Source organism: Tursiops truncatus, chromosome 7 (genome assembly GCF_011762595.2).
Source record: "Tursiops truncatus isolate mTurTru1 chromosome 7, mTurTru1.mat.Y, whole genome shotgun sequence".
NCBI classification, from domain to species: Eukaryota; Metazoa; Chordata; class Mammalia; order Artiodactyla; family Delphinidae; genus Tursiops; species Tursiops truncatus.
The window spans coordinates 10,888,049-10,960,137 of record NC_047040.1 but is presented as its reverse complement, the minus strand read 5'-3'; the positions used below and the strand labels follow the sequence as shown (position 1 = coordinate 10,960,137).

Genomic DNA, 72,089 nt, shown 5'->3' with positions numbered 1-72,089 from the left:
ATTTTTTTTGCAATTTTTTTCACCTCTGAAACAAATAGGATGTTTAGGGCGTAGAGCCACCAATTGGAATATGAAATTTCCACTGCATGTCCTGTGGAAAAAAAGAAAAAAAAAACATTTAAACAAGAAATGAAATTGAAACATAAATCAAATTCTCTGACTTTTTTCAGCTTATACACAAAGAGAAGATTAGCTGTGTGTGCAGATCCAAAGAAGAGTTGGGTGAAACATGTAGTGCATATCCTCAGGTATGGAATGTTTCTAATCCACCAGCCTCTCTCCAAATGTTTGGGAAAGAGTGGTGTTCAGAGTGTTGCATCACAGGCTTGCTGGAATGCTTTAGCCTAAGCACTATGACGTTTTTAAAGGGTAGTGTGAATCGGACAATGAAAACAAAAAATTCATTTTTTCAACCACTTACAGCTCATTTTCATTTTTTTATTATACATTTATTTATTTGTGGCTGCATTAGGTCTTTGTTGCTGCGCACAGGCTTTCTCTAATTGTGGTGAGCTGGGGCTACTCTTCACTGTGGTATGCGGGTTTCTCGTTGCGGTGGCTTTTCTTTTTGCAGAGCACGGGCTCTAGGGTGCAGGCTCAGTCGTTGCGGCACACGGGCTTGGTTGCTCCGCGGCATGTGGGATCTTCCTGGACCAGGGCTCGAACCCGTGTCCCCTGCATTGGCAGGTGGATTCTTAACCACTGCGCCACCAGGGAAGCCCCATTTTTATTTTAATTGTTTTTAATTTAATGATTTTTCACACGATGTATGAGATTCCTCTATGCATTTGATTCTTGTTGCAAAGATGCCTCTTATTTATATAATTTAAAGACTACATGACATTCGTTTGTTAAAAGCTAAAAAATAAACAGTTAAAAAGAGATCAATGGCTCTGATTTACACTGATGATAATGGAGTGACATTTTATCAATGGACAGAATCATCTCACACCAGGGTGCCAGATACTGAATATGAAGACACAACCTTAGTGTTCATGTCCTGTTTCTGTCCTTAGCTAGCTGGGTTATGTTGGGCAGGGTCCATCCTCTCTGAACCCTGATTTCCTCATATGGCCTCTGAGCTGCCTGGTATCCTGAGATGAGATTGGAGTGTCTGAGGCAATCTGTAGGCACCAAAGATATTCCCACACACCAGGCACCCCATCTTTGCTTATTTTTTTCTTCTTTTTCTCTTTATAGTCAAAGAGTCAAGAAGATGTAAAAATGGATACTCCCTGGACTGGAACTGGACACAGCCCAAGAACAAAAGGAACCTAGCTGAGCTGGCAGTTTCACTTACACACTGTTGCAGGTTCAGAGCTTATCTGATTTGTGTCTCATTGGACTTGTCCAATTAGTGAAGTTGATTCATATTGCATCACAGTTTGCTTTGTTAAGCATCACATTATACTCTATTTTATGTTATGTTATTTATATATGTGGTTTTGTTTGTGTTTTGCTATTTAATACTAGTTTTCTATAAGCTATCTGGTTTAGTATGTGGTATAAAGTTATACTTGGAGGAATAAGATATATGGACTTTCTTGCAAGCAGAAGGCTATTAAAAAAAAACACTTAACATTCTTCTGTTCATATAGTTCTGTTTCCTAAACTGTTGTAATTACCTTGTTAAAGAGGAAAATGATAAGAAGAATAAATATTGAACATAAAAGAACCAAAACTTGTTTGTGGATTGAGTTAAATAGCGTTTATTAAGAGGTGTATTAAGAATAATTAAGAGTTTAGTAAATACGAAAATGTTGTGAAAATTGTATTCCCCATTTACTTCTTCCTGGTTTTTCCCTTTATCTCTACCCCTTGTGATCCTGGACTTCATTCTATATGAATTATAATGGAAAGGTTTTTTTGAATTAAAAAAAAATTCAAAGTCATTTAAACCAAAAATTAGAAAGATTCTATCTGTGACATAGGTCAATATTTCTTGATATAAAACTTTTCAAAATAAAAAAAGTATGCCCATCTATTTTGTGACTCCAGGGACACAACAACTATTTAGAAAATTCCTTAAGCAATCACTTAGTCCGTCATTCTGTCACCAGCTATGGTCCTAGGAATGGGCATCTCAGCAGAGGAACATTTCTCTATTTTATAAGTCCTCCTGAGTCATCTTTAAGCACTTTCCAAAAACAAAATGATTATGCAGAGGGTTTATTTTTTAAAATTTATTTATTTTATTTTTGGCTGCATTGGGTCTTCATTGCTGCACACGGGCTTTCTCTAGTTGTGGTGAGCGGTGGCTACTCTTCATTGCGGTGCGCGGGCTTCTCATTGCGGTGGCTCTTGTTGCGGAGCACAGGCTCTAGGCACTCTGCTTCAGTAGTTGTGGCACGTGGGCTCGGTAGTTGCAGCTCATGGGCTCTAGAGCGCAGGCTCAGTAGTTGTGGTGCACAAGCTTAGTTGCTCCGTGGCATATGGGATCTTCCCAGACCAGGGCTAGATCCCGTGTCCCCTGCATTGGCAGGATTCTTAACCACTGCGCCACCAGGGAAGTCCTATGCAGAGGGTTTTTAGAAACCGATTGCCTCAGTAACCAGAAGAGAGACAACAAATGTGTGAAACCTAGCAAGAACCCAGAAATAAGATGAAAAGACCCTGTACCAGGGTAGTTCTTGTCACAATAGTCATGTACTTAAGTTCACAGAGTGCCCGACACGGCACTCTGGACAGTCTGCTTCAGATTCCAAAAGCCACGCAGGATGAGTGGAAGAAGACACACTGATGATAGGATTTAAAATCCAGACACGCACATCCATAATGCGGGCAATGGTGGGTCATTTGGTGTAGCAAACGCTCAGTAGGCTCTGAAGGCATCTCTGTGCTCATGAATAACAACACTGAGCCGTCAGGGAAAGTATGCTCAATGTCCTGTTTGACTTCATCAAAATGACTTAGCACCTATTATGAGCCAGGCACCGAGCCAAGCGAAGCTGGAGACGCCAAGAAATTAAGTTAGCACTTGGTGCTGACTCCCAGGTAATTAGTGCTGAGCAGTGTGGGAAGAGAGAGGGGCTGGCTAGAAAATCAGCTATGACAACACAGGGTGGTAAGCATTTGGATAAAGGAAGGCATGGGACAGGGCATTAGTAGTGAGGGTTTCCAGAAGAAAAGAATATTCAGTTGAACCTTATTAAATAGCCAATATTCGATGCTCTTGAACTATGAAGATGGCAATTGTGTATGGTTCAGCCCTTGTTTGAGTCGAGGTATGAAGGGCCAGTAGGAGACACCCAATTGGAAAAGGAGCAGCAGGGGGTGTTTGGAAATATCTGGGGGCATATTTTAGTTGTCACAATGTCTAAAGGTGGGATACTAAGGTATTCAGTGGGCAGGAGACAGGGATGCTAAACCCACTGGAATGCACAAGATAGCCTGGCACAATGAAGAATTTTCTTACCTAGGTATCAATTATGCCACCAGTTGGGTAACACTGGATGAAGCGGGATGTATGCAAGGAGTGGCTGTAGGATGGAGCAGCTGCGGATTAAGTAAAACTGTTACCTCAACTAAGCATAGTGGTTTGAACTTGAACATGGGAACACGGGGGAACCATGGAAGAAGTCAAAGCAGGAGGAAAGGGAGGTGGGATGGAAGATGGATACAGAGATACAGAGAGAGCCGCAATGAGTAAGGTGAGAAACGGTGGGACCTCAGTTAAGGCCATGGCAAAAAGAAAGGAAGCAGAGATGGGCTTGGAATTGTTGAGACTCATTCTAGATAACCCTCCCTCTGCCACCCCTCCCCACCACCAACAGTCACCCTTTCCTGGAGCAGCACAGCCAGAGAGGACCACTGTCAAGGGCAGTGGCCCATTTGGCCGACTGCTGCTGGGTGGTCTCACCAGGTGAGCTTTGCTGAGTCAGGAAAGTAGCACATTTTGTTAGTGCTCTGAATGTGTGTGAATTATTTGGGACTAGGAGTCCTAACACCTATTAGCTGAGCTTCTGGAGCCAATTTATTAATCACAATGAGAGCATCCACTGTCAAGTGCATGGGTAAAAGCACCTGCGCAAATCAGTGTGTTACCCCCAGGAGTCCAAATTGGAATCACAAAGCCAGGTTGTTAAGCCTGGGATCAGAGTGCAGCACAGAGTCTCAGCCGTACAATTGCAAGTTTAATTCGTTAGTCTCACTGCACTAACCATGTTCAAGGATTAGAGAAGTTGCTCCCAATTCGCAGCTCTTCTTTTTCTTTTTTTCATGTTGGAAAAGGTATTTTCTACTTAATTTTTTAATTAAGGTATAAGTTACATACAGTAAAATGCACAAGTCTGTAAGTGTACAGCTTAGCTGAATTTTTGCATACGTACACGCCTGTGTGATGACTCTGGGCCATTCAAGATTATTCAGATGGCTCCCTCATGCCCCCGTACATCCATCCAGCCCCAGAGTAACAGCTTCAACCAACCAATGGCCATCTGGTTACATATATTCTGCCCAACTTCTCCCCACTTATATACCCTGACTTACTTTGAAGGAATTCCCCAATATCAAATTATTATATATGAATATAAATATATATTTACACATGCATACACATAGTTATATGTATTTTTTTAACAGGGACTTTTAAAAAGACACAAACAATCTCATTATCACAGATTTAAAGATCAACACTAATTCCCCAATATCACCAAATATTCAGTCAATGGTCTAATTTCCCTGTTTGTTTCAAAAAAGGGTTGTATTTATTTATTTATTACAGTTGATATGTTTGAATGAAGCTCCACATAAGGTCCACACACTGCATTTGTGTGATTTGTTTCTTTTTAAGTTTAATCTATGTTTCTTATCATTACCATCCTTCTCTTTTTCCTTTGTGATTTATGTTTTGGAGAAACCGGGAAACTTCTTCTGAGTTCCCACCTTCTGGGTTTTGGTGGTTGCATTCCCGTGGTGTTACTTAGTTTGTTCCCTGACTCCTAGTTGTAAATAGAGGCTGGGTTGGGGAATGGGACCAGACCACTTTATAAGTGGCATTGCGCCGCATGGTTATAAGGTTGCCTAGACTGAGGTTAGCCAGAGGAGTGAAAGAGGATGTAGTGAACTTGGGCCAAATTTTTCAAGGCAAGTAAAGAACTGATCAAGACCTTCGACTGACAGCCAGAAAGAGGAGAAGTAGATGGTCTAATGACACACGTGTACTTCAAAGAATGGGGAGGTGTATAGAAATGAAGAAGTGCTATCATGGAAGCACAAGAATGTTGGTTTCTACCTGCTTCTGGCTCTGTGGACATCTTCAGAGAACCATAAGGGGAGTGCTGTTGCCATAGACTCAAGTTTCAACCAAGACAAGGAGATAGGGGAGCAAAAGCTGGAAGGACAGGAAAGAATTGTTAGGAAAGGCCAGAGCTGGACATCATGGAAATGGGCTGGAGGTATGCAGCAGTATTCAGATGAAAGCATGAGAAATATGAGAAAGGACAGATGCATGCAAGTGTTTGGGTTTGGGTAGTAATCACGTCGTTAATAAAACCTAGACTAGTAAGCAGCAAGTGATATGCTAATATCGCTTGTAAGTTCATTAATGTATTATCTCATTTAAACATGAGGTAGGTACTATTTTTATGCCCATTTTGGGGACAGAGAAACTGAGGGTCAAGGAAGCTAAGGAATTTACCTAAGGTCACACAGTCTTTAGAGATATGATGGAATTAGTTGGTATCAAGTTTCTGACCAGGCGACTGGTATAAAGGTGTTTCTGTGTCAGTAAGGCAGCCCTGTGGTGTCTAATGTTCCTTGACGTTGGTTCTCTTGTTGGTTCTTTGTCATCTTTATAATCATCTGTATGCGCTGGTATTTTAGATGGTATCAGAGTGTTAGAACAGAGAACATTTTAGACTTTCTTACTTTGGTATCAAAAAGACTTAAAAAGTTTGCCTTGTCAAGGAGTAAGTTCCAGTTGTGATTTGGTTACCTTCTTCCCCAGCAGTGCTACGCACGTATCACAGGTTTTTCCTTCTGGTTAAATAATGGTTTATTGAGTGAAAGCTGTGTTCTCCACCCATTCATTCCTTCAGTCAACGGCTATTTATTGAGCACCTACTATGAGTCAGTCATCGTTCTGGTCACTGAGAATGAGCAGGACAAAGTCCTTGCTTTCATGTGATTTATGGAAGGAGAGAGAGGAAAAAAACATATAACCAAATAAATGTATAATATGAAAGAAGAATAAAGGCACTTGGGGATGGGGATGGGATGTAGAACTTCTCCATATCTGTGAAGAAGCTGTCACAATTTACTTTCTTTCTCTCAGAAGCAAGGCCTGTGTCTTCCTCTTGGCTGAGCAAGGAATCTAGATAAGGTAAGAAAGACAAACGTGATTAAACCTACCCAAGAGTATACTATTAACTTTCCGTGATGAAATAAGGTCTATGGAGGACTGTTGTACTAGGCCTTGGCTTACTCTGACTTTTTCTGGCTGAAAGGATAGGTCATAAATTCGAATTACTCAGACTGTAAACTATTCCTCATTGTATTGACTTTTCCACCAAGTGTCAAGATTCCAACTGGGGGACTAACGTCAGGTACTTAACTATGGCCTCAGTTTGGTGATTGAATTAGCACAAAGCACCATTTATATCCACAGACTTTGGTGATTCTGCAAATTTGTTTTCTTTCTATGGTTCTGACTTAACTGAAACAGATAAACAAGGTTGATGAATAAATCCGGTACAATGAAGTAGTTATAGAAAATGCTGCCCAAGCTCTGGCATGGTACAACACATTCTCCATTCCTCTAATTACTAGAATCTGGGCATTTTTAAAAAAATAAATTTATTTATTTTGTTTATTTACTTATTTTTAGCTGTGTTGGGTCTTCGCTTCAGCACACGGGCTTTCTCTAGTTGTGGTATGTGTGGGGGGCTACTCTTCGTTGTGGTGCGTGGGCTTCTCATTGCGGTGGTTCTCTTGCTGTGGAGCACGGCCTCTAGGCATGTGGGCTTCAGTAGTTGTGGCACCTGGGCTCAGTAGTTGTGGCTCACGGGCACTAGAACGCAGGCTCAGTAGTTGTGGCGCACAGGCTTAGTTGCTCCGTGGCATGTGGGCTCTTCCCAGACCAGGGCTCGAACCTGTGTCCCCTGCTTCGACAGGCAGATTCTTAACCACTGAGCCACCAGGGAATCCCAGAATCCAGGCATTTTTAATAGTCAATGGTCACACGTTTGAAAGGCTTAACATGGAAAACTTTTTTCATGTTTCTTGTTCTTGCTGTCCTCCTTCTTCACTTGAATATCAGTTATCTTAACAGGAATATATTAAGGTTTTTTTTTAACATCTTTATTGGAGTATAATTGCTTTACAATGGTGTGTTAGTTTCTGCTTTATAACAAAGTGAATAAGCTATACATACATATATATCCCCATATTTCCTCCCTCTTGCATCTCCCTCCCACCCTCCCTATCCCACCCCTCTAGATGGTCACGAAGCACTGAGCTGATCTCCCTGTGCTATGCGGCTGCTTCCTATTAGCTATCTATTTTACATTTGTTAGTATATATAAGTCCATGACACTCTCTCACATCATCCCAGCTTATACTTCTCCCTCCCTGTATTCTCAAGTCCATTCTCTACGTCTATGTCTTTACTCCTGTCCTGCCCCTAGGTTCTTCAGAATCATTTTTTATTTTTTTTAGATTCCATATATATGTGTTAGCATACAGTATTTATTTTTCTCTTTCTGACTTACTTCACTCTGTATGACAGGCTCTAGGTCCATCCACCTCACTACAAATAACTCAATTTTGTTTCTTTTTATGGTTGAGTAATATTCCATTGTATATATGTGCTACATCTTCTTTATCCATTCATCTGTCGATGGACACTTAGGTTGCTTCCATGTCCTGGCTATTGTAAACAGAGCTGCGTTGAACATTGTGGTACATGACTCTTTTTGAATTATGGTTTTCTCAGGGTATATGTCCACTAGTGGGATTGCTGGGTCATATGGTAGTTCTATTTTTAGTTTTTTAAGGAACTTCCATACTGTTCTCCATAGTGGATGTATCAATTAACCCACAGCCAACATAGTTCTCAATGGTGAAAAACTGAAAGCATTTCCTCCAAGATCAGGAACAAGACAAGTTTGTCCACTCTTACCACTATTATTCAATATAGTTTTGGAAGTTTTAGCCACAGCAATCAGAGAAGAAAAAGGAATCCAAACTGGAAAAGAAGAAGTAAAGCTGTCACTGTTTGCAGATGACATGATACTATACATAGAGAATCCTAAAGGCTCTACCAGAAAACTACTAGAGCTAATCAATGAATTTGGTAAAGTAGCAGGATACAAAATTAATGCACAGAAATCTCTTGCAATCCTATACACTAATGAGGAGAAATCTGAAAGAGAAATTAAGGAAACACTCCCATTTACCATTGCAATAAAAAGAATAAAATACCTAGGAATAAACCTACCTAAGGAGACAAAAGACCTGTATGCAGAAAACTGTAAGACACTGGTTAAACAAATTAAAGATGATACAAACAGATGGAGGGATATACCATGTTCTTGCATTGGAGGAATCAACACTGTGAAAATGACTATACTACCCAAAGCAATCTACAGAGTCAGTGCAATCCTTATCAAACTACCAATGGCATTTTTCACAAAATAGAACAAAAAATTTCACAATCTGTATGGAAACACAAAAGACCCCGAATAGCCAAATCAATCTTGAGAAAGAAAAACGGAGCTGGAGGAATCAGGCTCCCAGATTTCAGACTATCCTACAAAGCTACAGTCATCAAGACAGTATGGTACTGGTACAAAAACAGAAATATAGATCAATGGAACAGGATAGAAAGCCCAGAGATAAACCCATGCACATATGGTCACCTTATTTTTGATAAAGGAGGCAAGAATATACAGTGGAGAAAAGACAGCCTCTTCAATAAATGGTGCTGGGAAAACTGGACAGCTACATGTAAAAGAATGAAATTAGAACACTCCCTAACACCATACACAAACATAAACTCAAAATGGATTAAAGACCTAAATGTAAGGCCAGACACTATAAAACTCTTAGAGGAAAACATAGGCAGAACACTCAATGACGTCAATCAGAGCAAGATCCTTTTTGACCCACCTCCTATAGAAATGGAAATAAAAACAAAAATAAACAAATGGGACCTAATGAAACTTCAAAGCTTTTGCACAGCAAAGGAAACCATAAACAAGATGAGAAGACAACCCTCAGAATGGGAGAAAATATATGCAAATGAAACAATTGACAAAGGATTAATCTCCAAAATTTACAAGCAGCTCAACATCAAAAAACAGGAATATATTAAGTTTAAATTCACCTGAATTCCAGGTGATGAGGAAAGTGTTGGATTTAGATTCATTCAGACTCAGGTCATAACGAGTTCAGTGCTTTAGAGGCCCAAATCTGGGGAAGAAGAGAACTACTGGATTCCTAAGGGATGAAGTCTAGAGCCTGACCCAGGTAGATACAGGATCCAAGGTGAAGGGCTGTTATGGGCTGAACTGTGTCACCCACCCCCAAAACGCATATGTTGAAGTCCTGACCTCCACTGCCTCAGGTGTGACCGTATTTGGAAATAGGTTCTTTAAGGAGGTAATTAAGGTTAAAAAAGGTCATAGGGGTGGGCCTTAATCCAATATGAGTGGTGTCGTTATAGGAAGGGGACATTTGGACACAAATATGCACAGAGGAAGACCACGTAAACACACAGCAAGATGATGGCCATCTACAAGCCAAGGAAAGAGGCCTCAGAAGAAACCGTCCTGCTGGCACCTTGATCTTGGAGTTCCAGCCTCTAGGACTGTGAGAAAATTAACTTATGCTGTTCAAGCCTCCCAGCCTGCGGTATTTGTTCCAGCAGCCCTGATAGATGGATAGGGAGGTGAAAGAGAGCGAATGGAAGCTGATCCTGAGAACTTTGGGATTTATCACAGGTGTTGATAAATTCACTCAGCGTGGTGCATAAATAGGTTTTCACACAAGATCTTCAGTTCCTTAGGTGACGTCTTCTGTCACAGAAGTTTTCTCACATCTATCTCAGCCATGTTATTGGGATGGGACTACGTTCATTGCGAGGAAAAGTACTGGCAAAACTTAATAAATGAAGGTTCCCATCTGATCTGAACTACCTGGCAGTGATTGATTCAACTCTCAAGGCAGAAGCTGACACACAGTTGTTCTGTGAAAAAGGGAAGGTTATCATTGAGTCCCCCCAACTCTGCCCCCAATAACAGGAGAGTCAGGAAGCTCTTTTTTCTTCATCACAGACTCCAACCGCCTGCCCTTGGTTCAATACATGTTGGATAGAGGCTCCAAATAGATAGGTCAGGTGGCATCTGCCTCCTTTAGTAAATCGAGTCTTAGGCAATTGCAGTGAATGCCTTGACCTTCCCTCACCCTGTTCATGGCTCCCTGGATTCAGCACATCTGGTGCGGTTTCATCTGGCCTGGATTCCATTTGCGGCAGGGATTCCGTCTCCTCAGCTTCCACCCTCAGGGCTCCCTGCTGCCTCTTCCAGCCACCACCTCCCTGCTCACTCAGCTCTGACTTTGTCTGGGCCTGACCGGCCCTCCACTCCTCTCTGCTCCACTGGAAAAATCGGCTCACAATCTCTAAATGCAAAACCAGCCTGCAGATGAGTCAGCCCACGTGGAAATGTCAGCTGGAGTAAAGGGATGTTTTCCCTTTTACAATTATGGGGGTAAAAATATTGTCTCCTACCGAAAGTAAAAGAAACTCCGACAACAAAAAACCTAAATTGCACATTTGAACCTACAATTGAGGAAGAGGCTTTTTTTTTTTTTTTTTTTTTAACCCGTAAAAATCACTGTGTGATAGAAATGCTATGGAGGTTAAGGGACCAACATGGGTTCTGCCTGGGACTTGCAGAAGGCATCTGAGATCAAGAAACACAGGAGCTGAGCGGTGTGTGAGGACATGTTTCAGGTGGGGAGAAGGACATATGTGCACAAACACACACTTGCTTCTGTCTGCGTGTGTATGTATGCTGCAGAAGTGGCTGGAGAGGAGAGTGGAAGAGACAGTAGTCACATGAAGACAATGAGAAATCAGCAAAGGGATTCCAGCAAGGAGTGACATGGTCAGACTGAGCTGACTCCTCTCTGAGGACAGCTGCCTCTCTTCTTGCTACTGCTCCCATTTCCGTACATCTGCTTTGCTTCATTTTAAAATCCCACACAATCCTCTAATTTCTTGATTCCTCCCTTTTCTTTCCATCTATCTCAGGCTCCAATTATTACCCCAGCCAGCCTAAACCCCATGATGTGCGACCAAAATAATTCTCCTGCCGACATCCTTGTCCTTTTGCTTCCTTGTCCACATCCAAGCTACAACACTGCATGTGGGGTTCAGTCCAGCCCTTCTTATTCTTAATTTGCAGATGGCTAAGCCCTGGTGGCAGAGTTCTACCACCTATAGTCTGGTGCTATTGCAAATTCATGGTTTTTGAAATCAACTGGGCTTTCACTATGACTGTCAAAGCAAAAATGGCACTGCACAAAGTTAAATAAGCAAAGATGACTTTGTTCAAGGCTATTGCAATAGGGGAGAGAGGCCAGAACTAAAGTCTGGACCTAATTCCCCTGAAACAAAGGGCAGGAGGGTTTTTCAGAGCCGGGGTAGGCTACCATAGTCCTTCTGTGTTTGCTAATTGGCTTTACCTACCACTCCCATGACAAAAAAAAAAGTAAACTTTCTTGTATCTTCATTGCATAAAGCAGTTTTGTGACTTGGTGCAAGGTGCCCACTGGGGTTAGGCTTCCATTCTTCCCAGAGTCTGGGAGGTAGTGGCACTATTTTCTTTGATGATTATATTTCACAGGGATGGTTCCCAGGTGCTTGAGAAAGACACTCCTGAGTTGTAAAACTGACAAAAGACTTTTAAAAATGATTTAAATTTCAAAGGGCCAGAGAAAGAATTTATAATGACAAGTTTTCTGTGATAGATGCTCTAAGGAAAGGGAGGTCAGGGACCTAGAGGGAGGAAGAGGTCTAAAGTTTGGTCAGACTGGCGGAGATGGGGGAATGGTAAGGCCGTCTTAGCTCATGGTCAAGTGCTCCCTTTTAGGTGAACTCAGCAGCTTCTCCCTGGTGTGGACTCCAGGCTGGGGCTTGTTTTGGAGCTGCCACAGGGTGTTTGTTCTCACTGCCCTCACCTTCTTTCTGCTGCTTTCACCACCTAAGAGATTTTCCAGCCTCTAATCTCTTCCCATGGAACACACCTTGCATTCATTGCCATATTTATCCTCAAGAATTGAGTTTTACCATTATAATTGGGTTATACATTTCTCCTGGGTTCCCATTACCTATCAAGTCCCCAGCCTGGGACTCAGGGCCCTCCACGATCCAGTCCCTTCCTGCCTCTTGGGGTAACTTGTGTTCTACACGCTGCGGGCACATTGACTTCCTTTCCATGGCTTAGGCAAACTCTGTCATTTTCTGTTTTCACATCTCTCTCTACAGCTTCATTTAGAATGCTGCCCTCATCCCCATCTAGATCAAGACCCCCTTCATGTGCTTCCTCCTTCATGGACCATTCCCAGATCAGTCCAGTCCAAGCTATGCCCTCATCCTTCTGAGCATGTGTAGCATGTTGTGTCTCTCCCAGTGATGGAGTGTTCACCTTGTTCTCCCCTGAATTGTACCTACCACACGTGCTTCATCTGTGCACAATGCTGGGCTCTGTTTTATGAAAAAAGCATTACATTGCTTCTACCTCTTTGAATTTTTTGCAGTGCCTAACATAGGACTTTGTACCTAGAAGGTGCTCTTTGGATAACTTTGAAAGGCTAGGATCTATATCAAACTCTGAGATCCTGCTAGCCTATTTATTAGATGCAGAATATATATGAAGTTGTTAACCATGAACTTACTTCTGAACAGACCCAGATGAATCTCATGTTTATTTATTTACTAATGTAAATTCTCTACCCTAAACATCAGATCAGACTCTTTCTACGATATTTAACTATCATTTAGCCACTTGGATTTACAATTTTCGGAAAACAGTGTAGTGGATACCCAAAAGCGGGATGAGAAATTAAAAGGAATTTGGGTACAGCTGTAGTCTACCTCTGTCACCAATCCATCACCAGTTGAAAGCAACACTCAGTGTCACTATCAAAGTCAGAACCTTGGAGTGTTTGGCTTTCATTCCCAATTATTTTTCAGGTTCTCAAAGGTGATATTGGAAGAAATTTGCCCCTCCACCTTTGCTTTCCAATTTGGGTTCATTGTTTACATATCCATAATCACTGGGCTCTTTCAAAATTACAGATTTTTGTTATTTTTTTGTTACTTTATTTTGTTCTGTTTTCTTGTCTATCTTCAGTCAACTCTCCCACTGTTTATGTTGAGTTGGATCCACAGAAGGGGTGAAGTTAACAAGCATCTTGAGGTAAGACCCCAGTGAAAATTAAGGAGTGATTAAGTAGGGAAGTGAACATAAATTGGCATTTATTTGAAAAGAATCCCGAATGCTATGTTAAACACAGTGTTCTTTGCTCAGCCAACAACTGAGTAAAAGACCAACATCAGGGCCTCTGGAGTCACTTTTTTTCAATGTCATGGTTTTTATGTTGTGCCTCCTACTCTAAAACAGGTCCCTGTTTTAGAACAATTATCTTTAAGATTACGTCTAATCTTGTATCCAGCAATTCCATGGTTCTGGGAGATACTACTTTGAGCCCCTGTTCTGGCGTATTACTATATAGAATGTGCTTTAAGCTGATAAAAATATTCTTAAAGAGTTTAGTAGTATATCCCATACCATTAAAGTTTAATATACATTCTGTAAAGTAAAATGTGGATTTTTCAAGTCACAATGTAACTTGGGCATTTCCTTTATCGCATAATTTTGGAAGAAGTTATTTCATTGTGAAGTGGCTTTTCTTAATAGAGAGTTTCTGCTAGGGTGGTAAATTACTGCAGACGATAACGTAATCTGCAGGAGAGGAAGACTGGGAAATATCAAAATGTCAGCATTGAGATTCCTGCATCACATGGCAGATTAGGTCTCATGACCTCTGCAAGCCTTTAAACCTTAAAATCCTATGTACCTGTCTGTGGACTTCCATGCTAGGCAGGTTGCATCATAATCACCTGGGGGAGATTTAAAAAATATATCGTAGGCTCTACCTAGGGAGATTTTTTTTTTTTTTTGCGGTACGTAGGCCTCTCACGGTTGTGGCCTCTCCCGTTGCGGAGCACAGGTTCTGGATGCGCAGGCTCAGCGGCCATGGCTCACGGGCCCAGCCGCTCCGCGGCATGTGGGATCTTCCCGGACCGGGGTACGAACCCGTGTCCCCTGCATCGGCAGGCGGACTCTCAAGCACTGCGCCACCAGGGAAGCCCGGGAGCATCTTTTAAAAGCCAGTCAACTGGATAGCTCCGGGCATACAGAGATGAAGATGCCCATCCCTGCCCATTGGATGGGCCAAGTTTAGAGAGGCTGTGGAGCAAAAGGAATTCCTGTAGACTGCGAGTTGGAATGTAAATTGTTACCACCTCTTTGGAAAACAGCTTGGCATTTTTTACAAAACCCGAACATAAGCACACACTGTGACTCAGCAGTGCTGTCCCATTCATACCCTGGAGATACGTGGGCACACACGTGCCAAGATTCTTGTACAAGAATGTTCTCAGCAGCACTGTTTATAGTAGCTGCAAACTGGTTCATCAACTTTAGAATGGATAAACCGTGGAATATCGCATGCAGTGGAGATCTAAACGCAGCAATAGCTTAGAATTTTTAAAAAAATTTTTTATTTTATATTGGAGTGTGCTTGATTCACAATGTTGTGTTACTTTCAGGTGTACAGCAAAGTGATTCAGTTGTACATATACATATATCTATTCTTTTTCAGATTCTTTCCCCATTTAGGTTATTACAGAATATTGAGTAGAGTTCCCTGTGCTATACAGTAGGTCCTTGTTGATTTTTTATTTTATATATAGTAGTGTGTATATGTTAATCCCAAGCTCCTAATTTATCCCTTCCCCCGACCTTTCCCCTTTGGTAACAGTAAGTTTGTTTTCTAAGTCTGTGAGTCTGATTCTGCTTTGTAAATAAGTTCATTTGTATCATTTTTTTAATGACTCCATATATAAGTGATATCATATGATATTTGTCTTTCTCTGTCTGACTTACTTCACTTAGTATGATAATCTCTAGGTCCATCCATGTTGCTGCAAATGGCATTATTTCATTCTTTTTTTATTGAATAGCCTAGACTTTTGAACATAGCATTGAGTGAAATAAAAAGGACAAGAGAGAGCGATATATAGGATCTATCTACAGATCCCATTTTTATAAAATTCAGAAACAGGAAAAAATTCAACCTTACTGTTTAGGAATGCATGCAAAGGTGGTAAAACTAAAGAAAAGTGAGGAAATGGTTAGCATAAAGGCAAAGAGTACACTTATTTTCAGGAGAGAGTAAGGAGAATGTGACCAAAATAGGGCACTGTGGGCTTTTGGGGAGTCTAACCTGGGTGGAGGTTCTGTGAATTTTTATAAATATTTGTTCAGTACCCTATACATTTGTTTTATGCATTCCTTTCATATGTTGTTATATCTGACTTGTTTTTTTAAGGTTAAATTTACAATTCTGCTTTGAATTTTGATTGAGGTTAAACCTATGAGGTGAGAAGGTGATATAAGTGGGAGAACTGTGGCATTCTATAATGATGGGATTGCTTTTCTTTATTTTATTTTTATTTATGTATCTATTTATTTTTATTGAGTATAGCTGCTTTACAATGTTGTGTTAGTTTCTGCTGTACAGCAAAGTGAATCAGCCACACGTATACATACATCCTCTCTTCCTTGGATTCCTTCCCATTTAGGTCACCACAGAGCATTGAGGAGAGTTCCCTGTGCTATACAGTCGGTTCTCATTAGTTATCTATTTTATACATAGTAGTGTATATATGTCAATCCCAATTTCCCAATCCATCCCACGCCCTCCTTCTCCCCTGAGGACATTTCTTTTTTTTTCTTTTTATGAAACCAAAACAGGAAGACCTAAAGAAAAGAAGAGGAATAAGGAAAACTTAGACGGGAAAACTGAGGCACAAATAGAAAGGAGAAGAGAGAGTAGGGAATGAGTCAGGAGGAAGACAGAGAGAAAGATATCAAAGACATAAAAACTAAAAATATAGGCAAGAGCTAGAGTGAAAAAAGGGAAGAAGGAAACAAAGAAGATCTGAGAAGATGGGTTGTTAAGACCATATCCCTCTCAGGTGAAGAAAGGGGGAAAATAAATGAAAGAGAAGCGAGAAACAAAGTTTTAGCACAAAAAACAAAAGAGAAATTGATCAGAAATGTCTAATGGGAATGTGAAAATTAAAAGTTCACAAGGCAAGAATAAAATGAGGCTTATTTTTCAAAGAACAATATCTATAGAAAACCAAGAAGGCCCAAAGATCAACAAAACCAAGTAATGGAAAAACCTTTAGAAAAGAAACAAGAAAGGCATAAGAGGAAAAAAACAATCCTAATAGTTCAATCATATAAAGATGTTAAGGGAAATAATCGGGTGAAAGGAGCAAAAAATTTTTAATTTATGATGCAAGTGAAAATATAGAAGAAGAAAAAAGGGTAAAAACTGTTAGATTTTCTAAATTTCAGGTCTCTTTGCATTTACTCTAATAAAAGTAAAAGCCAAATGGAAGGAAAGGATGAAAAACACCACAAAGCCATCCCTTTTGAGTCGCTCCAAGTCATTAAAACAGGGGAAAATCAACCATTGCAGGAAGGAATGGGCAACCTGGTGAAAGCTGGGAGAAGGATGGGAATATAAAAGTAGAGGGATGTCAAAATCATGAGTTCACTTTTCCTTGGGGGTGCGACACTCCCTCAGCTGGAAAGTCAAGTTCCACTCAAGCTAAGGGAGCAGTTAGGAAGTGACTTCATGAAAATCTTCCTCTGCTCTGGGGTAATTTGTGCCTTTCATGATTTAACTCAGTCTACCACATCTTGACCTAGTTGAAAACTGGGTCAGACCATTTTTTTAAACGGAAGCCTAAAAACCACCCTCCTTTAAACAAATTCATATTTTGCACTATTTTCTATGTTCAGTTTCTTAGTTCTATCTTTTTGGAAATGTTAACAAAAGCTGCTTGAGCCAGCTGAAGGCCCTGGCCGCTAAATCCAGAAAGGACTGAAAAGAAACCTGGGATTTCATAAAATATTCAACAGTAGGAAGACTTACTCACAGCCCCTCTTTGTATGGCCCTGGGTGTTAATTTATATGACACTTGGCTCATTTTAGCCCTGACATTTCTCTTTTTCTGAGCAATTATGGAGGTCCAGTTGAGTTTCATTGTGGCTCAAAGATTTATATGAGGTGCTGAAGGAAGACAGTGTGGCAGGAGTTGGGAAGTGTGGAGTGAGTCATAAGTGGGGCTGCGGAAATAGGTTAGGGGCCGGGATTCCTAAGCAATGTAAACGTGTTTGGGAGGATTATAAAAAGAGTGGCACTGTGCACAGATTAGCATTTTGAAGCAGATTAGGAAGGGGCTAGAGTGGCTGGCGGAGTGACATGGGAGAAATTGTCCTGAGTGTAGAGCTAGTATGTGATGCTGTTCATTGGTGAGCAGACTTTCATCCTGGCCTGAACCACAAAAGCCCCTTAGAGAATGATTATCCACGCTCTTTTTGCCATCTGGCTGGTTGGAATGGGTATGATCCCCAAGGAAGTTTGCCAGGTAAAATAGAGGATACCCAGTTAATTTTGAATTTCAGATAAGCAACACACTTTTTTAAGCATTATTATGTCTCGTGCAATATTTGGAGCATACTTATACTGAAAGTATTATGTGCGCTTTATCTGATATTCAAAATTAATGGGGTGTCCTGTATTTTCATTGGCTAAATCTGGCAATTGTATCCTGAAGGCAGTCTTGGCAGCCACAAGTAGAAGAAGATACAGTCAAAAGATGGAAAAAGCCTGGGTCCCTGAATCAAATGCATCTCTGAATCTAAGCCTACATGACAACTGCACAGGAGGGCTACCTAGATTTTAGGACTTCCAACCTCCAGAACTGTAAGAGAAAAAGTTTGTGCTTTAAGCCAGGAAGGCGGTGGTAATTTGTTACTGTGACCACAGTAAGAAAATACATAGTCTAATACTTTGGAATTACTGAACCTCTTTTCATCTCTTTTTTTTTTTCCTTTTTCTTCTTCTTTGTGTACCCCATAGACACAAAGAATGTCAGAAATGGAAAGGACATTGGAGATAATCAAAATCAATTTGCTTGTTTTCAGAGGAGGGAACCGAGGACAAAATCACCATTTAATCCACTTGCATAGTAACTCTCAGCAATTTTTCCCTCGATGCTATCTACATCTATCTACTCTCTTATATTTCTCTTCCTCTTTCTTCTCCTCATCTAATTATCTCCCTCTTCCCAATTCTTTCTAGTCTTCCTATTTCCAGCCCCCTTCCTTTTCTCCATCAGTTATCCAAACTCCATCCGTCCAACTTTCCATCCTTCTATCCATCGATCCATCGATCCATCCATCGATCCATCCATCCATCCAACATTCTCTTCCCTGCTTTGTTCATTATTCCAAACAAACACTTTTCAAATTCATGAATCCCTGCTTCCCCCAAATACTTAGTCATTTTGATGTGTTACTAGTTATAGATCCATCTGAGTAAAGAAACTTCCTTTTTAAAAATGCAGTATCTTTACTTTGGTTGTTGAGTTTTCATAGGCAAGAAACATCTGGGGCACTTGTTAAGATGCCAATATTTTGGAGACACTCAATTTTGTATACATGTATTTGTATACTGTTTAAGTACTTCATATATTTGTATATTGTTTAAATACAGAAGGTCCATGACTTAATGATGGTTGACTTGAGATTTTTCGACTTTACAATGGTGCGATACACATTCAGTGGAGACTGTACTTCGAATGGAATTTTGGCCTTTTCCTGGGCTAGTGAAATGTGTGGTACAGTCCTCTCTCGTGATGCTGGGCAGTGGCAGTGAGTCTCAGCTCCCCACCAGCCATGCGATCATGGGGGGAAACAACCAACACACTTACAGCCTTTCTGGACCCAGACTACCAATTTGCTTTTCACTTTCAGTACTTTCAGTATTGCATAAACTGCATGAGATATTCAACACTTTATTATAAAATAGGCTTTGTGTTGGACAACTTTGCCCACCTCTAGGCTAATGTAAGTGTTCTGAGCACATTTAAGGTAGGCAAGGCTAAGTTAGGATGTTTGGTAGATTAGGTGTATTAAAAGAATTTTTGACTTCTGATATTTTCAAATGAGTTTATTGGGACATAACCCCATCATAAGTTGAGGAAGATCTGTACTTTGAAAAGCACTTTGCAGAGGCTACCTTTTTCAAAGACTCTGGGATTTCACAGATCACTTTTGAAAAAGGTGTGTGTTGCGGGGAGGGGTGGGAGGGGATAAGTTGGGAGATTGGGATTGACATATACACACTACTATATATAAAATAGATAATAAGGTAATAAGAACCTGCTGTACAGCACAGGGAACTCTACTCAATACTCTGTAATGGTCTATGTGGGAAAAGAGTCTAAAAAAATTGAGAGTGGATATATGTATTATATATGAATATACATTCAGATGTACAGCATAGTGAATCAGTTATACATACACGTATATGTATAACATTCACTATGCTAACACAACATTGTAAATCAACTATACTCCAAAAAAATTTTTAGAAAAAGGTGTGGGAGATGCACAGTGAAGGGAGGTTGATGAACGGAGTTACCAATCCATTGTTTTTCAAAGCAAAGTCATTAAAAGCAACGAGCAAATACACCATCATTTCATTAAAGAAAGGCTATTTTCACATCTTAAGCATGGGAAGAACAATTTCAGAATAATGGGAAATTCATCTTAAGAAACATAGGAAGTAAAGTTATGTTGATACCTAAATGTCTTTTTTTAAAAAAGGAATATATTAAAGAATTTAGATAGATAAAAATAAATAGCTACATGACAGTTTATCTTACTTGATTTTAGTGTACTTTGTTTTATACAAGCTTGTCAATTTGCACATCTATATTTTGTGTGGTGTGAAATGAAGTGACAATATCCTACTTCTTCTTGGATTTAACCTTTATCGGTTATTGTTGAAAATCTGTTCTCACATGCAAATATTGACAGAAATAAACACAACTTTCTTAAGGTTATTTACTCAATCTAAAATGTTTGGGATAAATATAAAGAAGGGACCTCGTGGTGCCAACCATTTCTCCCGGCTTTCTCACTCTCAGTGACAGAACCTGCCCTGGTTGGTGATTTTCCTGATTGAGAAGGAAAGAGCCAGAGGCTTCAGGGCTCTGCCCTTCCTGGTAGCACTTCCTTGCAGGGCTGGCCCCACCGGGAGCTGAGTGAGAGCATCTGGGTCCAGATGAGAGGAGTCTGGACTGGGGAAAACGTCATCCCTCACAGATACCACAGCTCAGACTACTGTCTGGGAGCCAACTTTTTTCTTCATCACCTTTGGAAAGGTGATGAAAACTTGCTGGTCAATGGTTTTCCAAAGCACATCAGAATCACCTGTATAGCTTTAGAAGCATAGAGTTACTTGGTCCCACTTGAAACCTATGGGATCAGAATTTCTGGGAGTGATGTCTTGGTGTATACACACACACACACACACACACACACACACACGCACACACACACACACGCACACACATATAAAACCGCACAAGTGATCTGATGCCCACCCTCATTAAGAAACTTGCTATGCATTACTGATTCTCACCCATGGACGCCCATTCTACTTATTTGGGGAGCAATTCCTGGGCCCTACCCCAGGCTACGTATACCAGAATATCTGATAGAGGAGGGACAGCCTGGGCATTAGTCATCTTTAAAAACTTTGCAGATGATTCTAGTGTGTAACCAAGGTTGAGAATTTCAGGAAAAAAATTGTTTGTATCCATATAATTTTGCATACCATTGCAGGAGTCCGCTATTAGGGAATCTTGCCGTTGACGCTTTGGAGCCAAGAGTCAGCCCCTCCTTGGCGTGACTTTGTAAATCTCATGGGCTTTCTTGGGAAGCAGAGGCAGGGTAAGCTTGTAATAGTAGCTAATGCTCCCGAGTGCCTGGCCTTGCTCTGGGGGTTTACACGTATTGCTGTGTCTCACGAGGATACCAGCAAGTTGGCACCATTATTCTCCTGACTTTCCAGGAGGAGGAATGGAAGTGAACTCGGTTGCCTGGATTCATGCAGCTGGGTCTTGACGCAGCCTAGCTCAGCATCCATCCGCTTTGCCAGAATGCTGTGCAGGAGGAAGCCGTTTGGCTGGGAAAGGGTTTGGAGGCAGATTATTAAGGAGGGCAGCTAATGTAGAGGCTTGTGACAGGCTGGCAGCTGGAGTGAGTCCAGAAAGACCCTTGCAAATGGCAGACGCTGAAGGAAGAGAACACTGAGAATATCCCTGGTGGGAAGGAGAATTGGTGAGTGAAGGGAGCTGAGACAGCTGAAAACAAACGTCCTCGTCCTGTTTCAACAACTTCCCAGAGCTTTGTATCCAGAGAAGGGGAGGGAAACTGCTCCTCGTGTGAGGCGTGTAAACTGTAAACTGCTCTTCAGTGGTGAGCTTTTCCTATCCCCATGTGGTGCCCAAAGGAAAGACATTTGAATTGAAGGTACAGCATGAGGTTTGTGGTCTCTAGAACGAGGGACATAACAGTCCCTTCCCTTTGCGCTACTCAGACCACACCAAGAGGATGAGCCATACTTTGAAAAGAAGAAGAAGAGAAAAATGTTTTCAGAGGGCAGGGTCATCATGAAGAGGGAACTGGAGAGTGGTGTGAGGAAGCAGTCGGGTTGCATGGTGGTCACGTACGGCCAGCTTCTGCTGGACTTTCCTATGGAAGATGACTTCGATTTGCTGGGTCCAGTCTCAAGGGCTGGTGGTGGACACCGGCTGAGAATTTATCCTATTAGAAGAAAGTTCACCCTAACTGCCCCAAGAAATGTATTTTTTATTACCAGAAGGAACCAAGATAGGCTGTACAACGACTAGGGAGGGGGGGTACCTGTCAATGTCTTTGCAACTGACCTTCTGTTGTTCTGGGATGATTCCCCATCCTCATTCAATGACTGAACAGGGCTTATTGTCCTTGGGCTAGGCACGAGGGATACAATGGTTCACACACACACTAGGAAAGCAGGGGGGGAAGAGAAATAGACAGCTTCACTCCTACACTTATGATCACTTGCTCCCAAAACCTAGAATTGGAATTCAGATTATTTAGCACTGTGTTTCCTACTATATTTTAGACCTACCATCTCTCTCTCTCTCTCTCTCTCTCTCTCTCTCTCTCTCTCTCTCTCTCTCTCTCTCCCCCTGGCTTTGTTCAAATGCTTTATATTTTTCCTCTTCCTCTTTGTCTGCTTTTCTTTTTTCTTTATTTTTTTAACATCTTTATTGGAGTATAATTGCTTTACAATGGTGTGTTAGTTTCTGCTTTATAACAAAGTGAATCAGCTATACATATACATATATCCCCATATCTCTTCCCTCTTGCGTCTCCCTCCCACCCTCCCTATCCCACCCCTCTAGGTGGTCACAAAGCACCGAACTGATCTCCCTGTGCTATATGGCTGCTTCCCACTAGCTATCAATTTTACATTTGGTACTGTATATAAGTCCATGCCACTCTCTCACTTTGTCCCAGTTTACCCTTCCCCTTCCTCGTGTCCTCAAGTCCATTCGCTCCATCTGCATCTTTATTCCTGTCCTGCCCCTAGGTTCTTCAGAACCATTTTTTTTTTTTAGATTCCATATATATGTGTTAGCATACGGTATTTGTTTTCCTCTTTCTGACTTACTTCACTCTGTATGACAGACTCTAAGTCCATCCACCTCACTACAAATAACTCAATTTCGTTTCTTTTTATGGCTGAGTAATATTCCACTATATAAATGTGCCACATCTTCTTTATCCATTCATCTGTTGATGGACACTTAGGTTGCTTCCATGTCCTGGCTATTGTGACTAGAGCTGCAATGAACATTGTGGTACATGACTCTTTTTGAATTATGGTTTTCTCAGGGTATATGTCTAGTAGTGGGATTGCTGGGTCGTATGGTAGTTCTATTTTTAGTTTTTTAAGGAACCTCCGTAGTGTTCACCATAGTGGCTGTATCAATTTTCTTTGTCTTCTTTTTTTTGTTTTTGTTTTTTGCGGTACGCAGGCCTCTCACTGTTGTGGCCTCTCCCGTTGCGGAGCACAGGCTCCGGACGCGCAGGCTCAGTGGCCATGGCTCACGGGCCCAGCCACTCCGCGGCATGTGGGATCTTCCTGGACCGGGGCACGAACCCGTGTCCCCTGCATCGGCAGGTGGACTCTCAACCACTGCGCCACCAGGGAAGCCCCTCTTTTCCTCCTCTTTAACCATCTGTCTTAGTTATTCTTTTTCTCTTTTGTCCACCATTCTTCCCTTTACCTCCTTCATATCCCCCATTAATAAACTGGTGGAATTATTACATTTATTAAACAATATCTAAGTACTATACTTACATAGATATATACCTAAATATCAGTTCATTGTTTCAGTATTCCTGGTTATATTAGAAGAGTCAAATGAATGTAGTCTGCAAATATTTAAGTATGACACACAACTTTAATTAGGTTCATGAAGTATTTTAATAAAAGAGACAATAAGTTCCTTCTCTCCTCCAAACCAGTTCTCAAACGTGAACTTCCTCCCTTCACCTTGAGCATGGGAAGTACTGAGCAGTTTATAACAGAAGATTTATCACGCATTGTATATTTTGTTCCCTGATAGTGAATAGCTTTCTTGTTCTGCTCTGGATTATCAGATACAAAACATTTATAGAACAATAGCCTGAGCAAGACAGCCAGCCCTGAAAGCTAAATTCACTTTATTGTTTCAGAAGTGGTGGTTTCCATTGTGAAGAAACACAGTTTGAATTTTTATTCTTTTCACCTCTGTAGGTTTAAGTCATGGGTGAATTCTGAGAACAAGCAATTCAAACAGTTCTGCTTTAGCATGAAAGTGAAGAGCATGTAACAACATATTTTAGGAACTTTGCCCTGGAAAGTACTAAAAAAATAGATCACTCTAGGCTATTGCTAGGTATTAAGTAGCACCTTCCTGCTCCAAGAGAGGAGTAAGTCAAGGTGTTAGAGGAATCGGGGCAGCAGGGGTGTGGGCTGCAGCAAAACACAGCCCTACCCCTTATAAAACACTTAACTAGCACATCTGGTTAGAGAGCGATGTGGTCCAACGTCTTAACATGTTATTGGCCCTAGTTTCTAATGGCGTCTTTTGTCCAGATAACTTTCTACTTCTAAAAAGAAATAAAAAGAAAAAAAGAAATCAGATCCTTGTTGGAGTGATGTTTTCCCTGGCTTTATGCCCAGTTAGATACTATCATAGATGCTTTTCTTTTCCTTCCTGAAATGTTGCCCATTTTTTACTCATCGTATCTGGGGGAAAAGATATGACCAGTTGCCAAACTGCCAAACAGATCTGTCAGTTGTTAGGGGATGAGGAACCAAGCTTTGGTGTGTGTGCCAGGTACTGTACTAGGTGGTTTACACTCATGATCTCCCTTACGTCTCACGGTAGTTTTCCCAGGGAGGGGTTATCATTATACCCACGGGATGCTGAGAAGGTCAGGAAATTGCCCACATTCCCATAGGATGCGGTAGCTGAGTAGGGCTTCAAACTCCCATCTTTCTGACTCTGTCTCCAAACTTTCTATCATAGCTGAGAACATAGCCCAAGACTGGGTTTAAGCACTTCTTTCTCCATTCTTTTTTACAGACCGCTAGGGTGGCAAGGTCCTCTGAGAAACCTGAGGTAGAAAGATGCCTGGGAAATGTAGTCTCGGGTTTCTCAGCTCCAGCTTGCAGTAAGTCCTCATACCACCAATACAAGGGGATTGGAATTTCTTGAGTTGAGGAATATTTTCCCATTGTCTGCCTAATTTAGCAGGAGTTCCATTTCCCCTTGATGCACTTGCTGGAGCCAATATCCAATTCTTGCCATAGATGACATCTTTGGCTATTGGTGATACCCATGAATTCCCTTCTTCCCTCACAAACTTTCAAATCGCAACAACTGCAGCAAAAAATGTGCCCATTATTGTAATGAAACCATCCCTTGTGCAGATGAGAATACATTCAACTTCCCCCCAAAGCAGAGACTCCAAATGTTATCACATGCAGCGTTCATCTCTGGGTGTCAGTCTTTCCCCCTTTAGTTTAACCACAGTATTGGTTGCTATACTATAACATGTGGGGAAAACTAAGCCCCATGTAGAACAGTAGAAAAAAAGGAGAGAAAAGATAAAAATACGACATAAAATGGAGAGAAGGAATATGTTAGCTACAACAATGTACCTTTTTTGCAACTGATCATGAGTATTTGTTACTTGTATCTTTCTTACTCCTCTGCCCGTTCTATGTTGCCTTTGTCTTCAGCCAGCCCCTCATCAGTTTAGGGTTCTTTATTCAGTGGGTAACCCAAACCTTCAATCCTGAAGGGTATGAATCATGGAGGTCCTTGTTATATTGGTTCTCATGGTCTTCCATGGATTTTTACCACTTGACGTGGCATGAAGTGGGGCCCCCATAGAATTTCTTGGTTTGAGGAATATTTTCCCATTGCCTGCCTAATTTAGCAGGAGTTCCATTTCTCCTTGATAACTGATCTAATCTCCCCAGTAAATGTGGTCACCCTCCTTTCTTACCTGTTTATCCAGGGACACAGGAATCTGAAATGGCCAAAGGGCAGCTCTTAGCTATGGGAACATCGTTGTGTCTAATGGAACAATTTTGTCCCAGGAATTCAGACATCTAAATCAGCAAAACCACACTTGAAAAGATGATAATCAAACTTTTATGAGTGAATTAGTAGGTGGAATATTAAGAGATGCCACTCTAATTTCCAACCTTTGGATCCCAGAACAATGGATTCTAGCTATGGGAAAATCAGTACCCAGTATGTCTGCTGGTTCAGGGCAAATAACCACATCAGGGGCAAACACCACAATCTCACCAAGTACTGCTTTCCACCTGGCCCTGGAACTAAGTGCTCTGTAGGCCAGTGGCTTCCAGGTGGTCAGGTTATGGTAAGAAGAGCTGAGAACTCTTTGACCACCTTAATTCTTTTCTTTTTTAAAAAGGGAAATAATAGTCAACTTATTTGTTTATTTATTTATTTATTTTTAATTTTTTTCTGGCTGCACCACGCAGCTTGCAGAATCTTAGTTCCCCAACCAGAGATTGAACCCCAGGCCCACGGCAGTGAAAGCGCGAGTCCTAACCACTGGACTGCCAGGGAATTCTGACCGCCTTAATTCTTGAGCATGTACATGGTGCTGTGCTCAGTAGCAACATTGTTTGAATATCGTGATGATGCATGTCTTAGTCTGTTTGTGCTACTGTAACAAAATACCACAGACTGGGCAGCTTATAAACAACAGAAATGTATTCCTTACGGAGCTGGAGGGTGGAAGTGTGAGACTAGAGTGCCAACATGGTTGAGTGAGGGCCCCCTTCCAGCTTTTTGCTGTGTCCTCACATGGGAGGAGGGGCTAGGGAGCTCTCTCTCTGACTTCCTTTTAAAGGACATTAATCTCACTCGTAAGGGCTCACTCTCATGACCTAATCACCTCCCAAAGTTTCCACCTCTTAATACCATCACACTTGGCATTAGGATTTCAACAGATGCATTTTGGGAGGACACACATATTCAACCTACAGCAATGCATGAGGCAGACGGTGTGGCAGGAGGGAGCGTGGTAGGCAGAGAGGGAGAATTCTTATCCAGCATCAGGGTCTTTTTCACTGAGGGCAAGTTTCTGTCCTCTCCATCCTACCAGTAAGAGAAAAGAGAACTGAGTGAGCCAAGATGTCAGCTCTGCCAAAGTGGCCAAGTAAGAGTTTCGGAAACAAAAGGACTTATCAGCTGATTAAATATGAGAAAAAAGAGAACAGGAAGTCTCTGCAAAGGAGATGGTTTGGGACAAGGATGCTGTTACGTAGGCTGTGTTGGAGATGGCAATGTGGGACTAAAACATGAGAGAGAGAGAAATAGATCAGAAATGCAGGAGGAAGCAAAAGAAGCTTCGAGAAGGAAGTGTCAATGGGGTCAGAGAAAGAGAAGTGAGAGACAAAAGATGTGGAGCCCCACCTATAGCAGATCAGCTGAGATAGTCAGCTATACCTTCCCAGAATTACCCACAATTATTGCTACACTGAGATGCTGGGAAGGAGATTTAAGTCCTGGGAAAAAAGATAACAACAGCAATGACAGCAAGAATAATAGCACCATAAAAAAAGAAAAGAAAAGAATAATAGCACCATAAAAAAAAATAATAATAACACCATAAAAAAAAAGAATAATAGCACCATAAAAAAAAGAAGAATAGCACCATAGGTCTCACAAGTTTTTATTTTCAAAAGTGTTTTTGTATATATTCCCATGGAAAACAAAACAAAATAAGAGCAGTTTGATTCTCTTTCTGTTTTAAAGTATTACTTTTTAGCAACCGTGTATTCAATTCAATAGGCGCATGTGACGTCAAAATCTTAGTTGAGAGGCAGCCGCGCTCTCACCGTCATGGAGTCTGTTAGCCACTGTACCATGAGCCCTGCAGGAACAGTGGCTCTTGAGTTGACACAGACTCATCTCGGGAAAGCAGTATTATAAGCAGTTCTTTATTCACGATAAAAGTGCTACATTCGTAAAAAAGAGAGGCAGGAGAAAATATAATTTTAGTGTTTTTTTAAATAAAAATTTTAGACTAGAAGGCAAGCAAAAGAGTTGGTCAAATAAAAGAACTACTTATAAAGGCCAGAAACAGGGAGAAGGAATCTCAAACTATCGTATCCTCTCAGAACCTCAGTTTCTCATCTGTAAAATGGGCATCGTCCTTACTTCATAGAGGTTTTGTGAAGATTAAATCAGGTAATAATTTGCGTGATACACTTAACCCACTGCCTGGCATAAAATAGGCACTCGGTAAATGTTAACTATTTTTGTTGCCATTGCTAACATATTTGCATGTCATTAGCATGGCTATTCAAATTACACGTTTTGACTTCTTATAGCTATGCCGCCTAAAATTATCATTATTTTATTATACATTCAAAAATTATGTTTTTTTGTCACTCTCAAATATATTAAATTATGATTAAGAATACCGCAGTGACACATAAGGAAAGTTAAATGCAATAGAAAACAACAACAACAAAATCTACCTCACCAATCTTGAATATGCTCTCAAAACAAAAAGAACACTTTCCAATTACAAAACCTCAACAAATAAATACAAAATTGTAAAAAGATAAAAGAAATAAGAATCTGTCTTCTGGACTGTTTTGGTATATCCAGGGAATGACTCTCAAGACAGGTTTCGTGAAGACAGGAGAAAGGTGTGTTCTCGGCACACACCTTACCCTCTGGTTGGACCCTGGCTCTGAACTTTGAAAGGAGACAAGCGAAACCGCTCATCTATAACATATGTACACTGCTGCCCCCTGCTGCCAATGGGTTGCTTAGCCGCTAAATAACCATAACAGGATTGTAAAAAATCCCTCAAAGCGATATTTTATTTTGAACAGATGGTTAGATATATCGCGCATGTAAGTATTCCAGAGTTAGATAATTCAGTTATAGAGGCAGATAGCTGCAGCATGAGGTTTAAAAACATTTAGGTGCCTACCAATTTAAAGAGGTACACAGTGCACTTCATTGAATCTCTGCAAGAGTCCCATGAGGCGGGTACTATTACTATCCCCGCTGTAAGTGAAAAAACTGGGGTTTGAAAAGCTACTCAGCTAATAAGTGGCAGAACTGCCATTCAGTCTTCAAAATCCTCTGACTCCTATTTGCCTCCTTTCTAGGCCACGAAGTCTCCCTGAAGAGAACAGTGTCACCAACTATGTTCAAAGAAAGTGTGACTCTTGGCAAGTCTAACTGAACCGTGTGGCATGCTATCTTGCCCCACTTTCTTCTGCATTGAAAAGGAGCTTGCACGCAAATGCACTGCAGTAGAGAATGCGCCACGTAGGGAGGTTTAGAGGGGTCAAGGCTTTTGTGTGAGCTCGGCTGTAAGGACCAACACTCCCCTGGGCATGAGTGGAGGACTGCAGGCAGTCTGGACAGCCCACTAAACCCTGCCAGGAACCATGAGTTGGGGGGAAACCTGGCCCATGCTCATCTTGGGTCTGCCAGCTGTGGGAGTGCCCCTTTAAGCCTGGCCTTAGAGGCTCAGGACCGGTGAAGAGATACCTTTATAAACCTCCAAGCCAGAGGTGACCCCTTGTTATAATTTGTCCAAAGGCATGGCTTTTGCTGGCGCTGGCACTAAATAAAGCTCTGCTCGATGTGTTTACCTGTTTGCCAATAATTCTCAAGACTAACAGAGGCCTTTTTCTCAGGCAGGCAGAGAGCAGCAGCAAACTGACTGTAAACCAGTCCCACCCCCTAACGCCCAGCACCACTCTCACCAGCATATTTAGAAAATGACCCTTTCATCTGGGTAAAGAGAGGAAGAATGGAGAGAGTTCCTTATGGTGAGAGGTGGGGGGGTGAGAGAGGAGCGTCTTTGGAGTTTCGGTAGCCAAGCAGAATAATGCCAAGCTTCCCTGAAATGACACTGGAATCCTACAAGCAAGGAGCTTTCACGAATCACAGAAATGGGTGGAAATCGGGTAGAAATGGCCTCTCGATGCAGACTGGAGAGAGCCCCCTAGCTTCTCCTGGTCAATCTGGTGATTTTAGATAACTGAAAGTTTGCAGGACCCCTTAGTGATGCGTGGAAATTAACAAAGAGCTAGAGAGACTTCTAGGTCCCCTGGCCTAGAGGAGGAAATACAAAGGTGATATGCAGTGGGCGGTCCAGCTGGGGCCCAAAGCGGGACATGGTTACATCTCGGCAATTGGCTTCATCAGGGTGGCAGGGGGCACACTGACAAGCAGGGGGAGGGTTATAAAGGCAACTAGGAGCCCAGGACCAGGGATAACCAAGACTGAGAATTTCAGGCCTTTTCTCCATCAATCCATAAAATGTGGCTATTGTGCAAGACCCCTCACTAGTTTAGAATAAACTCCATTGGAGGAAGAAAAAACAACAGCTCCGAAGGTAACATTGTTTTAAACATGAAATGATTGAGGAATTACTGGGGTCACATGAATTTACCTGAGAGTGTCCAGATGCAGCCTTCTGAATGGGGGCTTAAGGCAGGAATTGCCTGGTAGGAATAATTCAGAGTCTGTGTTGTGAAACCTTTCCTTACCACACACTGTTGTATTGAATTGAATTGAGCCTGTGGAGAAGGTGATTCTAGCCTGGTAAGATTTCAGAACAGAGGATGTGGGAGGCTTATCAGGTGGAAAGAATGACAAGAATAAAAGCTCCGAGCATGAATAAGCTAGTCGTGGTACGCTGAAGCTGCGTGGAATGAAAGAGAGTGATTTACAAATGAGTAACCAAGGGTTGGAAGGACAACTGACTTTCTTAAAGGTAAGGTCATTGATGTGAAGGCCAGGGTTGGAACTTCTGTCTTCCAACTAGCAATCCACTGTTGTTCACCTTTCCACATTTATTCTCTTCTAAAAACACAGACAGCACAAAATCATAGAATCGTAGCATCCTAAGGGAAATCAGACCTCTCTTATCTAGCCCTGTCCCTCAGCTAATTTAGCACTGTGTTCTACAATAATTCTGGCAGCTGGACAAACTGCCTCAGCTAGAACACTTCCCGTGCTGGGAAATTCTCAGTACTTTTGGACACATTACTGGACCCCCTGGCACAAAATTCTTTATATTGAGCTGAAATTTGCCTTTGCGCATCCGGCTCTTTTAGCCCTACCCTCCACGTGCACTTAATCAGCTCATTCCTCTTCCAAATGCATCCTCCAGATTCTTGAGCATCAAGCATTAATGGAGGACCTACTATGTGCCAGACATGGAAGGTAGCATCATGCCCACCGCAGGTCTCCTTGTTCATGTTCCGGACATTCTCAGGTCCTTTAACATCTGTTGTTCATTGTTCTGTTCAGTCCAAGCCTGGACTATCTCCAGACTTGTTAAGGTATAGAACCCTCTCCATGCTTCTATTGAATCCCCACCAGCCGTTTCTTTAAGAAGACAAATCTATTTGGGTCTACAGAGAAAGTAGTTACGTCTTAAGAAACGTGAGCTAGTTTTAATATTTATACCAACTATACTAATACTAATTAACATAAGTCGTAAGGTACACCTGTTGTTAACTATCATACAAAGGACTCCAAGTTGAATGTAAGTGATTATCAGAATAATTGTCGATCCAAATGATCAGGTCCAATAAGAACACTATGGACACACCCTTTCCCCAGTTTGAAACATTGTAGGATAATAAATGCTTATTGTTAGCATTACCACCCTTGATACTTAAGGAGTGTTTTTGATTGAGCCAGACTCAGCGAGAACAGCTCTATTATTCGATACTGTGATCATTCCTATCTTTCCGGTGATGAAACTGGAGCCATAGAGTTTACAGACCTTGCCCAAGAGCACACGGCTGGTAGATGGCAGAGCCAGGCTTCCAGTCAGGCAGTCTGCTCTAAGGAATTACAAGTGGCAAATCTATGTCAATCAGCCCTGCTGGTGCGATCTGCGTGTCTCACTAGTAGCCTTTCTGTGAATGTAAATGTGGTCTCACCTAGAGACGTGCCCCCTCTCCAAAAACGCAATAGTTTCAAACCCACCTGAAGTCTGATTCTTTCTATGAATGAGTCCCCTGAAATAGTTTTTCAGAATTAGATCCCTTGTACTTGGAACATGCCTGGGACTCATAGGTCCTCAACACATACTGATTGAATGATTCAGTCAGTAGACCTTGGCCCACCAGTTTTCTGGTCCCAGGTAAGGTCAGAGGCTTTGTGAGCCCTTCAGTGGGATGGAGGCAGGATGGGAAGAAAATAAAAAGGGATGTGTCATCAGTGTGTCTCTGCCCTGGTGCAGCTCCTTACTTGGGGGCTTGCTGGGGCAGGTAACTGGAACCCCTCCTGCACCACCTGTCCTTTGTCAGTGCTGAATCTGGATCCCCCAGACCGCCTCCCGCCTCCCTCCCGTCATCCTTCTCCCCCTGCTTCTCTCCCTCTCCCATGCGTAGGGATCCTCTTCTCTCCCCATCTTCCCTCCCAGGAGCCTTCTTCTCCCACCCTAGTCTGATGTCCATTGGTCTCTCTCAGTGCACTGGAGCACCTGAAACACAAGTATGCAAAGAATTCCAGTCTCTTCCCATGTTGTTTCTGGGTCTTATTCACATCATCTGAGCAACCAGTTTACTGTCCCTGACAATCAGGGAAGACTGTTCAGAATACACAAAGGGCCTAATTGCAGGGAGAGGGTATCCAATTTCAATCAGGCCTGGCCAAGCCAATGGAACCTATTACACTAGTGCAGTGGCTTTCAAACTTCATCATTCATCAGCATCACCAGGAAAACTTATCCAAACATGAACTGCTGAGCCTCACTACCAGCACTTCTGATTCTGTAGGCGGTGTGAGGTAGGGCAGGAATTTGCATTTCTAGCGAGTTCCCAGGTAATGCTACTGCTGCTGGTCTGGGGACACACTGTGAGAACTGAAGTTCAGCATGGCTTCCATGCATTGGACTGAAGTGATTTGGGTGAATAACATTAATGCTAACTTTTCAGTTTCTGATTGGTCAAGGCAGGTGTCAGTGGGAAGAAACCCAGGGTCAATATTACATTCATACGTACAAATCCATATGAATTGCAATTGTTGATCTATGAGTCAACGTTCAGATCAACACAGGATGCCATGAATTGATTAAAAGTATTTTACAACTTTTAGGGCGGCCTCTAAAAGCCCTGTGAGAAAGTCCTACCCAGTGCTCTACACACCGGGATACGCTCCCATCACCAGGATAATGTAGGAGTTTTGTTTTTGCAAAATTTTGTACATCATTTGAGACTAATGGCCCTCCCCTGGGGGTGATTTAAAGTGCAACAGTTATTTCCTCAGGCTGAGAGATTCATGCAGGAGCTTCCAGGAATGAGTAGATGGTGAGTCAATTAAGCACAGCTTTAACCCCTTCTTCTGCCAAGGCCAAAAGAGAAATCTGCCTGCGCTCAGGACCTTTGATGACTTCTCTTTGGATCACCACCTCATTTGCATATAACCCTACTGCCTTCCTAGAAAGGGGGATGGGGACATATTCGGTACCAGGATTCTGGGCTGTTAAGTCAGAATACTAGGAGTCTTATTAGCAGAGAGGTCCTTGGGAGAAATTGTGAGAAGAACTTTGGAAACTGAATGGACAGTCAGGGTGCTTGGACATCCAGATAAATGACACTCAAGCAAAGATGGAGGTGAGGGCTGCGGTGGGCATGGGCTATGGGAAGAATGGACGTCATTTCCAAGGAACTGTGCTCTGAGCTCTGGATATCATGGGACGGGGGATGATTAGGAGGTTCTCTAACCTCTTACGTGGGAGAACTTTGCTTATGCTCCTTGAGCAAAGGGAGAGATGTCAAAAGCTGCAGAGCTGGAATTTTTTTTAAAAAAGCAAAGGACAACACTTAAAAGTTTGGTTCGAGGAAGTAGGGAAAATCTTTCACCTGGAACAGGAAGAAAAGAGCCACTTAGGGAGGACAGGAACTCGTGAAAATGGAGGGAGTGGTGAAGGGTAGGCAACAATGATGGAGGCTTTGGGTCCTATAACTAGAGGAAGATGGAGGTGGAATTAGGGGTGAAACAGGGAGTGTACTTGAACTTGGACTCTCTTAACAGAACAAAAGTGGAGCCAAATAGTTCTGTGATTGCCACTGATATCCCAGAATGTTCTGAAGCTGGCTTGGCCTGTGGGAAACAAAGGCCTCTTTTTATTTTGCAATAATTTCAAATTTATGGAGAAGTTACAAGAGTACTCAAGGAATACCCCAAAAGGACCCCTTCGCCTAGATTCAACATTTTGCTCATTGGCTCTATCAACACACGTCTATACTTACACATAAGTTTTCAAAACCATTTGAGAGTTGATTGCAGGTATCATACCCCTTTATCCCTAAATAAGTCAGTGGGTTTTTCCTAAGAACAAGGACATTCTCTTACATAACCACAGTACAATGATCAAATTAGGAAATAATATTGATATAATATTAATGAAATATACTCCAAACCCCAATCCCTATTCAAATTTCATCCAGTGGTCCCAATCATGTCCTTTATAAGTATTTTTTTTCTGGTCTAGGATCCAGGGTCACTCAGTGCATTTAGTTGTTCAACTTCTTTAGTGTGCATGAATCTGGAGTAGTTTTTCAGTCTACCTTTTTCTTTCTTGACCTTGACAGTTATTTTGTACAATTTCTTCAGTTTTTGGTTGTTCTGATGTTTCCTCATGATTAGAGGCAGGCAATGCATCGTGGGCAGAAATTCCAGAGAATTGCTCTGTCCTTTGCAGTGCATTGTAATGGAGATACAGATGTCAGTTTGTCCCAATATTGGTGACGTTAGCTTTGATCAAGTGGTTAAATGGTGTCTACCAGATTTCTCTAAAGTTATTATTTTTCCAAAGGCCTCATTTTAAATGGCACAAGCATAAGCAATAACATGGGTGAACGAAATCTACTGGAGAACCCCTCATTTCTACAGATGAGCTCTTTGCCTTTCCCTACTTAAACCCTTTCCAGAGTCTTAATCATGAGGGGAAAGTTTGAGCTAGAAGGTGTCTTAGATTTCATCTGGTTCCCCGCTTCCCAAGTGTCGCATGCTTACTGCTGGTGGGATGCGGGGACTTTTATGTGCTGTCCGTTTGTATTAGGTTTAATTGTATCACTGCTGGTGGGATGCGGGGACTTTTATGTGCTGTCCGTTTGTATTAGGTTTAATTGTATCACTTAGCAGCAGAGGCTTTCTAATTTCAATATCTCTCCAACATTCCAAGTACATGAAGTAAAAAGGTTCAGTTGTGTGCTAGCTTGTCTTGAAAATTTCAAATAGTTGCTAATTTTTCCCTTTAAAAAAAAAAGAAAGAAAGGAAAGGCCTTTTTTTTGCAGTCTGGCAGGCAATAGCATAAAGTATTTCAATAGTATTTTTTTTAACATCTTTATTGGAGTATAATTGCTTTACAGTGGTGTGTTAGTTTCTGCTTTATAACAAAGTGAATCAGTTATACATATACATATGTTCCCATATCTCTTCCCTCTTGCGTCTCCCTCCCACCCTCCCTATCCCACCCCTCTAGGTGGTCACAAAGCACCGAGCTGATCTCCCTGTGCTATGCGGCTGCTTCCCACTAGCTATCTATTTTACGTCTGGTAGTGTATATATATATGTCCATGCCACTCTCTCACTTTGTCACAGTTTATCCTTCCCCCTCTCCATATCCTCAAGTCCATTCTCTAGTAGGTCTGTGTCTTTATTCCCGTCTTACCCCTAGGCGCTTCATGACCTTTTTTTTTTTTTTCCCTTAGATTCCATATACGTGTTAGCATACAGTGTTTGTTTTTCTCTTTCTGACTTACTTCACTCTGTATGACAGACTCTAGGTCCTTCCACCTCACTACAAATAACTCAATTTCGTTTCTTTTTATGGCTGAGTAATATTCCATTGTATATATGTGCCGCATCTTCTTTATCCATTCATCCGATGATGGACACTTAGGTTTCTTCCGTGTCCTGGCTATTGTAAATAGAGCTGCAATGAACATTGTGGTACATGACTCTTTTTGAATTATGGTTTTCTCAGGGTATATGCCCAGTAGTGGGATTGCTGGGTCGTATGGTAGTTCTATTTTTAGTTTTTTAAGGAACCTCCATACTGTTCTCCATAGTGGCTGTATCAATGTACATTCCCACCAGCAGTGCAAGAGTGTTCCCTTTTCTCCACCCCCTCTCCAGCATTTATTGTTTCTAGATTTTTTGATGATGGCCATTCTGACCGGTGTGATTCAATAGTATTTTTAAAAATTGAATTTATTTTTATAGTTACCTGCTGCTCCTCATTAAGAATTATACAAAATTTTAATTCACAGTATTGACAACAGTTTTCTTTTAAATTACCTTAAAAAATGTGAAGTGGAACAAGTGAGCCAGTTCAGAGAAATTGTAAGAACTTAAAGAAAACCCTTACGTATGCAGCTGATAAGGCGCTGTGGCCCAAGGCTATGAACGTAACTCAGGAATTGCTTAAATTTGGGAAATTCTAATTTAGGGATTTAGGCCAAATTCCTTAAAGGAAACTGACAATCTGGTTAGCTGACTCTTCCCGTCCACAGTCTTCCTGATGGAAACTCAACATGCCAGGCAAAGAACCCATGCTGGCAAGAAACAGAACAAGTCAAAAGAAGGCCTCCAAAGCCTTAAACCCAGGGTTAGGAGCATAGGTGCAGCCTCCATAGGTGGAGGCTTCCAGGTATAGGCTTCTGACACGTCTGCCTTCCCACCTGCTTCTCTGTGACCTTGGGTGCACTGTGAGTATACCGGATAGAGCGCTTGGCGCAGTGCATGGCACTGGAAATGTAGGCGATTACGTCGAGGTCATTTTTCTTTTGTGAGGACAGGGACAGGGCATGAGGGGCAGAGAACAGTAACCGAGCGCGGGATATTTCTCCCACCCTTCAGTATTGGAAACCCAATGGGTTAAAGTGCGTGTGGCCCAGACTGTAGCTGAGGCCCTTGGTCCTCGGCCGCGCCTCGCCCCTTGTGAGGTCTCCCTTACTGAAGACACGAGTGGCCCTCGTCCCACCCACCCCAGACACCAAAGGGTGTAGATTCCGGTGGCCGCGGCGCGGGCAGGACCGCACTCCTTGAGCGGCTCCCGGAACCCGGCGCCCGCCCTCGGGAACCCCGAGGCAGATGTAGGTGGGGGGGAGGGCAGGGCGCGCTCTGCGCCCGAGCATATCCCGGACCCCCTCCCCCCCGCCAGCCCCGGGACGCCTGAGCTTCAGGATGCACCCCAAGATCTTGGGCTCTAGGCCCCGAGTCCCGGGAGCTTTCTGCGGCGCGCGCGCATGCGCGCCGGCGCCTTCCGCTGTTTGGCCGTTTCCATGACGACCAAGTCAGTCGGCCGGTGGTTCCCCGGCGAGAGAATGAAGCTCAAGGGCCTCCTGCTCCGGTATTACCCGCCAGGTACAGGCCGGGCCCCGCTCTGCCCTCTTGTGAGAACCTGCACCAGGAGGGTCTGGGGCAGAGGAGGGTGCGGGAACCCGAGAGGTGGGGTCCAGAACGAGTGATCCCTGTGGGACGGGAAGCCTGGTGCTTCCTAACTTGGGCCCCTCACTGCTTCGGATGCTGGACTCTGTTCCTCAAAAGTTTTAAAAAGACTCTTTGAGTTTTTTTTTGTTTGTTTTTTTTTTGCGGTACTTGGGCCTCTCACCGGCGTGGCCTCTCCCGTTGCGGAGCACAGGCTCCGGACGCGCAGGCCCAGCGGCCATGGCTCACGGGCCCAGCCACTCCGCGGCTCACGGGCCCAGCCGCTCCGAGGTATGTGTGTTCCTTCCGGACGGGGTCACGAACCCGCGTCCCCTGCTTTGGCAGGCGGACTCTCAACCACTGCGCCACCCGGGAAGCCCTCAGGAAGTCTTTAAACTTTTAAATTGCTGAGTCATAATGCTTTCTGGTTACTTAGGAATGAAGTGAACGGGGAGGGATAGGAGGTGATTAGTGGTGGAATATTGGTTTCTGGAAGGGAAGACACCGACAAGGACCACATTGATTTTTTTTTTTTTTTTTTTTTTTCTGCGGTACGCGGGCCTCTCACCGACGTGGTCTCTCCCGTTGCGGAGCACAGGCTCCGGACGCGCAGGCCCAGCGGCCATGGTTCACGGGCCCAGCCGCTCCGCGGCATGTGGGATCCTCCCGGACCAGGGCACGAACCCGTGTCCCCCGCATTGGCAGGCGGACTCTCAACCACTGCGCCACCAGGGAAGCCCTCAGGAAGTCTTTAAACTTTTAAATTGCTGAGTCATAATGCTTTCTGGTTACTTAGGAATGAAGTGAACGGGGAGGGATAGGGGGTGATTAGTGGTGGAATATTGGTTTCTGGAAGGGAAGACACCGACAAGGACCACATTGATTTCTTTTTTTTTTTTTTTTTTTTTTTGCGGTACGCGGGCCTCTCACTGCCGTAGCCTCTCCCGTTGCGGAGCACAAGCTCCGGACGCACGGGCCCAGCCACTCCGCGGCTCACGGGCCCAGCCGCTCCGCGGCATGTGGGTTCCTCCTGGACGGGGGCACGAACCCGCGTCCCCTGCTTTGGCAGGCGGACTCAACCACTGCGCCACCCGGGAAGCCCTCAGGAAGTCTTTAAACTTTTAAATTGCTGAGTCATAATGCTTTCTGGTTACTTAGGAATGAAGTGAACGGGGAGGGATAGGAGGTGATTAGTGATGTGGTGGAATATTGGTTTCTGGAAGGGAAGACACCGACAAGGACCACATTGATTTTTATTTTAAACGCACCAGAATAAGTCAAGGTGTGTTGAGTATAAAAAGAAAAATGCATACTTAATAAGCATATTACCTTAGTGACTGAATTCCAGACTGTACGTATCAATCAATCAGCACATTTACTCAAGGTCTACTCTGTACACACTTTGTGCTCCTTGTCATGGGACTTTGCGGTACGCGGGCCTCTCACTGTTGTGGCCTCTCCCGTTGCGGAGCACAGGCTCCAGACGCGCAGGCTCAGGGGCCATGACTCACGGGCCCAGCCGCTCCGCGGCATGTGGGATCTTCCCGGACCGGGGCACGAACCCGCATCCTTTGCTTCGGCAAGTGAACTCTCAACCACTGCGCCACCAGGGAAGCCCCTAAATACAGTGTTTTGACAGAGTTTCCTGTTCTCTCTTGATCCGAAATGCTGCTGGAATCATGTCTATTACGTCAAATTATAGTCTGTTGCAGTGATTCTCAAAGTGTAAGGGGACTCTTGGGGCCCTCAGATCCTTTCATTGGGGGCCTCAATGTCAAATCTCTTCTTGTAATAACACTAAGATATCATTTTCTTTTTTTCACGGTGTAGATATTTGCCCTAGTGGTGCAAAAGCAATGGCAGGTGAAACTGCTGGTGCCTGACTACAAATCAAGCAGTGGCACCGAACTCTAACAATGGCCATTGTATTCCTCACTGACACACTTGCAATAGGAGAAACAGACAAACACACAAACACCCAGAAGCCCTTAGTTTTACTTAAGAATGTCCTTGGTGAAGCAATAACACTTATTAACGTAGTGAAATACTGACATGTGGGTACGTGTTTTCTGGGTGATGAAGTAGAAAGTTCTCCTGAGGTGCTTCTGCTGCAAAGTGATGTACGATCCTTATCTTGAGGAATGTGCTTGTGCACGTGTTTGAGCTGAAAGATGAACTAGCCATTTTTTTCATGGAACACCGTTTTTACGTGAAAGACAGAAATAAACATGGTTTTCAGACTTGTATGTATGGCAGACATTTTCTTGAAAATGAACAAAGTGAGTCTGAAATTTTCAAGCAAAACTGTCAATATTTCTTGCCAGTGATAAAAGTTGAGCTTTCAGAGCGAGAATTAGAACACCAGGAAATTTGTATCTAAATCATAAGCTTAACAGCTTACCAACAGTAAAAGAGTTTTCTGATGATAGATATTGGTATTAACAAATGTGATTTTTTGGATATTGTATGATGAAATATGCGCACATTTAGAACTCAGTAAACTAACATTTTTCAAATATCTGACGCATGATGTTGTAAATCACACGTGGTAAAAGAAATTGAAAGTGTGAGATAGACCAATGGCTTTTAATGTAACCGGGTCTGAAGAGTTCATTGATGTGGTTTCAGACTCGGAATTGCAACCAGTCTTTATAAAAACTACCATTTGTTGAGTTTTAAAGTAGTATCGAAGAAGAATATCCAGAATTACACAAAAAACTGATTAAAATATTCCTCCATTTTCCAACTACGTATCTGTGTATGACCCAGATTTTTTCTTATATTATATTTAAAACAATCTATAGCAACAGCTTAAATGCAGAAGCAGAGATGAGAATCCAGCCGTCTTTAGTTAAGCTAGATATTAAAGAGATCTGCAAAAGTGTAAAACAATGCTACTTTTCTTACATTTTTTTGGGTGAGGGGAGTAAATATAGTTATTTCAATAAAATATGCTATTTATATTAACATGCTATGAATTTATTATTGCTATTTTACAACAATTTAGTAAATATGTTTTTAAAATTTCAATTTTAATGTGGAAAGTATTAGAAAACCCCCAATTCCCAATAATTAAAAACGTGTAAATTAGTCCTGAGGCCAAAACATTTCAAGTCCGCTGGTCCATATCCATAGAGGTGGTATGATAGAGGCTCTGTTCACATTTTTTTCAGTCTGTTATCTCTCTGTTGTTCAGCTTGAATATATTCTGTTGATTAGTCTTCAAGTTCACTGATTCTATGCTTTGTCATCTCTGCTCTACTACTGAGCCTATTCAGCATGTTTTCCATTTTGGTTACTGTATTTTTCATAATACCATAATTCCCATTTGATTTATTTCAATAACTTCTATTTATTTTCTGAGATTTTTCATTTATTTGTTTCAAGTGAATCTGTAAACGACTGCTGAAGCATTTTTTTTTTTTTTTTTTTTTTTCTGGCCGTGCCGTGTGGCTTGTGGGATCTTAGTTCCCTGACCAGGGATTGAACCCGCGCCCGCTGCATTGGAAGTGTGGAGTCTTAACCACTGGAAAGCCAGGGAAGCCCCTGAAGCATTTTTATGATACCTCCTTTGAAATCCTTGTCATTAGTTCCAGTATCTGATTCATCTCCATATTGGCATTTATTGATTGTCTTTCTCTGGTTCTTATTGTGAAGAGTGACTTTTTTTTTTTTTTTTTTTTTTTTTTTTTTTGCGGTACGCGGGCCTCTCACTGTTGTGGCCTCTCCCGTTGTGGAGCACAGGCTCCGGACGCGCAGGCTCAGTGGCCATGGCTCACGGGCCCAGCCGCTCCGCGGCATGTGGGATCCTCCCGGACCGGGGCACGAACCCGCATCCCCTGCATCGGCAGGCGGACTCTCAACCACTGCGCCACCAGGGAAGCCCTGAGTGACTGTTTATTGTATCCTGGAGACTCTTGATCCCACCTACATCTATTTTGGCATGCCGTCACCATGTTTAGGTTTAGTACATAGGTTCTGGTCTGCTTCTGTGGGCTTTAATTACAGTGATACTTTAGTTTTCTGAGCTTTTGCCATGTTATTCTGGTCTAATTTGTTTTTCTGGTGTAAGACTCCTGCTTTGCTTTGTCTTAGCAAGACTCCTGCTCAGTCTTCTCTGGTGCCACCTGCAGGGGCAGAAGGTATGTCCCCAGTGTGCCTGTTCTCACTGTGTGACCTTCGGGGGGTGGAGGACAAGCCCCTGGGCCTGGTTGTGCCACTGGTTGAAAGGCAGGGAGACGCTGCTTTGGTGCTTTGCTGTGGAATGGGGTCTGGGAGGTCCTGGGACTTCGCTGATGCTGCTGTAGGCAGATCAGATGGCCCCCTCAGACAGCAGCTGAGGAGCAGGGATATGTGAAGGTCTGTGGCTTTGCTGCTCCAGCTGTTGCAGGCAGATGAGATTGCACTGGGGCCGAGCTTTGCAGTGGGGACTGGGACAGCCCAGGGCTTCCACTGGTGGGTGGGTGGGTGGGACTGCCTGCAGGGGCCCCCGTGGTGGAGCAGTTCAGGGTTCCTCATCAGTACTTTGTCTGACTTCTCTTTTCCTTGTCCGTTGGCCACAGAAAGCAAGCTTTTTTGTTGTTTTTTGATGTTTTGATATCTGTGCTTTTCGGTGGTTTCAGGCTGCCAGTCCTTTTGGTCCCCACTGTTGGGATACATGTGAAATGAAAAGAAAACCCAGGGAACTCACTGTGTTGTCATTCCTCAAATCCTGAGGCCCCTATCCATCCACCTTTTTCTATCCAACTTTCAATTATTTTAGCATTGCCTGCTGAATTCAAGTGTATTTAGAGGACAGACCAAGGAAAAGTGGGTCTACACCATCTTGTTTTGAAATCAGACATCACTGCATATGTTTTATGTAGAAAAATGGAAAAACAAAAATGAAAAAATTATGTCAAAGTAGGTTAACTTTTGGCATAGGCTGTGATCATAAGTGTTTTATAACTTAATATTTGTTTATTTCTTAGGAATTATGTTGGAATATGAAGAAAGTGGACAACTAAAGACCAAATCCATAGATCTGCTCGATCTCCGTACCAGGTAAGTTAGCTATATAATGCAATATGTATTTCATATCCAAAATTGTGATGGGGAGACCCTGACATAGGGTGGTGTGTGGATGAGCTGCGTAAGCTACAGACAATGCATTACTAATTAAATTGTTCCGGGGTATATTATTTCCTGTTTGTTTTGTTGAATTTTATTTGAATGTCTTGCTGAATGAGGAGGAAGTAGAAAAAGGATCATCAATCTTTCTTCTTCTTCTTCCCAAACCAACCATATTTAAAAAGAAAAAAAATAAACCTTTTGGTTTGGAAATCTGTTTTGATTCATAACATTTGTTGGAAACCTTTCCAAGAGGCATTATTATCTTTTTAATTCTTATGTAAGTATAACTGTTTTGACAACTGAGTTTTTCAAAGTCATCATTGTGAAACATCTCTGATTCATTTCCATTCCAAATATTCACTTTTATTCTGAAAGACTGTGTTTCTTGAGAGCTGGGACCGTACCCTGACACTCCCAGGACTCAACCTATGGTAGGTAATAAATGTTAGTTGAATGAATGGTCTCCTAGCTCAGTGCCTTGCACAAAACTGGAGCTCAGCCTGTGTTTATTTGTGAACAGAAGGAGGATGCTTATCAGAGTTCACATTTCTGGGAAGCAGATGCTGAAACAGAAGTAGGTGGGTACAAGGTTACTGGGAAGTGACACCTGGGACAGATCAGAGGATGAGGCACGTCTGGGCAGGAGGAGACATCAACCTTGATGATGATGCAGGTTTGACAAGAGTCTCTCCAGCCCGTGGGGGAGCTCGGAACAAAGCTTGCGGGTTTGAGGACCCCCTTACGGGGCAGAAGTGGCCAGGCTCTTGCGCGGCCCCCTTGCCTAGCCAGCGGCCAAGGGCTGTGGGTAAGAGCAAGCCGTGGGCTCAGACACTAACATGGATCCTGAAGAAGCTGCAGCTGGAGGCTGTCAGCCAACCACCACCTCCCTCACGGCAGCTGGGCCCCGAGTCCTTTCTCGATACGCATTTGTGACATGTTTTGCAAAATGACCCTATTTTGGATGTTTTGTGGTATACAGACGTTAATATTTGTCTTGAATTAATATTATTCTGGACTAGCAAAATTTACCATGATTGCTGTAGATTATTTGAATACTGGGGAAAACTTGAACCTGTACTTTTCACACCAGTTCTCTTTCAGGGACATAATGTTATAGCCCATAAGAAATCCAATAATAATAATAATAGTAATTCTTTGAATGTTTGTTTTTGATTAGGTACTTTCTCTTTCCCTAAAAATATTGCAAACCTAACCTTTCTGAGCCTCAGTTTCTTCATCACTAAAATAGTTGTGAAAACGTGTTAAATTAGAGGGTTGTTATAGGATTAAATGACAGAACATATGTAAGGTGCAAAGTATAGTAGGAGTGGGCACATTTAATATATGTTCATTTAAAAGAAAAAAGAAGCAGGAAAAAAATAAATAAAAAGAGCTCTTGTTCAGAAGCAGTATGCACTTGGCCTTCTTAGGTAAGCAAGTGAGAATCTTTGTACACCTTCCTCAGGAGAAATCTCAGTTCATGGAAAGGCATTGGAGAGAACCCAAGCAGCTTTCATCTGTGACACAGTGCTCTTCAGTGATTTCTGTGTTTTTTTTTTCCCCCAGAAATCTCTTGGTAAAAATGATGGTGTTGTTGACATTTTATAAATCTTATGCGTCATAAAGCTATATAATCCTTTATGTAATAAATGTATATGCAATTTTTGACAAAGACAAAAATAACTTTTTTGTTCTTGGTGAATTTCAGTACAGATGTCAATGCCTTAGTACAAGAGATACAGAAAGCAGAACCTCTAATCACAGCTTCACGAGCAAACCAGGTCAAACTTTTAATACAGAGGTTACAAAATAAACTCGGACAGTACAGCAACCACAAATTCTATCTTTTTAAGGTAATGTCTGTTTTAAAGATACTAAGTAGAACTTCAATGAATTAATTGGTGTTCTATTAATCTGAGGTCAAGTACAAATCATGTTTTCTCTTTTCCTCAGTTCCTCATATATTTTTGCTAAGTCTTAATAAATGTTCGTTGAATGAATGAATGAAATTCAAAAATTTACTTCTTAACAGTTTCAATAAAGATTTGTACTAGTAACTTTAACTTTTCTTTATAATGATAATCTAAAGGATAATCTAAGTTATTGAATAATTAAAATTTTTTCCAGTTAGAGTAATATTAAGACATGTTTCATGGTGGATCAATATTTCAAATTTTCTGCTTCCATGTGAACTAAACTATATTTTAGCAAATTATTTATTGACATGGATTGCATAATTTAATTCAATGAAAATATGCTTATTTTCCTGTAGTATTTTGGTGACTAAATTAAAACAAATGTAGTCATTTATTCAAGAACAGCTTTTATTTTTTTCTTTATTATTTAACAAAATTTAATGATTTATTCTAGAATTGCTTTATATTACACTGATTTTATTTGTTATGACTTAAGTAGACTTATTATTAAATACTCAGCTTATTTTGTCTGATGCAAAATATTCAGGCAATCTGTATTCATCTGTTCCATTCACGAGAGGATGGTTATTCTTGTAATAGTTCTTTGTCCAGTAGGTGGCACTATTTAACTTCAAATATGAGCTCTATAACGCATGACCTTGTAATTTATCCACCAAAGGGAACATTTTTGATAGTGAAAGAGGACACTATTAATAGTTACACTCTGGCAGTAGACATAACTGGGACCGTCCCAGTCTAGCCAATCACTCTGTCCATAAACAGACGATCCAATTTAAGTATATTCATTCAATAAATATTAAGCGTCCCCTATGTGCTAGACAATGTAGGGATGGAAAGATAAATAACACAACGTATCCTGACTCTGAAGGAGCTTTAAGATTCAAAAAGTAATGCTACATTGTAAATCTGTATTTGAAACATATTTAGTTTATTTCCTATATACACTGTTTATGCATATATACAAAACCATGTGCAATATGTGAAAGAAAATATAAATTAGTGCTATTTGGTATTTTATAGCCATAATCTATCTAAAGGTAAATTGATGGAAAACACAGATCCTATTATGTTTCTGTAATTAGTTGTAACCACCAAATGTGTTAGTAGTCTTAATAATAGAAGGTCCAATGTAGTTTTCTCATTTGTTCAGATATTTGATATTGTCCATTTATTATGTATAATTAAGACACATTTGAGTGTCTTCATTGGTTTGCAGTTAAAATGAATGAACTGAAAAATTTTGTTTGAGTTTAAAATAAGTGGTGTTTTCTTTCATTGAAGGTTCTCAGAGCACATATACTGCCATTGACTAACGTTGCACTTAATAAATCAGGCTCATGGTAAGGTTCTCTGTTTATTTAAAACAGTTTATTAGACTTTATTTTTTAGAGCAGCTTTAGGTTCACAGCAAAACTGAGCAGAAGGTACAGAGGTTTCCTATAAAGCGTCTGCCTTGTGCCCCTGCACACAGCTTCCCTCACCATCAGCGTCCCCCACCAAGACCTGCATCTGTTACAGTTGTAGCCGATATTGATAGCGACACATCATTATCACGAAAAGTTCATAGTTTACATTAGGGTTGACTCTTGGTTTTGTACATTCTGCAGGTTGGCAAATGTATAATGACATATACCCACTGTTGTGGGATCACACAGAGCAGTTTCACTGCCCTAAAATCCTCTGTGTTCTGGTTCTTTATTTCTATGTGTAAGTCTCTATTTCTATTCTTTATTTCTAATTTTTAATAATCAAGGGATAAAAGTTTTAAAATAAAAGTATACATGTAAGGAATACAACAGGATGATTTGATATACATATACATAGTGAAATGATAACTACAGTCAAGTTAATTAACATCTCATCTCCATAGTTACCATCTTTTGGGTGTGTGATGAGGGCACCTGACATCTATTCTTTCAGCATATTTCTGGCATTCAATACAGTATTATTAACTGTAGTCATCATGCCTGTACGTTAGATCTCTAGGCTTATTCATTCTGTGTAACTGCAACTTTGTACCCTTTGACCAATGTCTTCCCATTTCTCCTCCCCAGTCCCTGGTAACTGCTGTTCTACTCTCTGCTTCTGTGAGTTCAACTTTGTTGTTGTTTAGATTGCACATCTAAGTGAGATCATATGGTATTTGTCCTTCTGTGTCTGGCTTATTTCACTTAGCATCATGTCCTTCAGGTTCATCCATGCAGTAGCAAATGGCAGGATGTCCTTCTTTCTCATGGCCGAATGATATTTCATTGTAAACATATATATGCACCATATTTTCTTCACCTATTCATCCTTTGACAGATATTCAGGTTATTTCCATATCTCGGCTATAGTGAATAATGCTGCAGTGAACATAGGAGTGCAGGTATCGCTATGAGATCCTGATTTTGTTTCCTTTGGATATATACCCAGAAATGAGATTGCTGGATCATATGGTAGTTCTATTTTTAATTTTTTTTGGTAACCACCATCCTCTGTTGCATAATGACCATACCAATTTACATTCCCCAAGAAGTTAGGAGGAAAATGCCTAGAAGAGAACCACAGATATACTGCCTTGTCAGCCTTGCTGTTTAGCTGGGTGCAGATCAGAATTTGTTTCACCTTTTATCATAACCACTTGTCATTAAGACTGGCTTTTCAATTTTGTGCTTTTTGTTCTGTGCTTGGGAAATATTTTTCCTAATGGAGTATTTAAGGAATAACTCAGATACTCTTAATTTAAGCTGTTAGAGGTCAATATATTGATACTAACGAGTCCTATAGTAGAATAGTCACGTTAAAGGATTGTTAAATATTAAACAAATATTTATTGAACACTTAGTGTGTCAGTCATGTTCCAGGGCCTAGGGATGATGGTGGTAAACCAGGCGGATAGAAGAACTAGCATGTATGAAAGAAACAATACAGTTCTTCAGAGACTAGTGGGAAGGGGAATATGGCTGATCAGGGTGTGCTCTCGGGAGAAGTTGAGGTCCCAGGTGTAGCCAGGACTGCTGGCCTTGCGGACCACAAGCAAAGTTTGAATTTTCCTCTAGATCACTGGGAAGCCATCTGAGGAAGGTTAAAGAAAATAAATCCAATTTTGGTGAGGGAAATAGATTTGTAAGGGACATGTGTGAGTCAAGCCCTATTAGAAGGTGGTTTTATTTGTTTGGGCAAGAGATGGAGACAATGGAGCTGGTGAGAAGGGATGTACTAGGGATGTATTCTGAGACTGGGCTAATAGAATTTACTGATAGATTGTGTGTGGGATGTGAGGGAAAGAGAGGCATCAAAGGTGATGCTAAGACTTTATGGTCTGACCAACGGGAAGAATGATGTTATTTGTTGAGATATATTAGAGTTTCAGAAAATGTTACTGATTATTAACATTATTTAATGATATAACTATTTATATTGTAAGAATGATTATTGGAAGGATTACTCTTTATTTTATTTAGTAACTAGTAACTCCTTTTTGGGTTTGGGTTAAAATTGGAAAGTTTCCAGGTCAAAGGTTAGATATTGCTCCCAATTTGTTTGTTCTGCCTTCACAACTTCCATTGTAAAAAGCAAGGTAAATGGGGTTATAATTTTGCAGGCAAAAGCAATGAGGTCTTTATTAACACATTGCTAGTTTCACCTTGTGGTGTATTTATATTGCTTGTGTTAGCTTTATCACAGGAAGCTATGATCGGACATGCAAACTCTGGGACACTGCCTCTGGAGAGGAACTTCACACCCTGGAGGGTCACAGGAATGTGGTTTATGCCGTAGCATTCAACAATCCTTATGGGTAAAAAGACATTCACTTGTTCAGTTATTCCTTATTAATCCATTCATTCTTTTATTCATGTCTCCCTCTATCTATTGGGGAAGGAAAAGAGGAAGACAAAGAACTAAAAGTTATTGAGTGCCTGACATGTGCTTTGAAAACCTCTTAAATACCTTCTTCAGTGCTTAAAGGAGCTTTGGGATAGGTATTGCTGGTTTCATATAACGTATATAAAGTTCAGATACCCTTCCCAGGTTCACACAGTAGTAAAGAGGTGAGTAAGGGTTCAGGCTTTTGCAGGGCTGACTCTCTGCCCTTGGGAGCTCTCTGACAGCAAGTTCCTGCTGATGTTTATAGCACTGGGCTGAACATGTAAACTGATACTATTCAAAAATTAGAACTCTAGTTTGTTATAGAGTTCACTGAAATAGATATAAGATTGCTTGTTGTTTCATTTTATTTTTAAAAAATTTTTATTCTATATTGGAGTATAGTTGATTTACTGGATAGGTTATTATTTTAGAAGTGAAATAAACTTCTGAGTAGATAGAGATCCATGTATTAATATCTCTTCTCTTAATTCAGTATATCAAATACTGTGGTTGAATTTGCTTCCAAATTCCATATATATTCTTTTTAAATCTTAGTGACAAAATTGCCACTGGATCCTTTGATAAGACTTGTAAACTATGGAGTGTAGAAACCGGAAACTGTTACCATACCTTTAGGGGTCATACAGCAGAAATAGTGAGTATATTTATTTTATTATATTTTTATGTTGTCATTCTTTTTGTTTTTGTTTTGTTTTACTTTCCTCTTTTTTCAGTAGAACTTATTTTTTAGAGCAGTTTTAGGTTGACAGGAAAATTGAGTAAAAAGTACAAAGGTTTCTCACCTTTCCCCTCCGCGGCATGCTCCATTATCAAGCATCCCCATCAGGGTGGTACGTATATTACAACTGATGAACTTACACTGGCACATCACATCATTGTTATTTCTTTTTAGAATTCCATTGTAAAAGCAGTGGCTATACCTTTATAATTAATTTTAAAGCCTATCTGATATTTTCAGTTTCTATGTATCATGTATGGTGGTATTGATATAATTTATAAACTAGTCTTAATATCTTGCCGATACTGTAAAAGCCCCGTATCCTGCTTTGACTAAGTAGGCGTATGATGGGATAAGTATATGAACACAGTATCCAACCTGACTTTTCCTCTTTCACTGACTTGTCTTTAGAGGACTGACGTGATGAGGGTTGACGAAGTTCTTAAAGTAGCTTTTAAAATAACTTTTTTATATCATGTAAGATATCTAAGCTGATTGTTTTCTGGATATAATTAGAACTCAAATTTGCATAAATTGTTTGATACTCGAAATGGCTCTCACTATTGGGAAGCCCTTGTCCTTGGCCAATTCTGTGTTACATCTTATAACAATTAGTGAGATAATTGGCACCCTATGGAACAAGTGATAGCTTTTAAAAATAAACCGTCTACTTATTTTAGGAATAAAAATTTATTTATATTCATCCTTCAAATTCATCGTATGTTCATCCAACAAGAGCTCACGCTATGTTCAAGGTGCTTTGCTAAACACTGGGGATACTGCAGTTAGAAATTGTAACTGACCCTTTAGTGGCACTCAACATGCCTGAAGCACCGTCCTAAGCCCTTTATATATATTAGCTTAGTTGTTTCTCATAACAACCGTAAGGGGTAGATATTTCCCCATTTTACAGTTAAGGATGCTGAGGTATAGAGAGCTTAAGTAATTTGTCCAGGGTCATAAGAAAGACAGAATCCTCATTCTCCTAGTGTGGCCATGTTTTCATACTCCCTTGGAATTTTGAAAAGGTTTCTTTATTTATAGTTCCTAGGAAGACGTTTCGTATTTTTCGTAGTCAACAACATCAATCCAATGAATGTTTACTAAGCATTGACTGTGTGAAGCCCTGGCCTATGTGTGTGGGGTACCAAACAGAATCGGATGTAGTTCTTGGTCCCCCAGGGATTTTGCAGTCTTGTAGAGGGAGTAGAGGTGTCCATGGATAAGTTTAGAGATGTGTTGTAGGTGGGCCAGAAGTTGGCGGGGAGTTCAGTGAGGGCACAGAGGGAGTGGCCAAGCCTCCATGGCCAGGACTGGTATTCAGGAAAGACTCTGCAGAGAGGTGGCAGGTGCGTTCCAGGCAGAGGGAGCTGCAGCAGCAAACGCCCAGAGGAGGTGTGTAATCGTGGTTTGTGCTTAGAACTCAAGTGGCTCTGAGCATCCAGGGCAGCGCTTCCCAGCCTTCCGTGCACAGAAGATGCTCATACGGAGATGCACACGCTGGGAAGAGCCACTCCCACAGTTAGAGGTGACTGGCGGGGATCTCTGGTGCTGCCCAGCTGTCTGGGCTAAATGTGCCAGTGCCTGGCACACCTGTAACCCTGCAAAGCCACATCCCAGCCTTTGTGTGATTGAAGTGAGGGAGGCAGGGGAGGCCTTCTTGTAGATTTCTAAAGGGTCTTAAATGCTATGCTAAGGAATGGGGACTTCATCCTGGAGATATTGCCATGCTGTTGAGACTTTTCAGCTGGGAAGGGACATGCATGGTCAGCTTTGCATTTTGGGAAGATCATTCTTTTGCCATTGCGAAGGAGAAATGGGCAGCGGATAATATCAGAAATATGGGCCAGTGGGGATCTTGTAGCCACCCAAGCAAAGATGACAAAGCTCTGTTGTGAGGCTGGTGAGGCGAATGTGAGAGAGGTCAGGGGTGGAAGGAGGAGGACTGGGTCACCAAGTAGACACGAGGCATGAAGCAAACAAAGCATTTAGGGTGGTTCCCTGATTTCAGACTCAGGCAGCTGGCAGCGCCATTCACCAAGTCTGTACATAAGAGAGAAGCAGGATTCTTTGTGTGATTTGCATGTCTTAGACAGAGTGATTAAGGTCTCCCTGTGTGATGGCCAAACAGAGGCACCCATTTGGCAGTTGGCTCTTTGGGGCCGAACCGAGCAGTGAGATCTGGGCAAAAGACGTGGATGTGTGAGTCACCGGCATCTGGGTGGCAGTAGAAACCACCGAACAATTGAAATTTCCCAAAGGGAAAGGTAGACTGTAGGGAGAAAACTGGTGGGATCTTGGGAAGATGGAGAAGAGAAAAATTTAAAAGATACAATAAAGGAGACAAGAAGTTAGAGAAGAAAAGCAGAGCACTATCAAAGCAGTCAAGAAGGAAGAAAATATCGAGAACCTCAGGAATGTTAAGTGAGATGGTCAAGACCAACAAGCCTCTCAACTGGACATGGAGTTCCAGTAGAGTCGAAGAGTGGAAGATGGGCAGTGAGTGATGGTAGGCTATTTTTCCAAGGAATTTGGTTGTAAAGGGGAAATTAAGGTAGTTAAAAAATGGATATGTTGAGTCAAGGGAGGATTTGTTTTCATGTGGGAAGAGCTCAAGCATACTTACAGGCCACGGGAAAGGATCCGGCTCCTTCTAGAGGGAAGAAGTTGGTGGGCTCATCTCTCCTAGGTGTACAGGGAACATAGTGTCTTAAAATGGCAAAGTGATCCCTCTGAATCTGAGACTGGAGGAAAGGAAAGTGGGGGCCAGGGGAGGAAGTTCTCAACTGATAGGTAAGTTTTTTCAGGGAAGTATTAGGAGGCCAGGTTATCTGCTGAGGAGGAATGAGGATGGGAGTGGAGGCAAAAATGGGGAATGGGAGAATATATTGAATCCGAGGCGTGTTAGACAAAATAGGGAAAGCTACTGAGGCCACAGCTGAGGACAGAAGACATGAATGAACATCACTAGTATCTGCTATACTGTTTTCTTCAACTGCCTTGGTTGAGGGTAGGGCAGGCAAATGAGAGATAAAATCCCAGATTGATACAAGTTTTTAGGAGTTATATGAAGAGTGCAGGTGAAAAGACAGGGACTTGGAGTTTTGGGATGCTGGCAGGAGTGATGCTTCCAGGTGTCATTTGAATGGGGGATAATGGGCCAGGAGAAAAGAGAGGGGTTTACATGAAATGGAAGGTATCCTATGGGGAGGTTGGAGGGGAGGCTTGGTAAGGAAGAGAGAAGGTAGAAGTATTGGGAAATTGTAACTAGAGACTGCTGTATTGGTAGTGAATCTTCTAGAAAAGGTGACATCAAGGTAAGGGTGTTGCCGTGGGAGTGATCCCTGGTTGGGCAACTAAGGTCCCACATGCCCCGCGTCGTGGCCGAAAAAAAAAAAGATGGGAGCCAGATAGCATGAATCTCAAAGGAGCTGGGCTTTGCTTTTGTTCTTGTTCTTCTATGGTCTGGAAGTGACTAAGGGGAGCCAGTGCCTCTCCAAGCCTGAGCTGGGTGATGTGGGAGAACAGCAGCCTCTTCTCAAGAGGAGAATGCGTCAGGATCTACCTGCAGATAAATGGCTACTCGTATCTGGTATTTTGCTGCATATCTGTACAAAGAATTAGGCTGAATCTGCTGAGAGAGTCACATCTCCAAGCTTTTCTATATTAGAATTAACAATGTAAAACTCTATCTTTCTAACATCTCTCTCGTTTCATGTAATTCAGGTGTGTTTATCGTTTAATCCTCAAAGCACATTGGTGGCTACTGGAAGTATGGACACAACGGCCAAACTGTGGGACATTCAGAATGGAGAGGAAGTGTTCACTCTCACAGTATGTTACTAATGTTAATAACATCAAGAGTTTTACATTTTCATTAGCTATTCCTTTGGGTAAGCCGTTTACTTGTGGGTTTTTTTTTAATAAATAAATTAATTAATTTTTATTTTTGGCTGTGTTGGGTCTTCGTTGCTGCGCGTGGGCTTTCTCTAGTTGTGGCGAGCGGTGGCTACTCTTCGTTGCGGTGCACGGGCTTCTCATTGCAGTGGCTTCTTTTGTTGCAGAGCACGGGTTCTAGGCACGCGGGCTTCAGTAGTTGTGGCACGCAGGCTTCTGTAGTTGTGGCACACGGGCTTAGTTGCTCCGCGGCATGTGGGATCTTCCCAGACCAGGGATCAAACCTGTGTCCCCTGCATTGGCAGGCGGATTCTTAACCACTGTGCCACCAGGGAAGTCCCTTGTGTTTGTTTTTATTTGTATATTTATTACAAAATGAACTCTAAGTTAGAAGATGTTTTTGAGTGATTGGTTTTCAGACTGTAGTAGAAGAGTGTTTCAGCTGGTTTGCTGACTATTCCCAAAGACTTAAATGGACGTGCTGGGGAAGCCCAGATGGGCTTTTTATTTTGACTAACTTCAGTCTGTAAGCCGTACCAACTATTGCTTAAAACCTATGGTCACCTACCTGGCTAAAAGCAAAGGAGATGGAGGCTGGGGCCTTTGGGAAGAGGCAGAAGTGGAGGAACCTGCCAGAAGATTTCTTAAAGAAACTCCCTTCTTTTCTAACCTCCAGCCTTAGAAGCCTCTGGTATTACAAAGTCTGAAGTATAAGGGGCAAGGGGCAGGAAGTGACAAGGCCAAAGGGCACTGCCCGCAGAGTGGATGCTGGTGGTGTGGTTCGGCAGGGGCCCCTGTCTGTCGCCACCACATGTCCGTCCAGAACCATCCTATGACTGCTACCCTCCACTTCTTCCCGCCTCAGCGAAAACTACCAAGCAAAAAAGTGTGATGCTCTGTGGCAATCAGTGGGGACAATTGGATGGGAAATCACATTATTTTATTCTTTCAGATTATAAATGGGTTTAAAAAATAGGATCCGCTTTCTAGGAGAACTTTTCCTAGAAGTTCTCCTTCTAGAAAAAGTTAAAATGGACTAGAATAAAAGAGGAAAATCAGTGTTTTTAACTAACACCAAGAGTTTTTCTTTCTTAAATCAGAGAGCCTCGTTTTATTCATGCAAGTATACTTTTCCTGATCTTCGTACTCATCACTTCTGTGGGTCACGCTTCTTCACTGCCTCTTCTTTCAGATAAATGCCTAAGAGCGTTGGAAGGTGCGTGTCCTGCTCTACACGTGTCCTTTATTAAAATTAAATGGAGCTGAACATTAAAATTCTGAGCACATAAACGTATTTCAGCTTGTTTGCAGTCTCTCCCTATCCAGCCAGCCACTGATCTCTCTTCTCCCTATAGAGCTTTGCCTTTTTTAGCATTTTCTTTTAGACTATTATGTTATACATTTGTAGAAATCGTTTCATCTACAGGTATGCATGATGATATCTGGTCTTTTTCTAGGGACACTCAGCTGAAATCATCTCTTTGTCCTTTAACACCTCAGGAAACAGAATCATCACGGGGTCTTTCGATCATACAGTTACAGTGTGGGATGCTGATACTGGGAGGTATTCTTGATTTTTAAGAATTTGTTTTTAACCTGCATCAGAAGATTAAGAAGATAGTCTTTGTTATTTATCAGCTTAATGTTAAATCTATTCTTTACCTTGGATTCCATAGGAATAGGGACACATTGAAAGCAAATTAATTCATTCTTTAATGATTTTTCTGATCCACCAAAAATATATGCTTCCTTGGAATTCTGAGGAAATAATGCCAAACAGTAACATAAAAGGAGAATGTTAACAATAGCCTGGTTACACAGCTATTATTTATTCCATGTACTATGTAATCAGATTTCAATGGCTTGTCATTATGGTAGGCATGGGTATCATGAATAAATAAAATCATGGCTAATGACCCAGATTTAATTTTGTCCAAGAACTTCAACTTCCTTCCTAATTATTTTTGGTTCTAGTTGCTAAGAAGTTAACTAAATTAGCCTACTTTTGTTGGAAAACTCCACTCGTGGACTTGTCTGCGTTTTGATAGAGGGACCAATTATCAGGGGTACCGATCAACATGGTTGCAACAAGAAATGAGAGGGAAGGAAGGGTTCTCAGACGACTGATGGGTAGTTTCTGAACAACCAAGGGGTCCTCCTCTCTGGTGTAAAAATAGTTCTAGAACTTCAGATTACCTTTATTATTTTTTATCCATGCCTTTCTGAAGTGTTGTCTTAAGTAATGTTGTTATCTTGGGTTGTTAAAAGTTTAAGTATATTTTTTGCTGAAATGAAATTAGTAGCCTAGTTGACTCTTTTTGGAGCTACAGTTAAGCCATCTTTGATTGGTCATCATAGATACTGTTTTGTGAAAAGTAAAATTCAGACTCTTACACCAATGGCTTGAGATCATTCTTTGTACACATTCTTGACTGAGGAATCTTTCGCCAGTCTGAACCATTTCCGTTTTGTAGGAAGGTGTACACCTTAATCGGGCATTGTGCTGAGATCAGCAGTGCCTTATTCAACTGGGATTGCTCTCTGATATTAACTGGCTCTATGGACAGAACCTGCATGGTGAGCTCAAGAAATATCTTTGCTTTATAATTCTTACGTCTGTACTTTATACTGTGTCAGGTATTCATTGCAACATTAACAAATTTTAAAGGTGCTATAAAATTAAGATATTAATTTATCAACAATTGGTAGTTTTTAAATTTCAAGTTTCTGATCCTCCAAGTTTGAAGAAATTATAATGTAAAATAGTTTTAGTTGATTTAAATGTGTTGAAAGATCTTATTATTTTAAAAGGCGCGTTATTTTTGTTTAATGCCCCTCTATTCCTTTATTAAACTTCGATTAGAGTGAACTTCACGAAGTCTCAACACAATGCCTCCCTGCCTTTACGTTTCTGTTGCTAAGAGCTTATGTTCTAGAATTATTATTAGATATGTAGGTTATACACCAAATGTATTATAATCTTAATGTGCTTTTCATTTTCTAGCATTGTAGTTTTAGATCAAGCTCTTTACCATTTGGTGCCCTTTGCATGAAAAGAGGATGCTTCCATTCCAATCAGAGAAGCATATGCACTTGGAGATTTTTTTCCTAATGTAGTGGCAGATTTGTCTACCCGTTCTAAATGTCTGTCCTTGGTCTTCTCTGTGTCCAAAGTGTGCCCTGTTAGATGGTTGGCTGTGGTCTCCGGTCATGAATCAAGGTAAAATGAACAAACATGTGAAAACTATACACATGATTTCGGCACAGTTAATTTAGCCAGCCATAAACATGTCGTGAAGACTACTTCTGGCCACCTTTGCACGTTAGATAGGAAGTCATAGTCTTTGTCATCTTCTTCTTTTTAAAAAAAATTTCAGCTGTGGGATGCTACAGATGGAAAATGTGTGGCGACATTGACAGGCCATGGTGATGAAATACTAGACAGCTGTTTTGATTACACTGGAAAGCTTATTGCGACGGCTTCGGCTGATGGTAGGTAATCTGTCGGTACATTTAATTTATGGAGAGATTTATGTTTTGTTTGATAAACACGTGTGATTCTACACTGTAGGTCATCTCCCTGGTGACCAGCTATGATAGAAACTACATGTGCCTCATCTCTATGATGTCCATGTACGTCAGTACACTAGGTCTCTATCATATTCTTGATAATCACATGTGATGCTATAGAATGTCTGCATCACCTCCTTGACAGCCACATATGATGTTAAACTAGATCTTCATCTCCTTGATAACTATATATATTGGTGTATCTTGGGTCATCTCCCCCTAACGACCATGCATTATGCTACACTATGTTGTTCTCATCAGCTTGACTGCCACTGATGGTTCCGTAATAAATCTGCATTGTCTCCTTTATAACATGCGCTGCTCTAACATGTCTAGTGAATCATCATGATGAACATATATAATGAGCTATACATCACTTTCCTGAATGTCACTTAGGATTCTACACCATGTCTGTCTGATCTTATTGGTAACCACGGTCTGATGCTACACTGTGTCTCATTGTCTACTTGACAGCACTGTATAGTTGTATACTTTGCATCATTTTCTTGACAATAACAAATGAAGTTACGCTATATCTACATCCCTTTAAAGTAAATATGTATGTTGTTATGCTATTGTTTATCGCACTGATGACACTATGTGATGCCGTAGTATGTCTGTGTTGTCACCTTTACAACCACATATGATGCAGTGCTATATATGCAAAGTCTGTCTGGCAGGCACATGTGATGCTATATTATGACTGCATTATCTCTTTTTTTTTAACATCTTTATTGGAGTATAATTGCTTTACGATGGTGTGTTAGTTTCTACTTTATAACAAAGTGAATCAGCTATACATATACATATATCCCCATATCTCTTCCCTCTTGCATCTCCCTCCCACCCTCCCTATCCCGTCCCTCTAGGAGGTCACAAAGCACCGAGCTGATCTCCCTGTGCTATGCGGCTGCTTCCCACTAGCTATCTATTTTACATTTGATAGTGTATATATATCCATGCCACTCTGTCACTTTGTCCCAGCTTACCTTTCCCCCTCCCTGTCTCCTCAAGTCCATTCTCTGCATCTGTGTCTTTATTCCTGTCCTGCCCCTAGGCTCCTCAGAACCTTTTCTGTTTTTTTTAGATTCCATATACATGTGTTAGCATACGGTATTTGTCTTTCTCTTTCTGACTTACTTCACTCTGTATGACAGACTCTAGGTGCGTTATCTCTTGGATAACTATGTATGATATTTAAAATAAGATTTTTCTCTGATAATCCCGTATTATGAATGTCTGTGTGCATGTCATCTCCTTGAAAACTAAAGGTGATGCTATACCATGTCTATGTCATTTCCTTCACAAGCATGTGGAGTGCTTCCCTACTCTGCATCATCTCCTAGACAACTGTGTGTGATGATATAGCTTGTTTCATATCCATGATGGCCATGTATGGTGCTGCAGTATATTCGTGTCACCTGCTGATAACCACATATGTTGTTACACTCTGTATGTGCCACCTCCCTGTAGTCCACAGATGACTATACACTATGTCTCCATTATCTGCTTGCTGGGATGTATTACTGTACAATGTTACACTATGTCTTTTCATCTTCTGAGAACCACACATCATGCTATACTATGGCTGCATTATCTCTTCGATATCCTCACACAGTGCACAGTGTGTCTACGTCAACATTCTGACTACCGTGTACGATCTTGCATTACATCTGGACCATCTTATCAATGGTCAGGTATCATGCGACACTATGTCTATCTCCTTGATTCTAAACTATGTCCATGTCATCTTCTCATCAACAATGTAAGACACTATGCTGTGTCTAGGTCATCTCCCTGATGAACACATACGATACTACACTCTATCTTCATCATCTTTCTGGTGACCACATTTGATCCTAGACTTTGCGCCATCTCCCTCATGACCATGCTTGACGCCAGCCTATGTCTGCATCATCTCTGTGATAACCACACGTGACGCTATGTCTGTGTCACCTCCTGTGAAGGCATGTCATGCTGCTGTATGACTGTGTCATTTCCGTGACAACATGAGCAAGCCTCCACTCTGTCTAAGTCACCTCTCTGATAATCACATATGATGCTACACATATGTTTAATTCTCTTAATGACCATATGTGACTTTACATCGTGCTTGTGTAAATTCCTTAACAGCCCTTTAAGAGATTCTGGCAAAAATGGAATGCTTTTCCCAGGCATGATTTGTTCACTTGTTCTTTGCCTGTATTTGCTCCTGGTGACTAACATACTTTTAAGTAGTTACTTTGTGTTATAATCAGTTGTAGAATTTTGCCAGTGATTCATTTTAATTACAGTCTTTATTATTGTCTCCCTTTTCAAAATTATATTTGCATGCTCGCTCTCTTACTCACTAGGACTTTTCAAACATGGTCCTTTAATCATACGTACATGTCCTTTTTACATCCTGGAATATAAACACCCTGAATCTGGAGAATTTTATTTTTTAAACTATTTACTTTCTCATCTTCTCACAGATCTTTGCTTTTAAAAATCATCCCTTAACTATAATTAATCTGCCCTTTTCATTTTAAATATCATTCTCATTTATACAAAAAATCTATTCACTAAATATATATGGAGTACATACTTTGTGCCAGGAATAGTTTTAGGAGCATAGGATATATCAACGAACAAAAGAGATGGGAATCTCTTTCCTCCTGGAGCTAAGTTGTAGACAGGGGGACAATAAATGATACTGTGCATGTGTTTTATATAGAATATTAGATTATATAGAATGCCAGGAGTTGGTCAGTGCAATGAGGGAAGAAACAAGCAGGGACAAGGAATCAGGATGCTGATGGATGGATGAGAATAATATATAAGCTTGATTCTTTTAGTTTTGTCCTTTCTATCATCTGTTATTTTCCCTAGCAGTGATTCTTTCCTTGTTCGGTAACACATTACTTCCAAAAAACTCTTTTTCTTTTCTTTGTTTTGTAAACCTCTTCTCATTCTGTCCCTCCTAAGTCTTGATGTTTAGAGCAATTTTTTTTTTTTATTTATCTCTGGTCTTTGCTCCTCATTCCCTTCTTAAAATTAGATCTCATTCAACAGAGTTAGTCGCCTGTGCAGCTACAATCTGTTTTTTTATATTTATCACCTTTTTCATTTTCACTGGAATTACTCTGAAGGCTGAAATTTTTGGTGTCTTATTCATATTTCTATCTTATAAAAAACTACAATTTCAGGCTATATTATTTTTATGTTTTCTGAAGTTTAAAAATGCTTTTGTAAAATTTAATGTACTAATCTATACTGGATCTCTTTGTCTTATTAACAAACTCTTTTTAAAAATTTTTTCTCTATTTAAAAAAATTTTTTAAAGATTTTATTTTTTTATTAGTTATCTATTTTATACATATTAGTGTACATAGGACAATCCCAATCTCCCAGTTCATCCCACCACCACCTCCCCACCAACCCCACTCTCCCCGCTTAGTGTCCATACGTTTGTTCTCTACGTCTGTGTCTCTATTTCTGCCCTGCAAACCGGTTGATCTGTACTATTTGTCTAGATTCCACATATATGCGTTAATATACGATATTTGTTTTTCTCTTTCTGACTTACTTCACTCTGTATGACAGTCTCTAAGTCCACCCGTGTCTCTACAAATGACCCATATTTCATTCCTTTTTATGGCTGAGTAATATTCCATTGTATATTTGTACTACATCTTCTTTATCCATTCATCTGTCGATGGGCATTTGGGTTGCTTCCATGACCTGGCTATTGTAAATAGTGCTGCAGTGACCATTGGGGTGCATGTGTCTTTTTGAATTATGGCTTTCCCTGGGTATATGCCCAGTAGTGGGATTGCTGGGTCCTATGGTAATTCTATTTTTAGTTTTTTAAGGAACCTCCATACTGTCCTCCATAGTGGCTGTATCAATTTACATTCCCACCAACAGTGCAAGAGGGTTCCCTTTTCTCCACACCCTCTCCAGCATTTGTTGTTTGTAGATTTCGGATGATGCCCATTTTAAATGGTGTGAGGTGATGCCTCATTGTAGTTTTGATTTGCATTTCTCTAATAATTACTGATGTTGAGCATCCTTTCATGTGTTTGTTGGCAATCTGTATATCTTCTTTGGAGAAATGTCTATTTAGGTCTTCTGCCCATGTTTTGATTGGATTGTTTGTTTTTTTGTAATATTGAGCTGTATGTGCTGTTTATATGTTTTGGAGATTAATCCTTTGTCCCTTGATTCGTTTGCAAATATTTTCTTCCATTCTGAGGGTTTTCTTTTCATCTTGTTTATAGAGTTTCCTTTGCTGTGCAAAAGCTTTGAAGTTTCATTAGGTCCCATTTGTTTATTTTTGTTTTTATTTCCATTACTCTAGAAGGTGGGTCAAAAAGATCTTGCTGTGATTTCTGTCAAAGAGTGTTCTTCCTATGTTTTCCTATGTATGTTATTTGTCATTTTTCCCTGTTGCTTTTAATAATTTTTCTTTGCCTTTAATTTTTGTCAGTTTGATTACTGTGTCTCGGCATGTTTCTCCTTGGGTTTATCCTGCCTGGGACTCTCTGTGCTTCTTGGGCTTGGGTGGCTCTTTCCTTTCCCATGTTAGGGAAGTTTTCAATTATAATCTCTTCAAATATTTTCTCGGGTCCTTTCTCTCTCTCTTCTCCTTCTGGGACCCCTGTAATGTGAATGTTGTTGCATTTAATGTTGTCCCAGAGGTCGCTTAGGCTGTCTTCGTTTCTTTTCATTCTTTTTTCTTTATTATTCTGTTCTGTGGCTATGAATTCCTGCATTCTGTCTTCCAGGTCACTTATCTGTTCTTCTGCCTCCGTTATTCTGCTATGGATTCCTTCTAGTATATTTTTCATTTCAGTTATTGTATTGTTCATCTCTGCTTGTTTGTTCTTTAATTCTTCTAGATCTTTGTTAAACATTTCTTGCATCTTCTCGATCTTTGCCTCCTTTCTTTTCCTGAGGTCCTGGATCATCTTCACTATCATTCTTCTCAATTCTTTTTCAGAAGGTTGCCTATCTCCACTTCATTTAGTTGTTTTTCTGGGGTTTTATCTTGTTCGTTCATCTGGTACATAGTCCTCTGCCTTTTCATTTTGTCTATCTTTCTGTGAATGTGGTTTTTGTTCCACAGGCTGCAGGATTGTAGTTCTTCTTGCTTCTGCTGTCTGCCCTCTGGTGGATGAGGCTGTCTAAGAAGCTTGTGCAAGTTTCCTGATGGGAGGGACTGGTGGTGGGTAGAGCTGACTGTTGCTCTGGTGGGCAGAGCTCAGTAAAACTTTAATCCACTTGTCTGCTGATGGGTGGGGCTGGGTTCCCTCCCTCTTGGTTGTTGGGCATGAGGCGACCCGATGCTGGAGACTACCAGGCTCTTGGTTGGGGCTAATGGCGGACTCTGGGAGAGCTCACCTCAAGGAGTACTTCCCAGAACTTCTTCTGCCAGTGTCCTTGTCCCTGCAGTGAGCCACAGCCACCCCACGCTTCTGCAGGAGACCCTCCAACACTAGCAGGTAGGTCTGGTTCAGTCTCCTATGGGGTCACTGCTCCTTCTCCCAGGTCCTTATGCACACACTACTTTGTGTGTGCCCTCCAAGAGTGGAGTCTCTGTTTCCCCCAGTCCTGTCGAAGTTCTGTAATCAAATCCTGCTAACCTTCAAAGTCTGATTCTCTGGAAATTCCTCCTCCTGTTGTCAGACCCTCAGCTTGGGAAGCCTGATGTGGGGCTCAGAATCATCACTACAGTGGGTGGACTTCTGTTATATAATTGTTCTCCAGTTTGTGAGTCACCCTCCCAGCAGTTATGGGATTTGATTTTATTGTGATTGCGCCCCTCTTACCATCTCATTTCAGCTTCTACTTTGTCTTTGGATGTCGGGTATCTTTTTTGGTGAGTTTCAGTGTCTTCCTCTTGATGATAGTTCAGCAGTTAGTTGTGATTCCAGTGCCCTTGCAAGAGGAAGTGAGCACACGTCCTTCTACTCCGCTATCTTGAACCAATCTCTCTTATTAACAAACTCTTAAAACAGTTGGATCACTTTTCTTTAAGGCTTTTGAAATGTCTAGCCAAGTTGCAAGTTTTATATTTTAATCATATTTTAATCATATGAATTCTAACATAGCAGTTTTGTCTACAATTTTTGTTTTGTCTACAGTTTTTGTCTGACAATTCCCTATCCTTGCTAATTTTACCTTGATGTAATCTATAATTTGTGGTGAGACAGCATCCTTCACCTGGGCAGATAAATTTTAATTTTTTTTCTGACAGCAATTTTACTACTGCTGTTTTTCTCCTTCTATGCTTATTTAACTCCTCTATTCCTTTTTTTTTGTTTTAAAATACATTTATTTATTTATTTATTTTTGGCTGCGTTGGGTCTTCGTTGATGTGTGGGCTTTCCCTAGTTGCGGTGAGCAGGGGCTACTCTTCGTTGCAGTGCACAGGCTTCTCATTGTGGTGGCTTCTCTTATTGTGGAGCACGGGCTCTAGGCGCACAGGCCTCAGTAGTTGTGGCACGCGGGCTCAGTAGTTGTGGCTCACGGGCTGTAGAGCACAGGCTCAGTAGTTGTGCTCATGGGCTTAGTTGCTCCGCAGCATGTGGAATCTTCCCGGACCAGGGATTGAACCTGTGTCCCCTGCATTGGCAGGCAGATTCTCAACCACTGTGCCATCAGGGAAGCCCCAACTCCTCTATTCCTTAATTCTGAGGAAATGTATCTACTATTGTACTTCATGTATCCATCCATCCACCCATCCATCTACCCTCCATCCATCCGTCCATCCTACATCTATTTATTGTGTTTACTATGAGTTTGGCACTTCTGGGCATTGGGGACCCGATAGGGAACAAACCATTCTCTTAGCCTTTTCTGTTGAAAGGGGTTTCTTAGTGCCTGTTCTTCATTCATTGAGTAGTGAACGCTGTTCCTTCTCAGGAAGGCCTCTCGATCTTCTGTAACCCTAGACTCATATTTGGTGTATGATGTTAGTCTTGCTGTTTATTTCATCCTCAGCCTCTCAGAACTTGTTTTAATTCCCCTTTTTTCTCTTAAAAACTTTATTCTTTTTGGATTCCTGTCTCCCCATTCCCATCTACCTTGGAACCCAGTATCTCTTCTAATAAGCTTGGGGCTAGGGAGACTCCTTTACACTCTCTTCTCCTGCAGTGGAACCAGCTTGCATTTTAAGTATTAAGTGGCTGGTTCTCACCGCAGGCAAGAAGACAAACTTAGCACAGAGTGTGTGTGTCAGAGGGATAGATATTTAGATGATTCAGGGCATGTGGTCAAAGTTCTGTGTTTCAGATGAATTTATATATATCTCAACTCCTCTCAAAAAGGAACAGCAAGAGTTTTCAGTGCAGCCACGAGAAAATGCATTACCAAATTGGAAGGCCATGTAGGTGAAATTTCAAAGGTGAGTTGCTTTCTCATTTGGAGCAATTTATTTATTTTCAAAAAAATAGGCAGCTGGCTTAGTATAAATAGGTCTATTGGCACTGATGGTACCAAGGTTTGGCCAGTTATCTCACATTTTCTAGAAATCAGTTACCTAAAGACTTTATTTTTAAAAGTGTCCTGAAACTCAGCATAATAAATGATTTCTAAAACCTTTTACAAAGTATAAAACAGCATTCTCCTCAGCCATGAGCAAAAGATTCTGTTAGCTAAAAATACTTATTAAAGCTATTAAGAAGCTAATAAAGTATTTTTCCTAGTTCTAGTAAACACACAAGTTTATATTACGCAAAAGACACGCTGCACAGCAAATATCAAGTGTCCTGTAGATTAGATGCAATTGAGGAAGTATTTCCTGGAAATATTTAACACTTAACGAAGTTAAAAATGACCTATTTTGAAACTTGAAAGCTGTAGTTTAGGATTTTATATCAGCTCCTCCCAAAAGCTTATGCACAGAGCAGGGCCATCCAATCAGGGATCTGAGGTTTAGATGTGTCCTCAGAATATTGTACTGAAGGCTGGGACTGGTGACTCTCACCCCCTAGTTTGGCCCAATTCTTTGGTCTCATACCTGAGATAGATTTCTCGTTCCTTGTAAACTATCAGCTTGATGGTTTCAAGTCTCTGCAGGCTCCTGCTGGAGCCCGGGGCCGCCCGCTGCTGTGCTGTCTCCCCATCTCCTGCCTTTGCACCTGCTGCTGGTGGCCACTGCCCCCTTGCCCATCAAGGTTGGTCTCTGAGACTGTGCAGGACACATCTTCTTCACAGGCTGGGAGGCCTTGGGGACTGGCAGGAAGAGGGATGGGATGTGTGACCGTGGGAGACAGGCCACAGAGGGAGCCCAGGCCATGTTGCTGAGAGTCTGGTGTGTCACACTCAATAAGCGCACGTTTGTGTGTGTGTGTGTGTGTGTGTGTGTGTGTGTGTGTGAATAGAGTTCTCAAACTTTATTACTGCATTTTATGCTTGTTAAGTATATATTACCTATTGAATTGCCATCCAGTGATGGCATTTCTATGGGGTGCCAAGCTAAGGTATTCATTCATTCATTCGTTCATTCACTTAGCAAATACTTTTTTTTTTTTTTTTTTTTTTTGCGGTATGTGGGCCTCTCACTGTTGTGGCCTCTCCCGTTGCGGAGCACAGGCTCCGGACGCGCAGTCTTAGCGGCCATGGCTCACGGGCCCAGCCGCTCTGCGGCACATGGGATCTTCCCAGACCAGGGCACGAACCCGTGTCCCCTGCATCGGCAGGCGGACTCTCAACCACTGAGCCACCAGGGAAGCCCAGCAAATACTTTTTGAAAGCTCCCACTGTGCTAGGCATTATGCTAGGCCCTAGTGACACTGTGATGAAAAAAGCCATGGCCTTGGGACTTGCCCTCATCAACCCTTCAGTTACAGAGGAAGTGGCCCAAATTGTCATCTTCTGATGCTTTAGAAAAGGTTATAAGCATGATGTCCAGAGGAACCAAGGACTAACACTTTTCTCTGCTGCTCAGATACCATGTGACGATGCCTGGCATGTAGGGGCTCTCAGGACACATTGATGGAAAGTTCTGTGCTTTAAGTAGCAGCAGACAGAAAGTCCTCCCTTAGTGGCCCTGACATTCTGTACCACAGATTGAGGGACGATCCCTATGCTTGTGATGACAGAAAGTTGGTTTGCAGCGGTGACATCGAGGTGTGGGTATGAAGATGCCTGGCTTGGGTTCTCATCCACACCAGGGCTCTGCCTCTTGGTTTGCGTGGGGAGATTGGCATCAGGAGCCTTTGGAAAGAAGCTGGGTGGGGAACACTCAAAGTATGACGGAGCTTTGGTTTTTATCCTTAGAACCGTGTGTGATGGGTGGGCAATCAAACTTTACTGTCTAGATTTTAATTTTCATGTATTAGTCCCTGCAATATTTTTCCCATCCTGAAGGAACTGTTCTATGTAAGAATAAATACCAGGCTGAGAAGGTGACAGGTACTTAGTAATGTCCCCTTTCTGCTGATTAAAAATATAGTGGGAATCAAATTACACAAACCTGTGGTCACTTTTCTTCTTTCTTGCTTATAGATTTCTTTCAACCCCCAAGGGAACCGTCTTCTCACTGGCAGCTCTGACAAAACAGCTAGAATCTGGGATGTTCAGACGGGTCAGTGCTTCCAGGTTCTTGAGGGACACACAGATGAAATCTTTTCATGTGCTTTCAACTATAAAGGTGACATAATCATTACAGGTAGGGGAGAAATAAACACCATCGACTTAGTTTTCCTTTCAAATTGGCTGTTAGAGTTACGAAGCTGGATACCAAAAGGAGACACCCCCATCCCCACCAGGGTCCCTAGCTCATCTTGGTGCCTTTTATGTCCTTTATTTCATTTTAGTTGCATTGCAGAACCACAGGAGTGAGCTCTGCCACTGACTGTAAGGCTTTATGAATTCTCAGTTTCAGTTGCTCCAGGCGAAGTAAGAATTCAGTAGCCTGCCTTCTTCCTGTTTACTACATTTCCCCAGGCACAGTCCATCAGATGGTCAATACTCAGTTGACGGCAGTAAATGTTAGTAACTAAAACAAGTCAGGACCTGAGTTCTTCACAGTGGGATTTACAGCCCATTAGAGATTTGTTCTTTGAGTGAAATTGTTTTCTCCTTGGATGTCCCCTCGTGACACATTAATATTGGGGGAAAAGAACACATATTGAGCAATTTTTCAATGATTAACGATTTATTGTGAATAAATTATATTAGCGATATTTTATAAGAACTGGATTGAGATCAGGTTAATTTAGATTGTGGAAAGGGGGAAAAATGACAAGAATGTGGCACTACGTTAGTGCACTGCCTCTGGAGGAAACCTTGGCAGGGAGTGGGATGCTACAGTGGTGTTGGGTAGGGATGCCCTCAGAGGGCACAGAGGAGCGAATCTGCCTAACTCTTAGTGATTCTCATTGTGTCCAGAAGATTTTCACATTGCTTAACTAGTCTAGTAAGTGAAATGTCACATATACAAAGTTGGCTTTATATATTGGCTGATTAGGTAGCTTCCTAATCATATAACTTTAGAGGTGCTGAGAATAATCTCCCCTTTGCCCTGAAATACCACCCCTTTCCACCTAATTATGGATAATTTCTAAAATTGCAGATTACTTCCTTTGGGCTTATGGTTAGCGAGTGTTACTAAAACGTAGGTACTCCTAAGACAAGGCCATAATAAAGAATGTTGGATCCTTTCTCACAATGAGGAAGGAGGTGGGAGATTGTGACAGGAAGCACAGGAGCTGAGGGCCAGGCTTTCCTAGTCTACACCGTTCATGTTAAGCCGGGTCAGCTATGCAGTACCTCTTCCCCTCAACCACAGAAGACCCTGAGAGTTAGGGAAGGAATATGTGTTGATTGTGCCTTGTTCTAGTGGTGGCCTTCAAATGCCTGAGCTCTTTTAAGATATTATCGATTTATTTAGTATTTCCCAAAGCACCAACATGCTTAAATACTGACCCACTAGATGCCAGCGCTTATGAGAATGGGGGTGACACGTCTGCCTGGCCTTCAGCAGAGCACTGGGTTTGAACTGATCTGCCCTATTTCTTGTCAGACCCCGGTGTGATTAACTGCATGCATTTTTTAGTGGACTGCCTGAGGGTTTAGAGTCACTAAATGGAAAGAAACTGTCTGGTGTGGTCATGACACTTTTAAAAATAACGAGGTGCCTTTGCGGGGAATGTGCGGTGTTCACAGGCTTTCCCGATCCGTGCAGCCCTCACACTTCCTCTATCGATGGTACCTGCCTGGCCGCTGAGGTTGAGAGAAGCAGCAGCGCCCAGCACTGCTCCGTACCAGGGCCGTCATTCCCACAGACAGAATGTGAATGGCATCCCTGGGGGAGGAGTTGTATCAAGGCTGCTTTGGAAGAGTGTCGATCATAGTCGTGGGGCGGGCGGGAGGATGCAAATTTCACATTCTGACCGACGATGAGAAAAATCTGTTGACATTTTGAGACGTTCCAAAGTGGGATGGGCTGCCCCCTCATAAGCTAGTCACTCAAACCTGGAGATGTTCAAAGTCACCATATTTCCACCTGGTGGCCATGTGTGAAGGTGGGGTGGGGAGATAAGCAGAGGGACGGCCGATGGGGCTGCATTCTCCGGTCCTCTCCAATTCTCAGATGCCATGAATCTCGCGGGGGTGCGTAGGTAGAATGTGAACTTGCCCAATTTATGACTGACATGGAAAAATGCAAAAAAAAAAAAAAGATTCCCGCCCCCCAAACGCCTGAGCTGCTGAAGGGCTCTCCAGCTGGGCACCGAGGCTCTAGCGCATTAAACATACTGATCATCGACAATGACCCAGAAAATGTCAACCTGTAAAAACAGAGAGAGTTAAGTGAGTAAAATAAAGAAAACTAACTTTGTGAAATTTGCTTTATTAGGTAGCAAGGATAATACCTGTAGGATATGGCGCTGATTGAAGAAAGCCAGTCCATGAGGAAACTTGCCGCTTGGCATCACAGCCAGACAGCAAGCTATTGTGATAGTTCATGTTTTCTCTTTGTCCACAAGTCAACCTTTCATACACTGTCGTTAGCTTCACAGATATGACCATTAAAGCTGATGGACTTATGTCATTCCTTGATATTATTTGGTAGAGATGACAGGAACAAGCATACTGTGTGGCAAATGTCACTGGTTATTTCAGTTTTCTTTCTTGATAGCATCACGATACTGATAAATGAAACAAGAGTAATGTAACAACGTGTCTCCTAGATTCTACTTTGAAGCCTATTATTATAATTTCTGTTGAATAAAGTTTTTGGAGAAAATGTTTTGTGAATTTTTTGTGCATATCTATGTTTACAATGTATGTTTTCTTCCTTGTGACGAGAACTTTTAACATCTACTCTTCCAGCGGCTTTCAAATATGCAGTACAGTTTTATTAACTATAGTCACCATGCTGTGCATTACATACCAACAACTTAATTATTTTATAACCGGAATTTTATACCTTTTGACCCCCTTCACCCGTTGTGCCTCTGTTCTCCATATGAGTTCAGTGTTTTCCGTTTGTTCGTTGGTTTAGATCCCATATATAAGTGAGATCACATGGCACGTATCTTTCTCTGTCTGACATTTAATTTTAGTCTAATGCCCTCAAGCCTCATCCATGTGGTGGCAAATGACAAGATTTTTTTCTTTTTTATGGCTGAGTAGTATTCCATTTTGTGTGTGGCAGACTAGAGTCCTAGAGAAGCATCATCCCAGGGTCTGGATGCTAGTTTCTTTTACAGAACAGGGAGAGGGGGAGGTGAGGAGGTAAAGTAAAAAGGGCCATAAGTTTTGCAAATATCTCCTGGTTTTGCCAGACTGGGGGAGGTGATATGTTAATTTCTTCTTTCCTGCAGCCATCTTCTTGGATTCCAGCTTTCTGAATTAAGCCATTACTCCTTGCCCCAGCACCTCCTCCCCTGATTTACTGGCCTGTTGAACGAGCTTGCGCTTGGTAACATGATTGCAAGAGCACCTCAGCAACAATAATTAGGGAACTTTGAAAAAAAAAACAAGGTTTATTACACACAAGTCCTGTAGGGTACAAGTCACACCCAAGGGCCACACAGGAGGTCAGGTGGAGGGAGGGAAGCATGAGGGTTCACGGGTTCACACGTCATCGGTGAATTTAAAACATAAGGGTGGGAATTAGGACACGGGAAGGGAAGAGTCGGGGTCACTCAGGTGTTTCGTTCTCTAGGTCACCCAGGGCTTTCTGAAAGAGGAAGTCCATGGGTGAGGTGGCCTGGCTCCTGATCTGGGTTTTTTTTTTTTTTGCGGTACGCGGGCCTCTCACTGTTGTGGCCTCTCCCGTTGCAGAGCACAGGCTCCTGACGCACAGGCTCAGCAGCCATGGCTCACGGGCCCAGCCGCTCCGCGGCATGTGGGATCCTCCCGGACCGGGGCACGAACCTGTGTCCCCTGCATCGGCAGGCGGACTCTCAACCACTGCGCCACCAGGGAAGCCCCTGATCTGGGATTTTTTAGCTAGTGTATGTGCCGTACAGCTGGCAATACATTTATTTGAGATGGATGTCTTTGAAATGGAGGCCTTGGCAATCGAAAGCTTCTTTTCTGGCACTTTTCACTACCTATACGGGCTTTACTTTCATCTGGGTATCGTAAGGTACAGTGAAGTGTGTGTAGGGTCTGGAGTCAGATTGTCTATGTACATATTCTCATTCCAACTCTTCATTTTTGGACAAGTCTCCTCACCACTCTGAGGTTTCTCATCTGGAAAGTGGTAACAATGATAGTTGTTGTCTTGAGGATTAGGAATATCTGGCACATGGCAAGCATGAGGATAATGTTTCCTGTTATTATGATCAATAACTTAGCAGTCATCTTTAAAAAAAACTGTGCTTCATATATAAACACGTCTTTCAGGAAAGAACAGTGTTGTTTACTCAGAAATCATAGTTGAAATATAACTTGTTTAATGTATTAGAGGTATCTTAGGGAGGATTGTAAATCAAATTTTTATCAATGAACACTTAAGAGTCTTGGAATAATTGTTCCTTTGTAACCAAGCAGGACCCTATGGGGCCTTCCCAGGACAGGCCTTCTCCCGCATCCTCTGCTTTAGCTCCTCTCTGCGGTACCTAGGTAGCAGTATTTGATGCACATTTCCTGAGCTGTTTTATAGATGTGACTCACCTCCCTCTCCCCGCCTCCACCAAATGGAAGACATTAACTACTTGATGAACTTGAGCACAGAGCCCCAGGCCTCCTGGAGGCTAAGGACCGAACATGTGAACCCCTATGATACCACCCTGTTACCTCACCGTCAGCCAATCAGAGAACTGTGCCCAGCTGGTCACATACGCTTCGACACCCGCCCCTGCCCCAACCTGGCTTTTAAAAGTGCTTTGCTGAGACCTTCGGGGAGCTCAGGGCTTCGTAGGGCATGAGCCACCCGTCTCCTTGCGTGGCTCCAAACTCCGACGTTTTGGTTTGTTTGGTCTCGCTGTGCCTTGGGCACGCAAAGTTGCGCTAACACTTGTAGAGGTTTTCTTTCAAACAGAGGAGCTCAGACGTGAGATCATGAATATAGATGATTATGGCTTAATCTATCCTCATATGTTTAGATTTCATATAGAATTTTATGAGTGAATTGTGCTCATAAAAATGGAATATCTTTTCTAACAACTCATATCTAAAACTGCAATAGCTCATGATTTAGCATAATGTCTTATTTAAAGGCAAAATAAATGCTTTTAGAACTAAGCAATGCTCTTTATACATGAAAGTCTTACATTGCCACTTAAAAACATCTATAATCTTTAAGTTATAAGTGAATTTATTATCCTATGTTTTTCCACTGCTTCTGTTACTCTTAATTTACCTTTATTGGGTCTCGAAAGGGATGAGATTTGAAGTAAAAAAAAAAAAAGCTATTACGATGTTAAAAGACATATTCCTTTTCAAAAACAGGTTTGTAAACTCAGAATTCCTACAATAATTTTAGTTATCTTACCAAGATTATTTTATGTTTTGTTTAACTTCACTGTTATCTCGGTTTGGTCTGTAAGTAACAAAACACATGGTTAAAACAAGGTTAGTTAGTCCCCTAGTTGGCTGTGCAGTGACATGATGACACGAGGACCCGGCATTTGGGGCTTTCCCCTCTGCCATCCTGGTTGGCGTCTGTCCTATGTATTCTTCCTAGTTGCCAGATGGCTGACACTATTTTCTTAGTTTAAGTATCTTGCTATCTCTTTTCATTTCATCAAATCCAGAAGAGAACTTCTTACTTCTCTCCCTGTTATTTCCACATGCTAGATACCATCTTAGCAGTTCTATTTCTGCTACCGATGGAATCATCTCTCGCTTTTTCTCCTTTATTTTCTCTATCCACCCACCCAATCATAAACACTTTCCTCAATTAAAAAACAAATCCTAGCTCTCCAGTCTTACTGCCATTTTAATCTGTAATCTATAATCTCACTACCCCTGCACTAGAAACTGAAACAGTCTTCTGAATGATATTGGCTTCCTTTTGCTCTATCAGATTATTCCTTTCTAAAATAGACAGAAAAAATTCCAAATGTTTATATGTTTTACAGTTTACAAGACTTTTGCAAAAATCAGTTCATTTCTTGATGAGGAACAAAGTAGGAATAATTAGAACCTAAATTTAGAGCTGATAACACATGTTTAGGAGAGGGAAAAGGTGGCTTGCCCCAAGATCATATGATAATGATTGAATGATGATAGGAAAACACTCTCTTACTATAACATAAAATCTGAGCTAGAAAGGGAGTTGTATTTGATGCTCTT

The 72,089-nt window shown here is 41.6% G+C and overlaps 2 protein-coding genes across 8 annotated transcripts in view; both read left to right on the top strand.

The window, feature by feature from the left end:
- The window catches only part of CCL20 (C-C motif chemokine ligand 20), a 3,800-nt gene extending 2,217 nt beyond the window's left edge, over positions 1-1,583 (top strand). For both annotated transcript variants that reach the window (XM_019923661.3, XM_004326680.4), the window contains exons 3-4: positions 171-248; positions 1,201-1,583. In XM_019923661.3, the coding sequence (XP_019779220.1) occupies positions 171-248; positions 1,201-1,222 (100 nt within the window). In that variant the 3' untranslated portion in view covers positions 1,223-1,583. The remainder of the gene's footprint in view (positions 1-170; positions 249-1,200) is intronic.
- A 35,488-nt stretch (positions 1,584-37,071) lies between these two features.
- Positions 37,072-68,586, top strand: DAW1 (dynein assembly factor with WD repeats 1). 6 transcript variants are annotated; one of them, XM_019923642.3, is made up of 13 exons: positions 37,074-37,178; positions 42,212-42,284; positions 44,062-44,206; positions 45,572-45,630; positions 47,949-48,071; positions 48,698-48,797; positions 52,608-52,715; positions 54,236-54,342; positions 55,253-55,355; positions 56,156-56,270; positions 63,662-63,738; positions 65,844-66,006; positions 68,197-68,586. In XM_019923642.3, the coding sequence occupies exons 1-13, from the start codon at positions 37,097-37,099 to the stop codon at positions 68,229-68,231; spliced, it is 1,290 nt and encodes a 429-aa protein (XP_019779201.1). In that variant the 5' UTR covers positions 37,074-37,096; the 3' UTR covers positions 68,232-68,586. The 6 variants fall into 6 exon arrangements, 5 of the variants coding, with proteins under 5 accessions (XP_019779200.1, XP_019779204.1, XP_019779202.1 ...); XM_019923641.3 differs by lacking the exon at positions 68,197-68,586 and having other exon boundaries at positions 37,072-37,178; positions 65,844-68,189; XR_012332957.1 differs by lacking the exon at positions 63,662-63,738 and having other exon boundaries at positions 37,073-37,178.
- Positions 68,587-72,089: the final 3,503 nt, after the last annotated feature.

What these genes read in the sequence shown, in the direction of transcription:
- DAW1 (XM_019923641.3), top strand. Translation starts at nt 37,097, where the DNA reads ATGACGACCAAGTCAGTCGGCCGGTGGTTCCCCGGCGAGAGAATGAAG. An exon ending in CTGCTCGATCTCCGTACCAG is followed by an intron (nt 42,285 to 44,061) that starts GTAAGTTAGCTA and finishes GGTGAATTTCAG; the next exon opens with TACAGATGTCAATGCCTTAG. An exon ending in TGCGACGGCTTCGGCTGATG is followed by an intron (nt 56,271 to 63,661) that starts GTAGGTAATCTG and finishes CCTCTCAAAAAG; the next exon opens with GAACAGCAAGAGTTTTCAGT.